This window comes from Quercus robur, chromosome 5 (assembly GCF_932294415.1).
Source record: "Quercus robur chromosome 5, dhQueRobu3.1, whole genome shotgun sequence".
Classification (NCBI taxonomy): Eukaryota; Viridiplantae; Streptophyta; class Magnoliopsida; order Fagales; family Fagaceae; genus Quercus; species Quercus robur.
This window is the reverse complement of record NC_065538.1, coordinates 75,318,011-75,390,099: the sequence shown is the minus strand read 5'-3', so window position 1 is coordinate 75,390,099 and position 72,089 is coordinate 75,318,011. Positions and strand designations below refer to the sequence as shown.

At 36.5% G+C, this 72,089-nt stretch overlaps 5 protein-coding genes and 1 non-coding gene across 6 annotated transcripts; 4 read left to right on the top strand and 2 right to left on the bottom strand.

Annotated features, from left to right (window-relative positions):
- Positions 1–3,377: 3,377 nt before the first annotated feature.
- On the bottom strand, positions 3,378–4,293 carry LOC126727099 (transcription factor CPC-like). The gene is made up of 3 exons (XM_050432593.1): positions 4,111–4,293; positions 3,905–3,995; positions 3,378–3,709 (listed from the first exon to the last, which is right to left on the bottom strand). Exons 1-3 carry the CDS (start codon positions 4,157–4,159, stop codon positions 3,616–3,618), a joined length of 234 nt encoding a protein of 77 aa, XP_050288550.1. The 5' UTR covers positions 4,160–4,293; the 3' UTR covers positions 3,378–3,615.
- A 15,744-nt stretch (positions 4,294–20,037) lies between these two features.
- Positions 20,038–21,104, bottom strand: LOC126728716 (uncharacterized). Its single transcript, XM_050434502.1, has 2 exons — positions 20,706–21,104; positions 20,038–20,620 (listed from the first exon to the last, which is right to left on the bottom strand). The coding sequence occupies exons 1-2, from the start codon at positions 21,102–21,104 to the stop codon at positions 20,051–20,053; spliced, it is 969 nt and encodes a 322-aa protein (XP_050290459.1). The 3' UTR covers positions 20,038–20,050.
- A 12,278-nt stretch (positions 21,105–33,382) lies between these two features.
- LOC126728715 (uncharacterized) lies at positions 33,383–42,323 on the top strand. The gene is made up of 10 exons (XM_050434500.1): positions 33,383–33,782; positions 33,833–33,958; positions 34,175–34,708; positions 34,818–35,068; positions 35,173–35,179; positions 35,876–35,943; positions 38,699–38,755; positions 39,711–39,770; positions 39,871–40,093; positions 40,654–42,323. The coding sequence occupies exons 1-9, from the start codon at positions 33,383–33,385 to the stop codon at positions 40,084–40,086; spliced, it is 1,719 nt and encodes a 572-aa protein (XP_050290457.1). The 3' UTR covers positions 40,087–40,093; positions 40,654–42,323.
- On the top strand, positions 37,350–37,448 carry LOC126732037 (small nucleolar RNA snoR80). The gene has a single exon (XR_007659223.1). It is a non-coding gene; the product is annotated as a small nucleolar RNA snoR80 (small nucleolar RNA).
- A 9,747-nt stretch (positions 42,324–52,070) lies between the features above and the next one.
- LOC126727096 (pentatricopeptide repeat-containing protein At1g11710, mitochondrial) lies at positions 52,071–55,772 on the top strand. The gene is made up of 2 exons (XM_050432591.1): positions 52,071–52,295; positions 53,295–55,772. The coding sequence occupies exon 2, from the start codon at positions 53,333–53,335 to the stop codon at positions 55,292–55,294; it is 1,962 nt and encodes a 653-aa protein (XP_050288548.1). The 5' UTR covers positions 52,071–52,295; positions 53,295–53,332; the 3' UTR covers positions 55,295–55,772.
- A 3,995-nt stretch (positions 55,773–59,767) lies between these two features.
- Positions 59,768–61,375, top strand: LOC126727098 (ATP synthase gamma chain, chloroplastic). The gene has a single exon (XM_050432592.1). The coding sequence runs from the start codon at positions 59,886–59,888 to the stop codon at positions 61,008–61,010; it is 1,125 nt and encodes a 374-aa protein (XP_050288549.1). The 5' UTR covers positions 59,768–59,885; the 3' UTR covers positions 61,011–61,375.
- The last annotated feature ends 10,714 nt before the right edge of the window (positions 61,376–72,089 follow it).

Genomic DNA, 72,089 nt, shown 5'->3' with positions numbered 1-72,089 from the left:
TAGAGAGCTCTAAAGAGTAACAGACATTCTTCCCTTCACTCACCCGTGATTCTTCATCCCTTTCAAAGGGTTTTCCACGTATTTCCAGTGCCTTCTTTACTTTCTTTGTTTCGCTTTTGCATTTCTCTCGACATTAAAATGTTAAAGTTTCTATTTTTATTATTCTTAAGCTTTTTCACTTAAATGTATAGTTAGATTCATCACTCATTCTCTTTCATTAAAAGTCTGTTTGGGATCCGTTTATTTTGCTGAAATTGAAAACTTTTTGCTGAAAATACTGTAGATAAAGGTAATAGTTAAAAGAAATAATACAGTGGGACTTATGAATAGTACCAAAAAGTGCAATGGAACCCATGAATAGTAGCAAAAATAAGCTAGCCTTTTAATTTAGAGCCAAACATACACTAAGCTTGATAGCCTAACTTGCATGTACATACTATTATTTGTAGATTTGCCCCATGGGTTACCTTCTACCATATTTAGAAGCAGAGAAAATGCTACCGTTCATCAAAGCAAGGTTAACTTAAAGGAAGACGTTATGAAATTTGAGTAGGTGGGAAATCAAGAATAAATTTTAGTTTAATAGTAAATTCTGCAACTCTATTGACTAGGATAGTTGACTAAATATGGGGAATCTCTTATGCAATCTTAAGAGTGGAACAAATTCCAATTTCATGTGAAAAAGTGATGGATTTTTTTTGGTGTTTAGTGTTGTGTTGTTTTAGGCCCTTCAAAGAACTGATTTTTTGAATTGTTATAATTTTGAAAGTGTATATTACAATTTAGAGTTATGTTTCTGCTATAAAAATCTTTTTTTTCCCCTTTGGTGTCTAGATTTGCTGCCATCTCTAGCTTGGTGTGTAACTTTGAATATTTGCAATTTCTTATTTCTGTTCTTCAGTGTTTTCTATTGTATTGAATTGATTGTATATGATTCTTGAGTGATAAATCAACTTATTTATAGAAAGAATGAATCAAAACTGAAGGTATCTAATTAATCTCAATGTTTGGTTGCTAAGAAGGATAGTTGGGTTGCTATGATTTCATAAGTAACATGGGACATTAATATCGGCTCTCTCTCACACACACATTAACTAATGTCCTATATGTTTAATAACTCAAACTAACATCAATAGCACCACTACAATTGACCATTCATGCACATGTTACATACTAATTTATTTTAGGGTAAACTACATTATTGGTCCTTATCCTTTACACCAAATGTCAATTTGGTCCATAACTTTTCAATTGTGTCAATTTGATCATTAACATTTTAGAGCTATGTCAATTTGGTTCCTGCGGTTATCATTTGATGGAAAAATCTAACGTGTCAAACAGAATAATAAACAATTGATTTTCCCTGCACATCAATGCCCAAGTGTACAACCACGTCAAATAAAAATTAAAAATAAAATAAAAAATATAAACCCAAATTTCTATTCCCACGTGTGTTAAAAAAATACGCAATCTCTATGGTGCTTAACCTAAATTACAAGTCTATCTTAGTATTTTAGAGCTTAGAAAACAAAAAATGGCACCAAGCAAAACTACTCCTACTTTGTATGGAGGACCAAAATGTTATGCTACTTGGGAATCTCATTTACGTTGTGGACTAGATCCGAGTTAAGATGCGTTTTTAGGAAGCAGTGTCACAATCTCAACAGGAAATTAAGGCTCTCGAAACCTTTGTTCAAAGATTTGGAAGAGATCAATATCAAAATTTCCGAAGAGACAATTAAAGCTCTTGTTTTTTTCAAGGAAGCTTTGGACAAGCCAAAGATTTGCTTATATTTGGAAGCCAAGGCATCAAGCTTTACATGATCACCACCAGTTCCTTCCTTTTCCTAAAATAATGTTTTTGTTTTTTCAATTCTCTGAGACATAATTGTGAAACTTTGCCTCTAGATTTAATGGTTTTATGTGGTTACATATATCAAAGAGAGAAGAAATAAACTATAGATTTGAGGAAGTTATGATTCACTTTTAAAAGAACATCAACTAATATTTGCTCCGTCAAATTTGACATCTCAGATGAAGTTAAGCCTATTGAAGGAGCAGGAATTTGGGATTTTAGAATTTTTCCCGAACTTTAAAACTCACATGGGAACAAAACTTGGTTTTTTTTTTAATAGAAAAAATAAAATTTTTATTATTCAGTTTGACACATTAGATTTTTTCCATCCAATAGATAATAATAGAGACTAAATTGACACGACATTAAAAGGTTAGGAACCAAATTGACACAATTAAAAGGTTAGAGACCTCTTACCAAAAAAAAAAGATTAGGGACCAAATTGAAATTTCGTATAAATGATAGAGACCAATTATGTAATTTACCATTTATTTTATAATAAATGAAAATCCTCTCCTCCTAGTCCCTTCCCCCTCCAAATTCTCCCAAATTTGGGAGAATTAAAAATATGGGGAGAGGGTAATATATATCTCATTTGGGAGAATTAAAAATATGGGGAGAGGGTAATATATATCTCTCTGAACCCCCTTAAACCCTTCACCCTCCTCCTTTGAGATTAAAAAAAAAAAAAAAAAAAAAAAAACCTAACTCCATCCCACTACTCTGTCAATTTAACAAGCAAACAGAAAGGACTTCGGAGTGTAGAATTTCTCAATAAAGAACTAAGGGTGGGTACAAGAGTGGGTTGGGCCTTAATCAGGACTAGAGTTATGGGCCTAATGTGTCAGTTTTACAGCAAAATCGATGGGCTCAGCTCTGTTCATTTCTTTATCATTCCTGGATATTGGACAAATCCAACCCTGACCCACACTACATGATAAAATCCCACGTTGAACTACAATCATTATTATTATTATTATTCTTTTTCAGAAAAAAAGATAGACACAATTATTATTGAAGGTAAACAAAAACTGATTTCTAGTATGATAGCGATTTGCACGAGCTTAGGGGTCTACTTGTACAAGTAGCTATACTTCATTATTAGGTGTTAATGTCTCATGTAATAAAAAATAATTTGCCTACTTTGACTGTATCCACCGATTTTTTTTTTTTCAACAAACAACGACGTTAATAGTTAATTATCAAAATCGACAAAGTTTTTTCGAATCTTAACCACAATACATTACATAATTATTTGGATGGTGATTCTCCTAGCCTATAATTACAAACAAATCATGATAAGAATATTGTGTAGTTGAACTTGTTGGAACTTTTTGGTGTCATGTTTCTAATAAAGACGTCTAATCTTGTCATGTTTCCAATAAAGATATCTAATCTAATAGATTATTTGAGTTGTAACATAATTGGTTAAAACAAAAATTTTCCAAAGATTAATTTGAAAGAAAATAAGAACAATTCATTATATAAATACTATTTGCCAAAAAAAAAAAAAAAAAAAAAATAGAAGAAGAGAAAGTTGATTCTTATTACATGTCAAGCACTTCGCAATTTGCAGAAACATTCACCATGCATCGTTGCTTTACTGATTACACTAGCTAATATAATTACATAAATCAATAATATCATAGAAAGCAACTAACATATAATAACAATTTTTATACTTATATCCCACACCTAGACATCATTTACAATAAACAATCAAAGCTAATCAACCATAGCAGCATTTGAATTATTTTCAGTCATCTTTCACTTGAAGCTGAATGCTTTGTAGTCCAGTACTTCTCAATTTCTTCTGCTGTTCTTCCAGGAATCCTCCCAGCAATTAGAGACCACCTGTTAGAACAATAGGTAAATAATTAAATTCATAATTTCCTGACTGTTTAAGCTTATAGGTCAAGTAGTAAATGATCACCACCTAGCACATATTGCCACATCCAAAAAGAACAAAACATACACACACATAATTGAGACTAAAACAGCCTAATTGTGTATATATAGAGTGGCAAGAATGACAATAACAATAGAAACCTTTCTCCAACCAATCTAAACATCTTAGCAATGAGTGAGACTTCATCTTCAGAGAATTCCAGCTTGGAATCCTGTTCCTGTTTATTTTCCTCTGAAAAAAAGAAAGAAGAACAAGAACAAGAACAAACCCATGTCACTAAATTGAAAAACAAGCAATAGTCTTGATTGAAATAAGACTAGAAGTGAGCAAATTTCAAATGGGGTACCTTTGGTTTCTTCATTATTATCATTAGTGGTCTGAGCTAAGTCTCCCATTAGTCTCCACAAAGATGAGTCAAGCGGCAGAAATTCATTATGGGATGGAACATAAAATTATGGTATATATAATGATGATTGGTAGTTGAGAAATGAGAGCATAAAGACTGGTAGTTATCAACTTTGATGGGTTGTTGAGGACATCAAATGGTTGGTTGAGTTGGCTTTATGTGACTAAATGAAAAAACACAAACCAATCTCGTGGATAAGCAATATGATAATTAATAAAGCCTGTTTCATTTGGCCCTTTAGGCTTTATCTACCTTCTGTTGAAGATATGTATCCCTTTCTCTTTTGATTTTGTGAATTGCCAACTCATTCAGCCCTATCCTCAAACTGTACACAATACAGCTACCCCACGGGAACAATGTATTATACTTGTCCACAATCTGTTCTGCCTGGATTAATTGACCTGAAATACAAATTTGGAATTTCCTTTCATTCATATAATTATACCTTGAAAAAGTAGGATTTAAAATAAATAAAAAAAACTATACATAAGTAAATAAGCTAATAAGGAGGATTTTTTTTTTTTTTTAACTAATCCAAACGTTTTATAATTTTTAATCCCATTTGGGTTTTATTTTGATATATGATAATAGAATTTGTGTTTTGCGGGTTAAACTTTTTAATAATAAGATGTCAATAAGAGACTATAGTAGTGATTGTTAATATTACAATTATTTAATTGGCAAATGGGAATTGGACCCAAACGATTTGTTTTTCAATCCCATATAAGTTTTTTTAAAATGATATATGATAATAGAACATATGTTTCACATGTTAAGACTTTTCAATTATACCATTGCGCATGATAATAGAACATATGTTTTGCATGTTAAGACTAATCCAAACGTTTTTTTTATTTTTTTTTATTTATCCCATGTCTTATTTTGATATATGATAATAGAACTTTGTTTTGCATGTTAAACTTTTCAATAATAAGATGTCAATAAGAAACTATAGTAGTATTTATTAATCCAATAATTTAATTGGAAAATAGGAATTTTAAGTTTTTTTTTCTTTTTTTTATTTTATATAATTGATATATGATAATAGAACATATGTTTCGCATGTTAAGACTTTTCAATTATATCACCGTTCACAGAGTTCAAATTTTTAAAAAAGAGTTTCACACACATATATACTTAAATTATTCTAGAGTAGAATTATTTATTAAAAAAAAAAACTTTTCAATTATAAGATGACAATAAGAGCCTATAGTAGTATTTATTAATTCAATTATCTAATTGGCAAAGAGAATTGGATGCTATTTTATAACTTTTATAATTCACGAATTTAGGGGTGAGCAGGTATGTTCATCTATGTGTGTGAACATATAACTTGTTATAAGTTATAACCAAGTTCATTGCAATTCCATCTTTTAGTAATTAGTGATTAGTTTACAATACAGTCATGGTTGATTGCCATGTAATTACTTCTGTGTGAATCATTTGTACAATTTTGAATACAAGTAGGATAGAAAAAAAAAATACTTTGATAATATTTGAATATGCAGAAAGTCTAAGCACATTTTGGAAAGGAGTTTTATATTTTGTGAACTTTTTATTTTCTATAAATTACTGTATTAATTTAGAAAATAGCACCATTAATTTTTCAGTAGTAATCTAGAGATAAATTATCTATCTGGCTAGTTGGCTATAAACTTGAAACTCTTCAAATCTTACAAAAAAACAAAAACAAAACAAAAACATAATAATAAACGTGCAACTCTTAAGAAATATCTTCTTTTTTTTTTTTGGTTAAAGAAATAAATATCTTTTTTATTGGTCCAAACTCCAAACAGCAAAGTCATTTTTTAATTTATTTTTTGAGGAAAACTGCAGCGTGTTTTAGTCTGAAAGTAGATGTAAAGGATTTACTTTTTTTTTTTTTTTTTTTGGTTAAAGAAATAAATATCTTTTTTATTGGTCCAAACTCCAAACAGCAAAGTCATTTTTTAATTTATTTTTTGAGGAAAACTGCAGCGTGTTTTAGTCTGAAAGTAGATGTAAAGGATTTACTTCTTTTTTTTTTTTTTTTCCTCCTCTTTATCCTTATTAATGGTTCTGACAAAAATTGTCGGATCCAGAAGCGTTAGGTAGTAGGCATTCATATCCATTATCCATGTTCAAAACATGTAGAGAGTATTTCTCAAAAAAAAAAAAAAAAAACATGTAGAGTAGGTATTTAGGCATCACCATATGACGTATTGTAGATGCATGTTATATTTTAAACCTCTTATCTAAGATAGGATTGATGTATTAAATTGACTAAAAATCATAAATCACACATTCTAGCTTTATATAAAATTTAATTTTTGTTTTATACAAACATAAATCTATACCAGCAAGTTTCAATGTCATGCTCCCCTTTTATTTGCTAGTACTGTTTGAACACTCTTAGAATATTGTTAAGAGTATAAGCCCAATGGACTTATGCTCATAATTATAGGTACCTTGTACATCACATCTTATCTATCTATATAAGGCAAACTCTTGTACTTTATTATATACATAATACAGTTTAATATATAGTCTTTCAGACTTTCACATGATATCAAAGTAAGAGGTCATGGGTCTTTTGTCGTCACCTCTCATCTTATTTAAATTTCCACGTGTTGGGCCCTCACTCAATGGCAGCTAAAGTGGTTCACACGTGAAGGGAGAGTGTTAAATTAAATGAATAAATTCACCATCTCCTAAAAATTTAAACTTTTGAGAGAATCGGTAATTTAATAAATATAAACCAGTTTTATGATTAGAAGTAACTTGAGATCAATTATTCAAATTCGAGAAAGGGAATATGGGTTTGTAGCACCTAATTCTTCTTATATAATTCTAAATATCTAACAAGGAGATATGAGGCTAAAATCTTCATTTTTTATAGATAAAATTAAATAATCTCATTAGACGGTTGTAAGTGGCATCTTTACGTAAATTTTATGTAAGAATAAAAATCTGCCATTAGCTAGGATAAATAAAAATCTCCCACAAGTTAGAGCAAACAAGAGAATTGTCACTTTATCTAGATATTAGGACTTGTTCAATTAGAATTTGTGGCATGCAAGGGGCATTCCACACCTGAAACCCGAACTACAGCAAAAGGGGGAAAGCTCCATCGCCATTCGAGTGGACAAACCTACCCCGGGTTGAAGTACAGGATTCAACTCAGTTCATCTAACTTTGATTGAGAGACCTCGGCTGCATGATCCGATGTGCTGAACTATGAACGGAAAAGTGATCCTATTTCTCACTTGACTTCCACCCGCCCAGCTAGGATGACATCAGGGACGAAGCTATTGTTGGACCTGGGGGGGCAGTGGCCCCCCCTAGATTTTTATTTTTAAAAAAAAAAAAATTTCACTATATATATAGTCTATTATTTTTAGCAATTTGTTTCAATAAAATTGCTCTTTGCCCCCTCAACAATATTATTGATATTTTTAAAAGCTATAATATTATCCCAACAACAAAAATTAAGCCTAAACAACAGCCCAAAACAAATAAACACAAGCAAAAAAAAAAAAAAAAAACACTCAAAGCAGATTCTAACTAGAAGGGGATTTCTAAGCCAACTTAAGGCAAGACACACATATAATAAAAGGGAAAAAATAGGGGATTTCTAAGCCACTACCAAAAAAAAAGAAAAGAAAACCTAACTTATGGCAGAAGAGTGAAGACCTCAAAACTGAGGACTTGGGTAGTGGCACTGCAGCAGAACAACAATGTAGCAGAAGCAAAGGCAGAACAATGCACCATGCCTGACACCACCAGCCACCACTAGTCCACCGCAGCAATCAGCACCGCCCAAAGGCCCTAAACCTGGTAACATTTTATCCCTCTCTCATATCTGAATCTCTAATGCTTGGTTAGTTGGTTGATTAACTTAGATTTAATCATATGTGTAGATAGTGTTGTGAAGAAAATTGAAAGAGACGCAGAGCTAAGAGACTCCACCACATCTGAAAAAAGAAGAAGAGACTAGAAAAAAAGAGTTAGAGAGAGAGAGAGGTAGACTCTAACTTTGATCTTTTTCTTTCAATCTTTAATAAGGCTAATGTTATATATAAATATATATATATATATATATATATATATTATAATAAATGGTGGTCAGGTGGTGTCTTGTCTCTAGTCTAGTGATTAACAATTGTGAACTATGTAAAACAACACAATGCCCATGTGATGTTCGGACAATTCTGTGCACTTTAGTGTAGATTTATAGTTTTGTTCAGTAGTGTTGTTGTCTATGTTATATATATATATAATAATAATAATAATAATAATAATAATAAGTGGTGGTCAGGTGGTGTCTTGTCTCTAGTCTAGTGATTAACAACTGTGAACTATGTAAAACAACACAATGCCCATGTGATGTTCGGACAGTTCTGTGCACTTTAGTGTAGATTTGTAGTTTTGTTTAGTAGTGTTGTTGTCTATGTTATATATATATATATATATATATATTATAATAAATGGTAGTCAGGTGGTGTCTTGTCTCTAGTCTAGTGATTAACAACTGTGAACTATGTAAAACAACACAATGCCCATGTGATGTTCGGACAGTTCTATGCACTTTAGTGTAGATTTGTAGTTTTGTTCGGTAGTGTTGTTGTCTATGAGTGTCTTTTAAAAATTTTGAAAGTTCTTTTTTTTTTTTTTTCCTTCAGGTAAATAATTAAAGAGATTATTTACAACTTTAAAATTTGTTGGTTATTTGTTGACTACTTGTGTGCATGGTATTTGTTTACTCTGTGAAATGATTATAGATTATTGACCATATAATAACATGATAATTTCAAATTATATTTTATTTGTAAATTATGAAAAAGTCCACTACCATATTTGATTTTTTCAAAAAAAAAAAAAAAAACTTCAAATGGTTTAGAAGCTAATAATAGTGGTGCAACATTACCAACTACTAATGTTGAGGAAAATTTAATGTCTTATTTTCATAAATAATTGCATTGTAATATCTTAAAAACAATAATTTTGTGTATTTTTCTTTGTTGATGGTTTATAAAATGAATATTTATTTAGAGTTTCAATTTTTTTTTTTTTTTGTTTATACTTTTGCCCCCCTAACTTCAAGTCCTTACTTCGTCCTTGGATGATATCTAATAAAAAAATAAAAAAAAAACCTTTACGATTCGAAGTATTCTCTTGTCATATCATCATTCTTGTTCATTAAATACATTTGATGTGAGTCGTTTAACAACAATACAAGAAAACAAGAGTCAAGTTCAATTTGCAAAGAGTAATAATACCAAAGAGCTGATTTAGCATCGATGAGGTAACCGGGTTTGCCTGAATCAACCGTTGGAAATGGTTTAATTATTGTGGTTTCCAATTTTACTGTTTGAATTGACAATTCCTTGGTTTCCTCCAATTTTGGCATTTATTCAGTTTTATATGATAATCGAACCAACATAGAGACAAGTTCAAATGTGAACTAATTCATCTAATTTGATTTTTAAAACCATGGTTGTTACTTATGAAACAATATAAACTCTAGATTTATTCCATCATCATAACAATTTTATTATTAATAATAATCATCTACCATATTCAGTGGAGGATGATGAAACCTTTGCCGCTGTTAGAGCTTTAGTTTAGTTTTTGCTAAAGATACTGGTGCCTCTTCTACTATTCTTGAAGGGGATTTGGAAGTGATCTTTAAAGCTTTTCTTTGTCACGATACTTCTCTTGCTTCTCTTGGTCAACTCATAGACAAGGCAAAATTTTTGTTAACTTCGTTTATTGATGTTATGTTTTCTCATACCAAGAGATAGAGAAATTCGGTTGCTCATAACCTTGTTAGACATGCTAAACATGTCAATGGTGATACGGGAGACGCAAGAAGATTATTATTTAGTATTATTTATGTTTGCAAGTCAATTGTATTTTTATGTTTTGGGTCCTATTAGTTTATTAGAGCACTCACAGCAGTGGTGCTATATTGCTATAATGCTATAATTTAGCTCCACTGATACTAAAATTACGCTCCAGCAGTGGAGTTATATCTAAATTTTTTAGCTCCACATGAACAGTACACATCTATAAATAGATGTGTACTGTTCATCTAAGCTAAACAAAAATAATATTATTTAATTCTTTACCGGGATTAAAATAATACCGTTTGCCTTTTGTTTTCTTTCATCTCTTTCTCACTTTGTGCCTCTCTCTCACTCTTCTGAATTCTCTTCCTCTCCCCAGAACTCCCTCAAGCTCTCATCCTCTCTGTCACTGTGCAATCTCGCCGTTCCGACCAGCCGTTCTCAAGCTTTCATCCTCTTTCTCACTCCGGCCCGACCAGCAATCCTCAAGCTCTCATCTTCTTTCTCACTCCGGCAGCCGTCCCGACCAGCTCTCAAACTCACCGTCACTCCCCTCTCTCACCATCACTCTCTCAAGATCCCTCATTCCTCGCCGCCGGCCCAACCCAGCCGTTCCAAGCCGCCGATCTCAGACCCACACCGCCAATCGCAGACCCACGCCGCCGATCGCCTATTACAGAGATTTGGGTTTTCCATTTTTTTTTTCTTCTGCTGTGGACTGCTGGTGTTGTACTTGGAGATTTGGGTTTTCCATTTTTTTTTTCTTCTGCTGTCGACTGCTGGTGTTGTACTCGGAGTTTTTTTTTTTTTTTTTTTTTTTTTTTTTTTTTTTTTTCTGGTGGTGGTGGTGGTGGTGGTGGTGGTGGTTGTGGTTGTGGCGGTGGCTGAGGAAAAAGATTTGAGATTTGGATTTATTTATTTATCTTTTTCCTGCTGTGGATTGGTGGTGGTGGTGGCGGGTGTGGTTGGCTGTGGTTGCTTTTTCCTGCTGTGGATTGGTGGTGGTGGTGGCGGGTGTGGTTGGGACTGTGAATGTTTTTTTTAGTAGAATATATTATTTTATTGTAGTGGTTATAATATTTTATTGTAATGTTTATATTATTTTATTGTGTTGAAAGCTAAAATAGATCCACTGCTGCAGCGTATGTATGCATATGTATAAGTAAAATAGATAAAGTAAGTTTTAGTGGAGCTAAATAGCTAAATATTTAGCTCCACTGCTGTGGATGCTCTTAGGCTATTAGTATTTTAATTTGGAAGCAAGGTTATTTTTGTAATAAGGCAATTAGGGTTTCCTAGCCAATTAGAACTAGGGTTTAGTAATCCTTTATAAGCAACCTATTGTACTCCTTAAGAAGATAGTTGATATTTTGATGAATGAAAAAATGGCTGTTTGGTCTCTTTTGGTCTGGTGTTGACTCCAGGTCTACCCTAGGTGCTGACTCCTAATGGTTTCCTCGCTTGCTGCTGACTCAAAGCAAGGCCTAGGTGCTGACTCCTAGGTCATATTCATTTATTTTATTGTTTCTATTGAAATAGTGTGGTTGTCCTATGTCAATTTTGGTATCAGAACAAACACCGATCTGTTTGAAGCATCACCGTAGTCACTAACTAGAAAAGTATTAAAAAAAAAAATCATTCATTGCCGTGCTTCTCATCCCATCAAATCACAATTCAAATCCACAAGAAGTCAGCATCGCCATCAGCCTCGCCATCAGCCTCCATCACCAGCAGCGTTCCCATCAAACCAGCGACTTCCAATTTTGTTGTCCAGTGCCACCATGACGACGATCTAGCCTTTAGACCGCCATTTGCTCACCTACTCCAATCGAAGCCAGACCATCTTCGTCGACCCACAAGCCCGATCCTGATCCTTGTCAGTGTTGCACCGCCAGAAGCCCTTCATCTAATGCACCACTGCCAAACCAAACTTCGATGCAGATCTGACCAAAGCTCAATGTTGTTCTTGCCGAGACCTATTACAAACCTCACCTGAGTTTGCACAACCTATATTGCATTTTGAAGTTTTGCTTTTTGTGTTTATTAGACACCTCAAGACAAGGCAGACACGTGAGTTCACCTTAGGACAAGGCAAACACGTGGGCCACGCCACTTTGGGTTTGAAGTTTCTTCTCTTTTGGTTTAATTTTCTAGTTTGAAATATTGTCAATATATTCTCTACGTGTATACAAAAAAAAAAAAAAAAAATCAAGTCTAGCTTTCTAGGCCTTCAGTCCAGTCCACGGTTTTTCTTTTGGTGTTCAAACTTCAAACAGTGAAGCTTTATTTGGTTAATGCCATGACAATCCCTTCTTTAGTGGGTCGTACTTAACAAGTCAAGTTGGCAACAATCTTTTTGCCCAGTGAGCTATGGTGATATTAGAAGCACCTTATTTTGATGGTTGTAATACTTATCCACGAGATTTTGTCAACTGGATGAATGGGATGGAGCAATTCTTTGAGCAAGCAAATTTTGCAGATAACAAAAAGGTTAGGTATGCCAAGTTGACGTTAAGAGGTAAAGCACAAAAATTTTGGGAGAATCTTGAATATTTTCACTATATGAGGTATGAACCTGCCATTTGTGTGTGGGGAGATATGAAAGAAAAGCTTTGTGATGAGTATTTGTCACCATACTATCAAGCTAAGTATCTACCCCAATCTCAGTATGGTACTTTTCAAGTTGAAGCAAATACGATGAATCCTCATCCTCATCCCATTTCATGTCCTCAGCCCACTTTTGAACAATCTATCAATGAATTTGAAGATGATAAAATATAAAGCCTAACGGGCCTACCTTAATGGGCCTGACGGATAGGAGCTGTTGGGCCTGTGTAAAGATGATCCCATGCGCTTTGCAGGCCCATCGCTGAAAGACACAGTGAGGGCCCATGATCCGAGATCTCTATCGCTCGTTGCCTAGAAAAGCCCTAAGATCCGAAAATGGAAATCCAAATACAAGGGTGATTTTAGGAGACACGCACGCTGAAAATAGATTTCCTCTATAAGGAAATCCTTGCTCACCACGCTCGGAAGAGTTTGAAGTAGAGTCCCACATGGAAAAGACTTCGAGACCAAGAAGGAAAAGCCAACTACTACTATAAAAGACCTAACACCCTCGCAAATCAAGGTACGCATAATTTACCCTCTCTAGCACTCTAGAGTTGTGAGAAGAATTCTAACTTGACCTTCGGAGAGTGTTTGGCCGGCACCACACCGGTGCTCTCTAAAGGTTTTCTTTCGATTGTTCTTGTTGTGCAGGTTCGCTTTGAGTCGCGAGTGCGGTGTGACCTATTGGTGATATTTTCGGCATCATCAGTTGGCGCCGTCTGTGGGAAACGTAGCACATTATCGCTTCCTAGACAAAAGAGTTACATGGTACTCACTCGCTCAATGGCAACCACTAACGACGTTCAAGAAGAAGAAACCCCTACGTCTGCTCTTGAGAGACAGGTCAGGACGCTCGCCACAGCCGTGGAGCGCCTCACCAAACAAAACCACGACCTAGAAGAGCAGCTGAACCAAAAGAATGCGGCGATCAATAACCAAGGAGCGGATCAAGAAGGGACCAGCGCTGAAAGGAGAAATCATGACGGACCACAGGAGAGCAACGCCCCGAGCAGACCAGTACGACGGGACACTAGCATCCCTTCCCTGACAGATATGGCTCCACCACCCATCATCGCGGAGATGCAGGCGATGAAGGAACAGATGGAAGTAATGATGAACGCCCTCAAGGGGCGAGTGTCCAGTGATCTTGAGGACCTTGTCAACCAGACTGACTCGCCATTTACGACAATCGTCAACTCCTTCCCCCTGCCGAGTAAGTTCCGCATGCCAAATATGGATAGTTATGACGGAGTCAAGGACCTTCTAGATCACCTGGAGACCTTCAAGACCTTGATGCACCTTCAGGGAATGGCAGACGCGATTATGTGCAGGGCCTTTCCTACAACCCTAAAGGGCGCAGCAAGGATTTGGTTCAGCCGGCTAACACCCAACTCCATCAGCACCTTCAAGGAGCTAAGCGCTCAATTTACTACGCACTTCATCAGAGGACATCGGTATAAGAAATCCACGGCTTGTTTAATGAATATCAAGCAGCGAGAGGAGGAGACGTTACGGGCCTACATATCACGCTTCAATAAAGAAGCGCTCTCGATCGACGAAGCCGACGACAAGATACTGGTAACAGCATTCACGAATGGGCTGAAGGGGGGTAAGTTTTTGTTCTCCCTATACAAAAACGACCCAAAGACCATGTCAAAGGTGCTTTACAGGGCTACCAAATATATGAACGCTGAAGACGCGCTATTAGCCCGAGAAGATAGACCCAAGAAAAGAGACAGACAAGAAGACCCCCGACAGGACCAGGGGCGGAAGAAAGGAAGGATGGGAGACCGAAGGGAGGAGAGACGTCCAAAACCCATGGGCGGAAGGTTCACAAGTTTCACCCCGTTAACCGCTCCGATAGACCAAGTCCTAATGCAGATTAAGGACGAAGGGTCCCTGACGTTTCCGGGAAAGCTGAAGAGTGATCCCAACAAAAGGTCCAGAGACAAATATTGTCGCTTCCACCGTGACCATGGTCACGACACGGCCGATTGCTACGACTTGAAGCAGCAAATTGAAGCCCTTATCCAACAAGGAAAGCTGCAGAAGTTCGTCAGTAAGGAGAGAACGGATCAACCCCCACAAGAACAACACCCCCGCCGAGAAAACGAGCGACCGAGACCCCCATTAGGGGACATAAGGATGATAATCGGAGGAACAGCTGCGGCCGGATCGTCAAAAAAGGCTCGCAAAACATACCTTCGGACGGTACAGAATGTCCAGTTGACGGGCACAGTGCCAAAGATAGCAAGAAGGGAAGGCCCCATTATCGGGTTCTCGGAAGAGGATGCACGGCGCCTACACCATCCACACGATGATGCCCTCGTCGTCAGCATGCGGGCAGGAGACTACAACATGCACCGAGTGTTGGTCGACAACGGCAGCTCGGCCGATATCTTGTACTATCCGGCGTTCCAGCAAATGAGGATTGACAGGGAGCAGTTAATACCGACAAACGCTCCGCTCGTTGGTTTCGGAGGAAGTAGGGTATTCCCTTTGGGCGCGGTCACGTTATCGGTGACAGTAGGAGATTACCCCCAACAAATCACCAGGGACGTGACATTCTTGGTGGTCGATTGCTCATCCGCCTACAATGCTATTCTTGGACGACCTACGCTCAACTCGTGGAAGGCGGTAACATCAACTTACCACCTAATGATCAAGTTCCCAACGGAGTATGGGGTAGGAGAGCTACGTGGAAGTCAAGTTGTCACACGAGAATGCTACGTAGCTATGATGGAGATGGAAGACCAAATCCAGGCCTTGAACATAGAAGAGCACCGAACGATGGCAGAACCCACAGAGAAGCTAGAGGAGATAACTCTCGACAGTTCCAATCCGGACAAAACAACCAAGATCGGAACGCTTGCCAAACCCGCAATCCGTCAAGAGCTCGTAGCTTTCTTGAGGAGCAATAAGGATGTGTTTGCCTGGAGCCATGACGATATGCCAGGAATCGATCCCTCAGTCATGGTACATAAGTTGAATGTATTGCCCTCGTTTCCACCCGTTCGACAAAAGAAGAAAGTGTTCGCCCCGAAACGAGACCAAGCAATAGCGAAAGAGGTCCGCAAACTCCAAGAGGCAAGCTTCATCAGGGAAGTCTACTATCCCGATTGGCTGGCGAATGTGGTAATGGTGAAGAAAGCGAGCGGCAAGTGGCGGATGTGCGTGGACTTCACCGATCTTAACAAAGCGTGCCCAAAAGATAGCTATCCCCTTCCAAGGGTCGACGTCCTAGTAGACTCGACGGCTCAACACCAATTACTAAGCTTCATGGACGCTTTCTCGAGTTATGACCAGATCCGCATGCACGAGGCCGATTAGGAGAAGACTTCGTTCGTAACCAGTCAATGACTCTTCTGTTACAAAGTAATGCCATTCGGCCTGAAGAATGCGGGGGCAACATACCAAAGACTAATGAACAAGATGTTCGCGCAGCAAATCAGAAGGAATGTCCAAGTCTATGTCGATGACATGCTGGTGAAGAGCCGGAAGGAGGAAGACCACCTGGGAGATCTTAAGGAAACATTCGGTATGCTTCGATCCTACAACATGAAGCTCAATCTGGGAAAGTGCGCATTCGGCGTAACGGCAGGCAAATTCCTAGGATTCATGGTATCCCAGAGGGGGATTGAGGCTAACCCGGACAAAATCCGAGCCATAATAGAGATGGCCCCCCCGCGAAATGTGAAGGAGATATAAAGCCTTAACGGCAAGACAGCGGCATTAAATAGATTCGTGTCGAGAGCCACGGACAAGTGTTTGCCCTTCTTTCGCACGTTAAAGAAGTCTTTCGAGTGGATGGACGAGTGTCAGCGAGCATTCGAGGAATTAAAAGCATACCTATCTTCACCACCCCTACTGAGTCCCTCGCAACCTGGTGAAGAACTTTTCCTCTACTTGGCTGTCTCCTCTGTCGCAGTCAGCGCGGCCTTAATTAGAGAAGAGGATAATACACAGAAGCCTGTATACTACGCCAGCCGGGTGCTCCGCGGTGCCGAAGAAAGATACCAACCTATGGAGAAACTCGCTTTTGCATTGGTCACGGCGGCTCGCAAGCTCAAGCCCTACTTTCAAGCCCATACCGTGAACGTAATGACCGACAAGCCCTTGCGAAGGGCATTGAGTAATCTTGAAGCCGCAGGTCGACTGACGCTGTGGGCAATAGAATTGAGTGAGTTTGATATCAAGTATCGTCCACATGTGGCCATTAAAGGACAGGCCGTAGCCGACTTCATAGCAGAGTTTACGCGTGACGAAGACAAGGGGGCAGAAGAATCCCCCCAGTGGAGCATATACACCGATGAATCATCCAATCGGCGAGCCGGAGGAGCCGGCATCGTATTGCTGTCACCTGAAGGAGACAAGATTGAATGTATGGTCCGTCTCGACTTCCCCACTACCAACAATGAAGCGGAATACGAAGCAGTGGCGGTAGGACTCGACCTAGCCAAAGCCGCCGGAGTCGAAAGCGTAGTCGTTTACTGTGACTCTCAAGTCGTGACCAATCAAGTAAATGGAGATTATGAATGCAAGGGGGAAAGGATGAAGAGATATCTTAATCAAGTAAGGGCGAGAGTCGACGGACTAAAAGCCATGGTCGTCCAAATCCCCAGGGGAGAAAATGAGCTCGCCGATCGGCTAGCCAAAGCCGCTTCAGCAGAACATATGATGACACCGGGTAATGTAATTTCTTTTGTTCAACTTTCTCCACTAATAGACCCTGACAACATGCAGGAGATACGCTCCGAAAGAAATTGGACTACACAGATAACTTCATACTTAAAGGACGGGTTACTGCCAGAAGAGAAGGAGGCAGCAAGAAAGCTAAAGGTCCAAGCGGCAAGGTTCGTCTTAATAAAAGACATTCTTTACAAGAGAGGTTTCTCTCGTCCGTATCTAAGATGCCTGGGGGCCGAAGAGGCAGACTACGTAATGAGGGAAGTACACGAAGGGATATGCAGGAACCATTCTGGATCGCCGTCGTTGGTGCACAAACTGGTACGAGCTGGGTATTACTGGCCAACCATGCAGAAGGATGCCGAGTCTTACGTTAAAAGCTGCGACAAATGCTAGAGGTTCAGCAATGTTATCGGATAGCCAGCTGAAGAGCTAACCCCTATAACGGCTCCATGGCCGTTCGCTCAGTGGGGACTAGATATCATGGGACATTTCCCAACGGCGGTAAGGCAGTTGAAGTTCTTGGTAGTGGGTATTGACTACTTCACAAAATGGGTAGAAGCAGAAGCCTTGGCCACCATTACAGAAAATAACATTAGAAGTTTTGTCTGGCGATGCATCGTATGCAGGTTTGGTATTCCTAGAGTCCTTGTCTCAGATAACGGGAGGCAGTTCGACAACGGCCACTTCCGGGATTTCTGCACACAGCTAGGAATAAAAAACCACTACTCATCATCCGCCCATCCTCAGGCTAATGGCCAGGTTGAAGTCACGAACCGATCCCTGTTAAAGATTATCAAGACTCGGCTCGAGGGGGCAAAGAGCATATGGCCCGAAGAATTGCCGAGCATACTGTGGGCATACAGGACAACGGCGAGGACCCCAACAGGAGAGACGCCATTCCGACTGACGTACGGGAGCGAGGTGGTCATCCCAGCAGAAGTTGGGCTCACGAGTTACAGGGTTCACAACCATGACGAGAGCAGGAATGACGAATCTATGAGGCTACAGCTGGACCTGTTAGATGAGGTTAGGTCGGCGGCGGAGTAAAGGATCGCTAGATACCAAGATCGCATGGCCAGACAGTACAACTCCCGGGTCCGACACAGAGACTTCCAAGTAGGAGACCTCGTACTCAGGAAGGTCATGGGTGCAACTAGAGACCCTACACAGGGAAAACTCGGCCCCAACTGGGAAGGACCTTATAGAGTTACGTCATGGAAAAGGAAAGGAACATACCACCTGAAGACAACAGATGGAGAGAAGCTACGGCATCCATGGAATGCCGAGCATTTGAGAAAATACTACCAGTAATAGTAACACGGCGAACGGCAACCAGTTTTTTTTAAGCTTTTTTTTTTTAATTATTAGTTTTTCTTTAACTGTTTTTTGCTACAATCTTGTCGTGCCTTTTTAAGCCCAAGGGGGCAGGCACTTTTCCTTTACGCATTTCTATTAAGAATAATCAGATACAATTTTGATCTTCTACTTGGATGTCATTACAATTGTCCACAAGATGGACGGATACAAAATGAAGTCCACAAGATGGACGGATACAAAATGAAGTCCACAAGATGGACGGATCATCCTACAAGGATGATCACTTGAAGTCCACAAGATGGACGGATACAAAATGAAGTCCACAAGATGGACGGATCATCCTACAGGGATGATTACTTGAAGTTCACAAGATGGACGGATACAAAATGAAGTCCACAAGATGGACGGATCATCCTACAAGGATGATCACTTGAAGTCCACAAGATGGACGGATACAAAATGAAGTCCACAGATGGACGGATCATCCTACAAGGATGATCACTTAAAGTCCACAAGATGGACGGATAAAAAATAAAGTCCACAAGATGGACAGATCATCCTACAGGGATGATTACTTGAAGTCCACAAGATGGACGGATACAAAATGAAGTCCACAAGATGGACGGATCATCCTACAGGGATGATCACTTGAAGTCCACAAGATGGACGGATACAAAATGAAGTCCACAAGATGGACGGATCATCCTACAAGGATGATCACTTGAAGTCCACAAGATGGACGGATACAAAATGAAGTCCACAAGATGGACGAATCATCCTACAGGGATGATTACTTGAAGTCCACAAGATGGACGGATACAAAATAAAGTCCACAAGATGGACGGATCATCCTACAAGGATGATCACTTGAAGTCCACAAGATGGACGAATACAAAATGAAGTCCACAAGGTGGACGGATCATCCCAGAAGGATGACCACTTAAGTCCACGAGATGGACGGATCATCCACAAAGTGGACGGAAATAAAATAAAGTCCACAAGATGGACGGATCATTTTACACAATAAAATAGAATCCATAAGGTAGATGGGTCATCCCAGAAGGGTGACAACTGGAAATCCAAAATGGACGGATGTAATATAATATCCACAAGGTGGACGGAACATTCTACAAAGGTGACAAGCCCAGACCAAAATGGACGGAACATTCTACAGGTTTCCAAAGAATAAATTCTTAGGATCAAAAATATACCTACACATGCCGGATCCAGTAAGTAATTAATAGCTGAACGGATATAAATAGGTCAAGCAATGACAGAATTCGAAAGCAAAATTAAAAAATTCAAACATTCAACATATAAACTGAAGTGCACGGATGCATTTAACAAAAAATAGGCCATTAAAAGGCAATGTTTGTATATCATCAACAACAGATGAGAATTGTTCCAAAAAGTACATAAAAAAAAAAAAAATCCATCTACTGAGCTTTGTCCGCATTGTCGACGGACTGAGGAACCGTTTCCGTGTCAGGCTTAGCTTGATCAACTTTTGCTGGTGCCGACTCCTCGTCACCAAGGGCATCGTCATCAGCAAAGAGGTCGTATGTATCCTCTGAGGCAGCAGGCACGACGGATGTTTGAACTGGGTCTTCAACTTTGAACTTCGAAATGTCCAAGTCTGGATAAGCTTGTTTGACCTGACGGAGGGCATCCATGAAGCCCTGATGGAAAGAATCGCCTAGCTCAGTAATTAGGGCGTCGGAGTCACGGTATTCACGAACCGCAACATCCTTAGCCTGACGGACTTCATTTTTTAGCTCTATTATCTCCTTGTCCTTGCTCTCTAGAGCCTTCTTTGCCTCCTCCGTCACCTGTTCAAGGCTCTTCCTTGCCTTCTCTGAAAGTTCAAGCTTCTTCTCCATCTTGGGTTTCCAGTTTCGCAACTGAAGAAGTTCTTCCTTCGTCTGCTCCACTTTGGCCCGTACGCGATCCAAAGCCGTCTCATGGCTGAGGCACTGTCCCATCAGCCCCTTCATCATGACCATTGCCTAAAAAATAATAACGATAGTTATAAAATGAACAATGGGCAAAGAGGATTTAATTTGCATTTGAATAGTAGACGGGCTGTTTTACCTGTGTAATTGCAAATAGGCCCGTCTCACCCATGGCCTCCGTCGAGTGATTGCCTAAGTCTTCATAATCCTCCGCCAAAATGATGGAGGAAATCTGTTCTAAGGCATGCTTAGAATCCTCTCGAAGAAGGACGGGCGGCTTCTCTTGATCCTTCGACGGGCCCTTCATCAGGCCCTTGCCAACCCCGTGCTTGATTGGAGTGGCCGTCTTCGGAGGCTCCGCCATAAGTCCCATGATGGGTTCTAAGGATACTTTGGCCTTCTTGGCCTGACGATCCACTTTGGGCTGAGTTTTCCGCTTGGCAGACGGATTGCTTGGGCCCGTCGTAGGGGGAGCGTCATCACCGGTCTTCTTTGCGGCCTTTGCCCAGATCAGAGCTCTTCTCTTGGTGTCATCCATCTCTGAAACATGGACGGGAGAGTTAATTAGAAAAACAAGTTACGTAATTTTTCAAGTATAGGGTGACGAGCTTACGCCTCCTTATCTATGCTTCGTACTTGACGGCTGCCGCTGTCGGTTCCGATCCGTCGCAATACCAATGAATGGTATTAAGTGTTACCAACTTCGCCCAAGTCCTTTCCTCCGGTTTGGTCTTTGAGAAAATTTTCTCAAGGAAAGCAAACTCCTTAATGTCAATTTGGGGGCGTCGTCTAACTACAAAAGAAGATAGAGGACGGTTAGATTATATTCAACAAACTTAATAAAGTTAAAGTTTGAAGGACAATCCATACTAGACGGGTGTAATATGCCCTAAGTAGCGTCGACGGGCATGAAATCCGTGTCCCCCGAACGACCCATCCAACCGTCGCCTTCTAGGAAGAAGTACCAGTTTTTCCAATCCCTATTTGAGTCCGGCGTGTCATAGATGACTTTCAACAACGGACTCCTGGGGACGAAGCTATATATTCCCCTAGACCTATCAATTTCGTCCGGACGGTAACAGTGAAGGAACTCCCTAACCATCAGCCTCTTTTCTCCGTCGGACATAGCGCCGTACAAGATCTCCATAGCTATAAAAACCCTCCAAGCATTAGGGGAAATCTGATTCACGGATAACCCCAGTTGTCGGAGGAGCTCACGGTGAAGCGAACTCAATGGGAATCTGAGTCCGGCCTTTAACATTTGCTCATATACCCCGACTCCCTCTACCCCGTCATAGTAACACTTCTCCGATTTGTAGGGTAGACGGATCGTAACATTTTCTGGAATTTGATAATTATCCCTAAATGTCTTAAAATGCTTTTCTTTGATGACAGACGTGAAGTAATTCACCGTCCACTCCGGTAGCATGACGAACTCCCTGAGCCCATCAGCACCAATGACGGATCTAACAATATGTTCCTCACCGTCATCAGGTCCCTCGTCTTGATCAACCACCTCCAGATCCTCATATGTTGAGGACGAGGAGGAGGAGGACGGACTCCTATCATCTGGACTATCTTGTTCTCGATGACTAGACGGATATACTTCCTCGTAATCCAACCCGTCACGAACAACCGACTGATTACTCGACGCACTAGACATTTCCTACATGAAACGACAAGAGCCTAAGACTCTGACGGTCTATGTGTCTATAACGGGTGTGGATTGTAAGGAAAATTAAAACAATATTGGCTTTAAGAAGAGCACTTACCAATTTTACCAACGAAGTGATGAGGAATGGCACTGGCGATTAAAGCAATTGAACGAATCAGCAGAATCTGACGGATACGCTCTGACAGGAGTGACGGGTACGCTCTGACAGGTTAATTTTTGCTGAAACTGTAAAAAATGAGAGGAATTACTCCCTTATTTATAAGCGAGATGCGCGGAAGTCGAAGCGTCGCTTCGATCCGAGATAAGACCCAGTCAGTTTATGACACGTGTCATCATCATTAATGACCTTCGTACAGCCTATCTATAGTTGGTATGACCGACGGACTCCTCGTTTGCACCGTCATCCTATCTTGCATAAATCCGTCAACCCGTTGTGACTATAAACTTAAAACCTCCTTTTTGTCTTATGGGTCTCATTCCGTCATAAAAAATATTCGTCACGCCCTTACGTTAGGATCGTCACCCCATTGATCCTTTGTCCTAAAAGCTGACGGACCATTGGGGTGAAGGGGGCAACTGAAGATGATAAAATATAAAGCCCGACGGGCCTACCTTAATGGGCCTGACGGATAGGAACTGTTGGGCCTGTGTAAAGATGATCCCATGCGCTTTGCAGACCCATCGTTGAAAGACACAGTGAGGGCCCATGATTCGAGATCTCTATCGCTCATTGCCTAGAAAAGCCCTAAGATCTGAAAATGGAAATCCAAATACAAGGGTGATTTTAGGAGACACGCACGCTGAAAATAAATTTCCTCTATAAGGAAATCCTTGCTCACCACGCTCGGAAGAGTTTGAAGTAGAGTCCCACATGGAAAAGACTTCGAGACCAAGAAGGAAAAGCCAACTCTCTACTACTATAAAAGACCTAACACCCTCGCAAATCAAGGTACACATAATTTACCATCTCTAGCACTCTAGAGTTGTGAGAAGAATTCTAACTTGACCTTTGGAGAGTGTTTGGCCGGCACCACACCGGTGCTCTCTAAAGGTTTTCTTTCGATTGTTCTTGTTGTGCAGGTTCGCTTTGAGTCGCGAGTGCGGTGTGACCTATTGGTGATATTTTCGGCATCATCAGAATTATCTACTAAGGAATTAAAGGAATTATCTATAAAGATCATGAAAGATGTTCAAGGTTGGATTCCTCAGATGAAGCAAAAGAAGACTCAAACCGATTCAATTGGGAAACCAAGGATACTTGATCACAATGAACTTATTGCTGCCCCAATAGAAGACAACATTGATGATGATATCTTGGTTGTGGAGAATCCTCCAGCAACACCAAAGCCTAATGTTGACACAGACGTACATGCCTCGACAAGTGTTGATTTAACATGCATGCAAGGAAATGAATCTATTGAAGAGCAGCAAGGTGAAGAGATGATGCCTAAAGAGAGTATTATGTTAGAGGGTGCACATGATGTGATATTGGAAGCTAATGAATATGCTTTTGATCAGACTTCCATGGTGCATGAAGATAAATAGTTTGCTAAAGTGGAAAAAGTGGATAACATAGTGCTTCTAATGATTCAAGATAAGATTATGTTGATTCCACACATTGATTTTGTTATTCCAAAAGAGTTTGACATGGTGGAATTCAAGGTTTTTCTTTTCTCTATGCTCCCTAGGGTGATTCCAGACTTGAAGCAAGTGTTACTTGTCAGCATCCTAATCCTTCAACGCTTTAGAACTCGAGGTCAAGTTTTCTCCAACCAGAGGAGAATGATGCGGGAAACGCAAGAAGATTATTATTTAGTATTATTTATGTTTGCAAGTCAATTGTATTTTTATGTTTTAGGTCCTATTAGTTTATTAGGCTATTAGTATTTTAATTTGTAAGCAAGGTTATTTTTGTAATAAGACAATTAGGGTTTCCTAGTCAATTAGAACTAGGGTTTAGTAATCCTTTATAAGCAGCCTATTGTATTCCTTGAGAAGATAATTGATATTTTGATGAATGAAAAAATGGCCGTTAGGTTTCTTTTGGTTTGGTGCTGACTCCAAGTAAGGCCTAGGTGCTGACTCCTAGGTCATATTCATTTATTTTATTGTTTTTATTGAAATAGTGTGGTTGTCCTATGTCAAATAGTTTCTTGGTGTGGATGGAGGATGTTCCTCCACACCTTAGTGCTGTAATTATAGCCGATTTGGCTAAGTTTTCTTAGTAAAATCTGTAACATTCTTCTAAAAAATAAAATCACCAACTATTCCATCAACTATCTCTTTTTAGTTGCCTTTTTTTCAATAACATTTTCGGTATCATTCTTGTTTTTTTTTTTTTTTTTTTTTTTCCTTATTCTTAACTGAATTAACAATTTTAAAATTCCCATAACTCCCCATTCCAAATAAAATACTTTTAAGATAATTCAATATTGGTAAATAATACTATTATAAAAGACACAAAAAAAGACCTCAAATCTATGGCTACGACATTATCTTCTTCATCTTCTCGTTGTAGATTAATAAAAGAGAGGATTAATAATAAAGAGAGAAGGGTGGGAGGATAGGGTTTCAAAGGGTGTAACTGAAATAAAGAGATTGGGTGAGAGGTGGTGGTGTAGAGGGGTGAGAAGGATGAGGGGTTTTGTTATCCTGTAACTATAATTTTAATAACTAACTATGACAAGCATAGTCACTTTCAAATTGTCAATGCTACTGGGTTTCTCTCTACTAGTGAAGGGTGGGTTCCCATCTCCTCCTAGAGTGTAGAATAGTGGTCCCTTCTCTTGAAGGTGTCTCTGTCCCCCAAGGTAACAGGTTTACCTTGAGGCTTTGTGGGTTTTTCTTCAGGGTTTTAGGGAAACAGTTATTAGAATAGGATGGAAGAGCTTACAAAAACCTGGAACAGTCTAACCCTCTCGGAATGTGAAGGTTCAAATTTTTGCATCAAGGAGGATCAGGCGAAGACTGAATTTATTATAGCAGCTAAATTTTTGACTAAGCGAGCTCTTAACATAGACGTTATCGCTAAAACTTTCACACCCATTTGGAGATCGAAAAATGGCTTCAAAATTAAAAAGGAAAGTAGTCACATGGTATTGTTTACGTTTGATGAAAAGAATGAGATGGAGAAAGTCATGGCAGCCGAGCCTGGGAGCTTTGACAAGCGTCTAATGGTATTGCAACGGTATAGGAAGGAAACATACTTGGGGGATATGGAGTTCAATAAAGTGACATTCTGGGTGCAAGTGCATGACCTCCCAATCAGATTTCGGACTAGAAAGATTGCGGAGCAGCTGTGTGAAGTGATTGGGAAGGTAAACGTAGGAACTGATGAAGCAGAAACAGAGTGAGATAACTTCTTGAGAGTTTGGGTTACCATTGATATTTCCCAACCACTATGTAGGGGGCGAGTTATCTTGCTTGACGGTGGGAAAGAAATGTGGGTGGCCTTCAAATATGAAAGACTCCCAAGCCTTTGCTTCTGGTGTGGATATTTAATACACGATGACCGTGATTGTGAAGTTTGGGTTGAAAGTAAAGGAAGCCTCTCACCGAAGTCCCAACAATTTGGACCCTAGCTTAAGGCTGCTCCTTCTGTGCAGACACGATGGTACATGGTGAAAGTACCTGGTTTTTTTGCCGGAAAAAAAAGATGGACTGTCGACGGAAAAAAGGGTAGCAAAGTAGGCGTCGGTAGTAGTGGTGCACTTTGGGAAACTAGCTCCGGAAATTTTAAGGACTAATAAGGAAAGTTTAGATACTCATGTTGAAGGAGACATGGATTCGGTTTTTAAGGAAGTGTACAAAGAGAAGTCAAGGCTGTCATTTGAAGAGGAAATTATGGAGGATGTGACATTACATGAACCAGCAAAAGAAAAAGTGTTGGCTGATGCTTTTGAGGAGGAAATGAGGAAGATGGAAATGGAAATAAAAAAGCATGGCAATAAAGTTGTAAGGCTACCCGGTTTTGGAATTGATACAGGAAAAGGAAATTTGGTGAATCAAACTTGTGAGGTGAAGCTACACCAACCCATGAAGTAGCCTTGTGATGTTAATGTGGAGCTTCACCAACTCGAGCCAGCTAAGGAAAAAGAAGAGCTATCAGCTGAAGCTTTTGAGGAGGAAATTAGGGAGATGGAAATGGAAATAAAAAAGCATGATAATAAAATTGTAAGGCTACCCGGTTTTGGAGTTGATACAGGAAAGGGAAATTTGGTGAGTCAAACTTGTGATGTAAGCTACACCAACCCGTGAAGCAGCCTTGTGATGTTGATGTGGAGTTTCACCAACCCGAGCCAGCAAAAGAAAAGGAAAAGCTGTTAGCTGAAGCTTTTGAGGAGGAAATTAGGGAGCTTGATAGGGAAATAAAAAAGTAAGATGGAAAAATCACAAGGCCACCCGGTTTTGGAGTTGGTATAGGAAAGGAAAATGTGGGGAGTCAGCCTTGCATTTAGCCTAACATGTCGTGCCCATCAGCCCATGCAGCTAACGTGTTAGACCCTGCAGTCCATGCAACTCAATTGTCTCCATCAACACGCAGGCCATTAGTTGAGATTCCAAGCTCTCTTGTCAATCATGTGCATGCTAAAGGTACTTGGAAAAGGCACACTAGAACAGGGGTGGCATCAGATGTGGGTATAGCTAAAACAGTGGGAGAAAAAAGAAGTGCAGAAAATTCAACAAACCAAACTGAGTTACCAAAAAAAAGAAGGGTTTCCCAGGGAGGGGCAACAAAAAATAAGATATTGGCGGAGGCTGGTTCCCAGCCTTGCCAGAAGCAATGAGTTTATTATCATGGAATTGTCGTGGACTTGGGAATCCACGTACAGAGAATGAGCTTGTTAGATTGATACAAGCAAAAGATCCATCTATCGTGTTTATAGTCAAAACATGGGCAGACGAAGTAAGGCTAGATCATACTTTGAGCAAGATTAATTTTTATCAGAAATGGGTGGTTCCAAGATTGAACAGAGGTGGTGGATTAGTATTATTTTGGAAAAATTATATTAGCATTGAGGTTGTTGATTCCCATAGGTATTTTATTGATACGATCATCAATGGGAATACTGAGAATGCATGGCGATTCACTAGTTTTTATGGAGAGCCTGAAACTCACCGGAGGAGTGAAGCATGGAGTAAATTGAGAAGCTTAAATTCTAGAATGAACATTCCTTGGATTTGTGGTGGAGATTTTAATGAAATCGTTCGTCAAGAGGAGAAGTGGGGTGGGGCATCTAGAGATCACAATCAAATGCAACTATTTCGAGATGTGATCGATGAATGTAGTTTCATGGACTTGGGATATGTGGGCCGAAGTTTACGTGGGCAAAACATTATGTTGATGGGCATTCCACAAGAATAAGATTGGATCGATGCATGGCTACAAATTCTTGGTTTCAAAAATTTCCAGGAACTAGGATACATCATCTTAGCTATATGTCATCAGACCATTCTCCTCTTTTGATTAATTTATCGGGATTGCCTGAACCTAGGAAAAAGAGGTGTTTTAGATTTGAAGAAATGTGGTTATCAGATCCTTCTTGTGGTGAAATGGTGGAGGATGTCTGGTGTAGTACAAGGGAACTAAATCCAAGTCTAGCCGTTCTGAAAAAAGTGGCTAAATGTGAGAAAGAATTAAGTTGGTGGAACAAGCACAACTTTGGGCACGTGAGGAGAGAACTAGAGATTAAGAAGAGACAACTAGCTTTGGCCGAGATTGAGGCTATGAAGAGTGGGAAAAATTCTCGAATTAGGAGCTTAAGAATGGAGATTAATGTGTTGCAAGACTGGGAATCAAGGATGTGGTGTCAAAGATCTATGGTGTTGTGGCTAAGTAAAGGTGACAATAATACAGCTTTCTTTTACAGTAAGGCTACAAAGAGGCTTAGGAAGAATTTGATTCAAGGAATAAGAGATGGGAATGGAGCTTGGGTGACCAACCAAGATGACATTGGAAATGTGATGGAGAGTTACTATAAAGAACTTTTCTTATCCTCCAACCCGAATTTAGAAGCTGATTCTCTTGAGAAAATTCCATGCATGGTGACTGATGAGATGAATGGTGATTTGATGAAGGAATTTACAGAATTGGAAGTAAAGGAAGCCTTGAATCAGATGGCACATCTAAAAGCGCCAAGTCCAGATGGCATGCCACCCTTTTTCTACCAACACTTTTGGTCGACAATGCAGCATGATGTTACTTTAACCATTCTCTCATGGTTGAACTTAGGTATCCTACCCAAACCCATCAACCATACTCTCATTACTCTTGTTCCGAAAATAAATAATCCTGAATGTGTGTCTAATTTTTGCCCTATTAGTCTTTGCAATGTTCTATATAAGATTTATTCTAAGGTCTTAGCAAATAGGTTGAAGAAATTTTTACCTTCCTTAATTACGGAACATCAATCTGCCTTTATGAAGGAAAGACTTATTTCAGACAATATTATGGTTGCATTTGAGACCCTTCATCATATGAAGCAACATAATTTAGGAAATCATGGTTTTATGGCTATCAAATTAGACATGAGTAAAGCCTACGATCGGGTGAAATGGGTGTATTTGGAGAAGCTCATGGAGAAAATGGGTTTTTGTGCTAGATGGGTAGCTCTCATGATGAGTTGTGTGAAGACGGTGTCGTATTCTATTATGGTGAATGGAGAGCCCATTGGAATGATCTATCCTAAAAGAGGAATTAGACAAGGAGACCCCTTATCTCCTTTCCTTTTCCTTTTATGCATGAAAGGCCTTTATGCTCTCATCAAACACTCGGCGAGGAATGGGGATATTAAAGGTTTTTCCTTGTGCAAACGAGGCCCTAAACTAACCCATTTGTTTTTTTGCAGACGATAGCCTACTTTTCTACAGGTCAATCACTGAGGATTGCAATAATGTCCTGAAGTTGTTTGGTGTATATGAATCTTGGTTAGGGCAAAAAATCAACAAAGACAAGGCCGCAATCTTCTTTAGCAAGTCCACCACGGATGAAGCAAAATCAAGCATAAAGAATCTCTTCCAAGTTCAAGAAGTGAAGTCTTATGAGAATATTTGGGGTTTCCCTCCCTTGTGGGTAGGGGGAAAAAGGCTAGCTTCAACTATATAAAAGAGAGAGTTTAGAGAAAACTTCAAGGTTGGGAGGGTAAATTGTTGTCACAAGCTAGGAGAGAGGTCCTTATCAAATCCGTGATCCAAGCTATTCCTACCTATGCTATAGGTTGCTTTAAATTACCTTTGGGGCTTTGTGATGACATTGAGACAATGATAAAGAAGTTTTGGTGGGGACAAAGGGGCAATAGAAGGAAGATTCATTGGATCCAGTGGAGCGAATTGACTAAGTCCAAAATGGTAGGTGATATGGGCTTTCGCGACTTGGCTTATTTTAATGATGCTCTTTTGGAGAAACAAGCTTGGCGGCTCTTGCATAATAAGGAAACTCTCTTTTACAAAGTCTTTAAGGTGAAGTTTTTCCCCAACCACTCTCTCCTAGAAGCTAAGGAATCTAGTTCTGGGTCTTATGCTTGGAAGAGTATTTTACAAGGTCGTGATGTCATCCTAGATGGGGCGTGTTGGAGGGTGGGGGATGGAAAATCAATAAAGATTTGGCAACACCATTGGCTGCCCCGAAAACATCCTACTAAGGTACTTTCCCTAATGGTGAAATCAATGGAAGAAGCCACAGTGAAATGTTTAATTGACAAGGGCACTAGAACATGGAATGCAGCAATGGTGGATGGGATTTTTGCACCTCAAGAAGCGGAAGAAATAAAAAATATTCCATTGGCTAGAAAAGAAACGGAGGATACACTATATTGGCCATGGGAGCAAGATGGGAGATATAGTTGCAAAACGGGCTATAGATTCTTGAAGGAAGATGAAGTGGGTTTTCAGGTATCGGAGCATCAAGACCATGAGAAAGAGCTATGGAAGAAGATTTGGGCTCTTGAATGTCCTAATAAAGTAAGAAATCTAATTTGGAGGGCATGCCGTAATTCACTCCCCTCAAAATGCAACCTTATGCGTCGAACAATTATTACCGAGCAAAGGTGTGATCGGTGCAAGGAAGAAAATGAAGACATTGTGCATGCGGTATGGAGTTGCAAGGGGCTGAACGAAGTATGGGAAGTGGATAATACTTGGAGTTTTAGGAACCAAAGGAGCTTCTCAAGCTTTAGTGAGCTACTGATCTGGGTATTTGAGAACAACAAGAAACTGGTACTGTTTACCTTCATCATATGGTCCATATGGCATCAAAGGAACCAGGTACGAACCCAGCAAGCACACCGCCCTTTATACCAGCTTTTCCAGTGGGCTCATGACAATTATTTGGAGTTTAAAGCTCTGAAAACAGCACCAGTTCCCAGTAGGACAAAGAGGAGAGTATAGTGGAAACCTCCTGACCTGGATTCATACAAAATCAACTTCGACGGAGGTACTTTCGCCAGAGAAAAGTGTTCTGGTCTAGGTATCATAGTCCGAGACAAGGAGGGATTGGTTATTGCAGCCATGGCTACTCGGGTTCCTCAACTCCTCCAGGCAATAGAGATTGAAGCTTTGGCTGCCAACAAAGCTCTTGAGTTTGCACAGGAGATGGGCATTTTAGATGTAGTACGGGAGGGTGACTCCTTCTGGTGATGGCGGCGTTAAATTCTAAGGATCCTGGACTGGCTCCTTATGGTTTGATGATACAAGACTCTTTATCTTTATCATCAGTTTTTTCCAAATTGTCCTACTCTCACACTAAGAGAGAGGGCAACACAGTTGCACACAATTTGGCTCAGTTAGCAGTTAATTTACCAAATTGTGTAATATGGATGGAAGATGTTCCATTTGATGTACTATCCTTTTACCAAGCTGATTTAGCTGGTATTTCCTAATTAAAGCATCACTATGCAGTTTCTCAAAAAAAAAAAAAAAAAAAAAAAAAAAAAAAAAAAAAAAAAAACTATGACAAGCATCATTTTATCTATGATCTTTATTCTTATTGCTCATACTAATGTTATTCTTGTTGCAATTGTTGATCTATGCACTTGGTTAGTTTCATCTTTCTTATATTTGGGTAAAAATGAATTTACATAATTTGAGATTTTTAAAGGTCATATAAGTAATTGTGAAAACTTTTGGAATATGTTAAAAGAAATAGGGTCTTATTGCAAAATTGTTTGTGGATCTTATGGAAATTAATGAGAATAATGAGAATTAGTGGAGTACAAAGATAATTTTATGAAAAAGCATAAGGCCTTGTTTGGATTTCCCTAAACTAAGTTAACAAATCCCAGTTTTGTTAACTTATAACCCAAAATCGGTGGGACCCACGGGTAGCATGCTTGTTTAGATGAATTTCCAAACCATTAACTCAGTGATGATATCTCATAATTTTGAGTGATGGGTGAACAATTTAGGAAACATGGTGAGACTATTTTCAAGTTAAGAGTTTTGAGTTATCAGTAGCAGTTTTGTAAATTTCCAGCAAACACAGGTAGTCTGTTGCCGTTATAGTGCTTTTGCAATGCAATCAATGCTAAATGGGACCCAGTGAGTGACATAAATGTGGGTTTTTGAATTTGAGATAGCTGTGAAAATCTTCAACCAAACGAGCATGAAAGTGAGTTATGGGTTTTATTGAGTTAGAGTTGTGAGATATTGGAATATGAGTTTGAGTGAAGAGATTTGAGTTATGAGTGTTGGAATATAAGTGAGTGACAAACCAAACAAGACATAACTCATCCGCTTACACGTGAAGCATGACTCACCTACTTAAGAATGAACCATTACTCACCTCCTTATAAGTACATTTCTTCAGTTCTTCTACCTACTCTTTGGTTTGAGCAGAATTTGATTTAATATCTTTGAATTAGAAAGTTTGCCAATTTTTACACTCACAATTCTAAATTAAGTTACACAAAAAAAAATGTAAGATAATAGTATAATTAAAGATTTATTTACTTAATGAGTTTCAATTAACCAAATTAATAAACTTTTATTTGTTATTGAATAAAAAATTCGAATCCCATTCACACACAAAAAAAAAAAAAAAAAAAAAAAAAAACCAAAAAAATAAAGCAATCATTGGACGTAAACGGTATATATATAGTGGGTCAGTAGCATTAAGATCTTGAGTTTGAATATAAATCTCCCCAAAGCGCACCGTTTTGGTCAGAGATAAGGAAAAAAAAAAAAAATAGTGTGCATGGCTGATTTGCCTATCGAGTTTCAAAACGACGTCGCTTGCTTCTGTTTCCTTCAACCCCTTCGTTCGTGAGCGCCATAAAGCTTCCCAATACCTTCATTCGTTCACCATTCTCTCTGCTACTTACTGGTACGTATTCAATTTTCCCACACTCAATAAATATATATATATTTTTAAAATTTTAAATTTAGGGCTCTGAAGCTTGAATTCATTGCATTCAAATTAGTTTCTTAATTTAATCTCACATTGTGTGTGTGTGTGTGTGTGTTTTTTGAACATCTATATATATATATATATATATATTTATAGGACAACTTGCTGTTCTTAATGTCCCATTGCTAGAATTTATGAATTGGATTCGTTTTTACATTAGTTTAATTGTAAAAACATGTAATTCTAATGAGAAAGTCTAGAGACATTTAAAATTTGACACGTGCTGATTTGATAAATTGTTTGCTGTAGGTAAAAAAGTGATGTTAGTGGTAGACCCAGATGAGAGTCAGTAAAAGCTCGTCAACTCACTTGGTGTGAAAAATGTTGTTATTTTTTTTTTTTTGGGTGTTAGTAGCATTACTCAATTTATTGTACAAGATGTAAAGTAGCATGCTTTTTAGGATTTGCCTTTGTTAAAAAAGTAGGCTGATTAATCATTAAGTTGAATGTGTATGGTAAGGCAGGACTTGATGCTTTGTTAAGCTTGAAATTTTGTCTTTTTTGGGTTAATCTATACTTTTGGCATTGGTTCAGGATGGTACTATATGTATGTTGATTAACGTTTTTTTTGGATGATTGGGCTTTCTGGGGCTTCTAGATGTCTATAAGGATCTTGAGCACTAAGTTTTCATTTTGTTGAAGATGTCTTTATGTTCAAATGCACAATCAACTGAGGTTGGGCATTGTGGTCGTTGAAATGCTTCCGGTGATAATGAATGTAATGAAAGTTCTTTGAGCAATGAGGAGGACAGGGGAGGAGGATGAGGATGAAGATGTGGATTTCAATCTGTTTCTAAAGGAAACCCTTTCATCGGAAACTTCTTTGAGCTTGGGCTCTGAAATTGATGGTTTGGATGGTGAAGTTGACAGTTGGGGAAAGACTTTTGATAATAGTTTGGGATTTAATTCGTTGAAGCCAACAAGTGAGGTGCAAAACTCAGCTGTTGGAGATTCTGTTTCCAGAACTCCTAAGAAGAGAAAATCTTGCTCAAACTCCCAACCAAAAGCTGATACTGTTCAAACAAAGGACAATGTTAGTGAAATTGATTATATTGATGTTTTGGTAGGAGACTTAAGTAATACAGCACAATCCCAGAAGCCTGTAATAGATTTAGAGAATGAGGATGCTGTCTGCACACGTACTAGGGTCTGTTATTCCCTTGCAAGTTTCACACTTGATGAACTCAAGACTTTAGTGGAGATGGTGATGGTCAGTCAAATCAAGAGAATGAAATTGTTGATGATGAAGATGAATATAATGATGCGGATTTTGAGACAGAAATTCAAGAGTTGCTTGAGAGTGATGTTGATGAAAGTACTTGAGATAAAACCCAAAAGAAGTATGGGGGAGCTGGATGGCGGCCAGAGACTAGGCAGAACAGGCGCCAATAAAACTCTGCCCAATATAAAAAGAAGCTTTCAGGACAGGAGAAGAGGCCATTAGGTCCTCTCTTGCCAGTTTTGCAGAATGGACCAACTGCAATCTTCCCTACTAATTGTGGGATAACTTTGATGCCTCATTCTTGTGCAGCAGAAGATGGTTCTATAAATGGGTTTACTCTCCACCAAATAGGCCAGTTACATTGTTTGATACATGAACATGTGCAACTTCTCATTCAAGTATTTTCTGTGTGTGTTCTTGACTCTTCTTGGCAACACATTGCTTCCCAGGTTCAGGGATTGATTTTTGAGATGCTTAAAAAACATAATGAAGTATTAGCCTGGAAAAGTGTCCCATATCCTAGTATTTGTTTTTACCCTCCATATGTTTGCTCATCAGTGCCAGATGAACATCCGAGAGTCGCCCCAGCACAATGCAGTTTAGAATCATTTCCTTCATTTAATACACAAAGAGTTTGCTCTCCTGTAAATAACCAGATGTTAGCTTCTCAAAACATGTATCCTTCTAAAGGAAGATGTGTACATGTTTTCAATGAGCAAGTGGGTTCTTTCCAAAACATCGAGGACTCTTTCTGGGTGCCCTTGATAAGTGGTCTGGTACTGTCCATCTTGGATGTGGCTCCACTCAATATAGTTGGAAGATATATGGATGATGTTTCTACTGGTATGTCATTTAGAAGCTTTCAAGTGTTTTTCATGCTTTTACAATCATATACTTGTTCAAAAGTTTAACCTCTGTATGCTTTTCCATTGATATGAAATTCTTTTCATAGCTGTTCAGCACTATCAACATTGTCCTGTGAAATCTAGTAGTGATGCTCCCTTTGAAAGAAAACCACTGTTTCCCCTTCCTTCTTTCCCGTTGTATACTGAAGCTAATTCTGAAGTTTTAAGGGGACCCATTACCTCAGCTGTTAACATGGTTTCATCCACAGCCAGTCAACAATTGCCTAAAAAAACAATGGCTGCTGCACTTGTAGAAAGCACCATGAAGAAATCAGTTGTTTTCGTTACCAAGGAAATTGTAAAGTTAGCTCAAAGATTTTTTTCCTTTCTTCAACCCTTCATTATTTCCACATAAGCCACCCTCTGCAGCTGTTATAAATCGGGTGATTTTCACTGATGCAGAGGATGAGTGAGTTACATGTTTTCTTCTCTGTTTGACTGTTTTATTGCTGAATTGGTGGCTTTACTTGATCTTGATTACTTACTATTTTCAGTTTTAAAATGCCTTCATTTCAAGGTGCATTGCTTTTCATAGTCATACTTTTGTCACGGTATAAGAAAAAGACTCATGAAATTTAAATGTTGAAATCAAGGCTAATGCATTTGACTTTAGGTATGGATACTAATGGCATAGGTTTTTTCTTTTGACAAAAATAATGGAGTTGATGGGATGTTAGGATCCATGTCTTAGATATAACATCATAAAAAATGAAAAATCTTGGGTTTGATCTCTAACAGGAATCTCTCTTATGATTCACAATTTTTTCACAATCCTTAATGCTTTCTTCACCTATTAAAATAGGAATATTGTTTTATATAATGGGAGATGAAAGTATATCTAAAAAAGGTTTTTCTGCATAGTAAATTTTACTGTAGGTCTGACTAATGGTGGAACGGTAGCTTTAAGATCTCTATTCATGATTAAATTTATTTCAAGTATGCAAGTATGTGATTAAATCACAAAAAGTTTTTTCATTTTTATTCCTAGGTGGGTCCCATTTAATTCTGTTGTTGATGATGGTGATACGCATTAACCTTTATGTTGAAGATTTGTTTCCTGTAATTACTTCCAAGTGCCATGGTCATGGTTAATGCCGGCTATTAGCGCTGGAATACAATACGAATTGGAAGGCTATTCAACAATGGTTTCTTCCATGCAAATCGAGGCATCAGGTAGTTCTAGACTTTGAATTTCAAACACAAAATTGTTCTGGTAATCGTTGTTTAGACAGAATTCTAAGCTTGCTTAGACATTTGTGTTTCTATTCCTCCTGCTCTTTCTGTAAAGGAGGGATGGAGCTACTTATGGCATAGGAATGCAAAACAATTTATATATATATATATATATATATGTATATATATTTGTTTTCTTGGGTCCAAACTACTAAGAGCGTGAAAGTCTTTTATTTCGATCAAAAGATGAAAGGAAACTAGATGCTTTTTATTTTTTCATTGATAAGCTACAATTGCACCTAGTAGTTTTTAAACCAACAACTTCACCCTCCAACCATTCTTGTGGAAGGGGGAAGTATCATTTGAGCCAAATCTCATTGGAAAGAAACTAGATAGGTTGTAATACTCAATTGAAATTATTGTTTGCTTGATGGATATGGTAATGTGTTTTGTGTGTGTATGTGTACACATCTAAGGCTAATATTAAAATTATTAAAGATGAGGTTCTCTTAGCAAGTACATTTCTTCCACTCACTAGATATTTAGAGAGGTTATATGGTGGGTTTTAGAAAATAAAAACTTTCCTCTAAAGTATATTAAGATTATATATGATGTAGTTGTAATGGTGTGGGAACAAATGGAATTGTCCCAAGTGAGTTTCATATCACTATAGTTTTTCATCAAGCATTAGCTTTAAGTCCATCTCTTTGCATTGGTTATAGATGAATTTACTAGATTGATTCAAGATGAAGTTGCTTGGTGTATGCTTTTTGCAAATGATATAGTTTTTGTGGATGAAACTAGACATGGAGTCAACTCCAAATTAGAAATTTGGAGGGATGCTTCAAAATCTAAAGGTTTTAGGTTAAGTAGGTCTAAAATAGATTGCATGAAATGTAAGCAAAGGATAAATAAAGATGGAGTTGTAAAACTTGATGGTCAAGAGATACCAAAGAGTTAGTGCTTTTGATTTCTTGGATCTGTAATTCATAATGATGGAGAGATTGAAGAGGATGTGAACTATAGGATAAGAGCAAAGGTGCGTCTGGAGTATTGTGTGATTGTAAAATACCTATTAAGTTAAAGGAAAGTTTTAGAAGACTGCTGTAAGACTAGCCATGCTATATGGTACTAAATGTTGGGCTATAAAGAAGCAATATGTTTATAAAATGTGCATAGATGAATGTTAAGATTTAAGATGGATAAATGGAAATACAAGGAAAGATAGACACAAAATGAATATATTCGTTTAAAGATTGAGGTGGCTCCTATTAAGAAAAAGATGAGGGAGAATTTCTTGAGATGGTATGGTCATGTGCAAAGGAGAGCAACTAATGCACTAGCGAGGAAGAATATTTCATTTAAGTCAAGGGAACGAAAAGAAGTAGAGAAATACTTAAAATAACACTAGTAAAAGTAGATGGCTCAGGCTCTATATCAAATTGTGGCCATCCTGATCAATTGTTCTTCAATCCCATATGATCCTGGAAACACCTCATACATTTATTACAGAGAATCTTAACTTATTAAAAAAAAAAAAAAAGCCAAAAAAAAAAAATGACATGTTAACAAGGAGGTTACAAGGAGAATGTTTTTTTTGGCTACGACAGAATAATGAATAAAAATACATATAGTTGACTTTGAATACTCTGTTGAGCCCAAAAGTTTGGGAGTAAAGGCTTTGTTGTTATTGCACCCTTGAAGCCCTCTTTGTTCGGAAGCTGCTTTTTATTAAACTAAGAATCCACAATTCTGATCCATCTCATTTTGGTTGGCTTCACACTGGGAGGTGATGCAATACAGCCCAGGCTTCACTGCCGAGAGCTGTCTGAATTTCAAACAACAATAAAATCTAAAATAATAAATTTTGGAATAATTTTGTTTGTGCTCCCTTCATCATAAAAAAAGAAAAAGAAAAAGAAAAAACCACCACTTGGAGCCTTTTTATAGAGCTTCTAGGAATATGAAGCATACAATCCCTCAAAATCCTCAACTAAAAATAAATTAAATAGTCCGTGTTAGAAATACTGAATGATTGTATTGTATTTCTCAGTAAAAGAATACACATGAGTGTCTTTATATAGGAGGCATATAAGTGCAGTACAAGTAAGAGTGTAGTACAAGAATGTGTGCTATACAAGTAATCTAGTTGGGCTTAAAGCTCATAACACTATACACATTAACAACCCCCTCAAACTGAAATCTTATCCCTATTAGAAAAAACATGAAATCTGATCCTCACCGATCCCCACCTGAAAAATCTAAAGAAAGAAAAAAGAAAAAAAAGAAATATGAGTTTTCAAACAACAATAAAATTTAAAGAAATAAATTCTGAAATAATTTTGGTTGTGCTCCTTGAATTAGAGGGTTTGTGCAGGTTATGCTTTTAAAAAGTCCCATTTCCATTCCTAGCTTTTTGGTTAATTAGTTTTACTAGATGTGAGTTTACTTATGGGTGTTTGTGTATTCGATATCCTCTCTTTTTGAGGATTTTTTTTTCTTTTTTTTTTCACATGATAATGGATTAATATGGTCAATTATTTTTTTGGTCATTATGTACACTGTTGAATAAATATTGCAGTTGGTTTTAGAGTTTCATGATCGTGATGATAGGGAGTCGTAGTATTTGTTAGTTCGTTTAAGTTCTGAAGTTTAATGTCACGTTGGCATTAGGTGTGTTGTAATTCATCAACATAATTGTCATGATTAAGCAATTGTTGACTATTTTAATTGACATGTACCACTTTTGTTGTAGATTTTTGTCAGGCAAAAGAATCGTTGCTCATCTAAAGCACCAGAAAATCCCATAAAGGTATTTCAACAACCTCGAGCACAACCAAGATAAATTATAAATTATTTTGATCTCATCTTATCTCATCCTAATTGATAGTCATCTTAAGCATTTATTTTTTATTTTTTATTTTTTATATTGTTAAGTTACACATGCATCCAATGGGTCTTGAAGCCACAACATCACCCTCTACCTAGAACTTATAAATAGAGGAGATATAGCAATTTTTTTTAATTGTATAAAACAATGCTGCTAATTTGTGGCTTCATCTTTATCTATCTCCAAAATTTATCATTCTTGGTTGTGATCTCATGGCCTCTTTTTTTTTTGATAAAGTAATAAGAGTTTTATTGCAAAATAAAAACTCTCTATGGCCATGATAGTGAACACAAAGTAACTTTAAAAAGTACAAGAAGATTAAGTGGAAGATCTAAGAGAGTGGATATGCATTCTTGACTTGTCAACCAAACATTTTATCACATTGATGGTCAAGAAAAATTTATGGTATTAGGATGTTGGAATATTTTAACTTGTGATTTGTTGGTCTTATATCATTGCAGGAAGTGGTATTTAGTTAGATTGTTTTGGTGGATAAACATATATGCCATCTGAACATGGTGAAACATTTTGGGCATTTGGGTTATGTCCTCCTTTTGTTTACTACTTCCATCTTTTTCTGTCTCCAAAATTTATCATTCTTGGTTGTGATCTCATGGACTCTAATTAAAACTGAGTGGATATGCATTCTTACTCTTCAACCAAACATTTCATCCACTGATGGTTGAGAAAAATCTATGGTATTTGGATGTTTGAAAATTGTAATAGTTAATTTTTAGGTCTTATATCATTGCTGGAGGCGGTCTTTAGTTAGATTGTTTTGGTGGATAAACAAATATGCCATCTGAACATGGCAAAAGCAGATGAGCAATTTGTTTGTTGGTAAACTTTTAATGTAGTTGTTTTCTACTTCATGCAGGCAGTTTGGAGAATGAAGACCTCTCCATTGACTGTGGAAGAGATAACATGTATTCAGGAGGTAAATTCAACCTAGAGATGTTTGAATTTATTATTTTTCTTAAGAGGATTTCTGTTTGATTGATTGCTGTGTGATTTACTATCTGATCCAAATCTCCCAGGGACGTAAGGTTTATAAATTAGATTGGATGTCTGTGTGGCGATTTTTTGTCCCACATAGAGAACCATCTTTGCTACCTCGGCAGTGGCTCATTGCCTTTGGAACTCAGAGGTCATATAAGCAGGATGAAGCAAAAAAGGAGAGGCAGTGTTTGTATGAGTCAAAAAGAAAAAAAGTGCAAAACTGGAGGTTTGGCAAGTTGGCAAACTGCATCTGAAAAGGAGGTTTGTTAACTTTGAGCTAGAAAATCTTCATTGAAATTCAACTCTTCACATCTTCCCATTGCTTTTATACAGTATTCTAATTAGTTTTCCATGGATCAGATAACTTTGTCTGAATTGCTAATAATTATTAAAACATGCACAAAATTGTGCTTTTTGCTGTAAACTAGTTGGCCTCTGCTATGAGACACTTAGTGAAATCTTTGTTCATCATCTATTAAGCTTTCTAGTGTAATGATAATGTTGAATAGAAATGGGAAATATGGTCTATAAATTATTGAATTAGAAAAACAGAAATCATGAATTTACTTATTAAATAATGCTTGCACGTAACCTTGTTAATGTGTAAATGTGTTCTTACTCATATATTATTATGTGCATGCATGTTTCTATGCATTATATGGTATTCTTGTACTGAGTGCACCTCCGCATTACTCATTTTCAATGAGGTAGAACCCTAGAAGAGTTGGTCTCAGACTGGGCTTGGCTCATAAACCTTACTATAAAGCTCAGCTTCATCTTGTAAATGATAATTTAACTTTATACAGTTGTATTTGCTACAGGATGATCAAGCTGAAAATGCTGGAGGAAAGAATAAAAGTGGAGATGAGAGCACAGATAATGCTGGGCAAGGTTATGTTCATCAAGCGTTTTTAGCAGATTGGAGGCCAGGTGGCTTCAACCTCAATTCTTCTGCCCGTCCTTGCAGAAATGTGAAAGACAAAAGCCTTCCTAGGGATACATTATAACAAGAGGGTACTCATATAAGGGAGCAGCAAATTTATGATGGGTCCAGAGAGACTCAACTCCAGACTGGAATCATGTACAAGTTTTCAACTCTATCAGTGTACCTGGGTATTTCATCTCAGTTTGCTAGTGCTAGAAATGGTACATCTAATAAAATGGAACCAAATCATCCAGGTTCTGGTATGACATTGAATACCAGAAAATCCCAATTCTTTTTTCAGCCTTATTGTGGTCGTAGAAAAAGTGGTGCTTCTAATTACCACTTAGTGAAATTAGTGCTAGACTTGCCTCCTGTGAATCTTCCACAATCTGTTTGTGTAGTCTCACAGGCAGACTTCAAAGGCTTTCAGTTTGGAGCATCTACCAAGATTTCTGTGGCTGGAGGTGGTATTTGTAATTCTGGAATAGAAAATTTAGTTTCTCGAATTCCTCATGCTGTGAACTTGGGAAGCACCCATTCAGTAAAAGCTGTACAGAAAAAAAATAGTCTACTGAAAGACAATGTTAGACATTCACATCCAGAAGAATCTGAAATTGATAAGAATAAATGTATTCCTGAGGTAAGACGCATTGATTCTGATCTTCAGATGCATCATTTACTGTTCCAGTCCCCTGAAGATAGACGTCTGCCCTATTATTGATTGAACTGCAGCACTAGTACTTCTAGTTCTTTCATTTTCTTCTCAGGAAATCAGCCTCAATTGAACCTAAATCTCTTCCATAATCCTTACCTAGAAAACTATTTTGAAGGTTTTAATAAATCTCTGAAGTCAAGAGGAATCTAGAGTATCTTCTGGCATTGACTTCCATCCACTGCTACAAAGAACCGATCATGTATATACTGACTCAGTGACTACTGAGAAAGTTTTTGACGCTGTCCAGACTGAGTCACTATTAAGTCTTGATCTGGCTACTGGTGTTAATCTTCCAAGCCCTACAGAGAAAACTAATGAACTGGACTTGGAGATACACCTAAGCTATACATCAAGAAAGAAGAAAGGCATGGAAAGTAAAGATGTGACTGCATGTAATCCAACTGTCAGTATTGGCAGCATCACACTCCAGGTCTACAATGAAAACCCTAAACTTCAATGGCCCACATTATTAGCAGGGTGATATTTGTCCCACAGTTAGTACTGACCTTGTTTCAAGTAGCCATGGATTGCCGATACCAAGTAATAACATCAGCAGATATCACATGATGATATAGGTAACCGGTCTCATCCGGAGATTGTGATGGAGCAGGAAGAATTGAGCGACCCTGATGAAGAAATTGAAGACCATCTGAACATGTAGAGTTTGAGTGTGAGGAGATGGCTGATTCTGAAGGAGAGGATGGATCAGGCTGTGAACAAATTTGGTGTTCCAAAGTAAAGTTTGACCTTTTATATCTTGAAAGCTTCAGGGTCATCCCTCACAGAAGAACTAAAACTACTATAAAATTCGCCCTCTCATATTTTCTCAAGATGATTGATTGAACACAAAATTTTACTCGACAGACCTTTTTTTTTTTTTTTTTTTAAATAAAAAACTTGGTTTCCCATTTCAAACTTTTCAGCCATTTTGCTCTATCTTTGGTCCATTTCTTCTTACAAAGTAGGCATGATCAGTTGAAAACAGAATAGTTACTATTAAAGTAATTGCTTTTTATAAAGCTTTAGCATGACCGTTTCTTCTTTGAATAATTGCATATGATTGAATCCTATTTTGATAATTTGCATAACTATAATAATGAACTAGGATTATTCCATTTTCATTTTTAGGCAAGATTCAAATCTAAGACATACCTAACCAGCCCCAGCCATTCTCTTACTACTGAATCCAATACCCCAGGTGCCATTTAATTGGCCAAGATAAATCAAATGCACCTTGTGTTTTGATATTGCAAACATGCCCTCCTTCATTTTCTAGGACTTCTATATTCTATGTTGGCCTTGTTAAATATTAGCAACGCGATATGTTATATCATGTTGTGTATGCTAGAGTGGATGCGGAAGGGGAAGCATAGAGGAGGAACACTGAGAACACGAGGGTTACGTGGTTCAGCCTTACGGTCTACATCCACGGAGGAATCCCTTAAGGGCTACATCTTTATTATCTGAGAGTGTAGTACAATAACCTCCTGTGTTACAATGAACCCTAACATGAGTATATATAGGCGACTAAACCCTAGATTACTAGTACAAGCAGGAATGGGCTTGGGCCTATTACATTGGGCTAATATGTCTAATATATATCTCTAACACCCTCCCTCAAACTCAAGGCGGAAGCTCGATGAAGGCTTGAGGTTGGATAAGCATGAGAAGATCACTTGGAGATGCCTTGAAGAATGCCTTTGAAGAAACCACAATGAAGAATGTGCCAAATGTCCAATTTCGAAGTTTCAAATGAAGAAACGGAGGCCAAAATCCGAATCTACGCGAAAAACTGAGCAAGATAGGCCATTTTGGGAATTTTGACTTTTGGTCAAAAGTCAACGCAAAAAGTCAAAGTCAACTGGTCCAGAGTCAAAGTCAACAGTCAAGTGCTCACGGGTCAGATCCGGGTGGTCCGGGTCGGGTCGGTCCGGGTCAACGACGTGGAGCTGACGAGACGACACTGCTGACGTGGCTGATGACGTGTCGCTGACGTGGACTAGGGCTGACGTGGACGTGCTTGCATGGCTGCTGACGAGGAGTGATGACGTCATCCGGTGACGTCAGATGACATCAGCAGGAATTTTCCGGCGCTGGCAGGAGCGTGTGAACTTCACCGGCGCGTGGAGGAGATGCCGGAAACTTGTGAGGCGCGTGGAGGCGCGTGTAAGCTTGATTGAGGCCCGTAATTTCAAGTTTCGTAGATCGGCGGACGAGGAGGACGACAGGGCGGCGCGTGCGCCCAGAAGACGATCTGGAAGTCAAGAATCTATGGCAGCGCGTGACAATTTTCGAGAGGCTTCTGCGGCGCGTGGAGGCGTGTGAGAGCTTGTTTGATTACCAGATTCTCAGGCCAAGTGGATCGGTGGACGACAAGGCCGGCTTGGCGGCGCGTGTGACTGAGATCCGAGCTGGGAGTCGAGAATCTTCGGCGGCGCGTGTGAGAGTTCCAGGAGCCATTGTCCGCGCGTGGTGGCGCGTGCGGCTGCCGTTGGAGGTCGGGTTCCTGGGTTTTGGTCGCGATATGCCGTGGAGCACGTCTGTGGTGTTGGCTTCGTCAGGCGAGGCTTGGATTTGCGTAGATCTGATAGGGAGAGACACGGATTGCTTGGGTTTGAGGATTTGGACACAACAGGGAGCCATGGCGGCTGCGAGATGCTGTGGAGTCTAGATCCAGCAAACAAGCATGTGTGACTTCTGTTGGCGGTGTGCACGTGAGAATCTTCTTTGTTTGCTAGAGATATTTGTTTGATGCCAAGAACGGAGTTTGGCTCTGATACCATGTTAAATATTAGCAACGCGATGTGTTATATCATGTTGTGTATGCTAGAGTGGATGCGGAAGGGGAAGCATAGAGGAGGAACACTGAGAACACGAGGGTTACGTGGTTCAGCCTTACGACCTACATCCACGGAGGAATCCCTTAAGGGCTACATCTTTATTATCTGAGAGTGTAGTACAATAACCTCTTGTGTTACAATGAACCCTAACATGAGTATATATAGGCGACTAAACCCTAGATTACTAGTACAAGCAGGAATGGGCTTGGGCCTATTACATTGGGCTAATATGTCTAATATATATCTCTAACAGGCCTAAAGCATATTATGGTGTTATGCTTTAGGCCGTGTAGATGTTGGTCTGGTCTCTTTATTTTTTACTGTCCCACCATCTCTTTCTCTCCCTCCCTACCCCAACCCCCATCTTTTCCGTGAACTTCATTTTTATTTTTATTTTTTATGGGAGAGAAGCTAATTATTATTTTGGATTAAGAGTCTATGTTCCTTTTCATATATATAAATATATATATATATATATCTATATATATATATATATATATAAATTTTTTTTTTATTTTTCTATTTTGTCTCTTGTTAATAGGAGGACCAGAATATTGCATTTGAAAATCTAAGTGACATGTGAAGGTGTCTTTGATTCGTCTTTGATTTTAGATCCGCTGCTGGTATGTGTTTTTGGGTTTTTGGGTCTTTACCCTTTGGGACTGCGAGAAAAGAATTGGACCCGGTTAGACTTGATTTGACAGCGAGTCAGATCCAGACTCGATCAGACTTTAGTCGATCTTTCTTTTTCTCTAACAGAAAAACCGACTTACTCAGCAATCACAAATTTCCCACTCTTTCTTTGAGCGCACACTCTCTCTTGGAATTCCCTCTCTCTACACACTCTCTAAAGTAGAAATAGACTAAACACCTACTTACTCAGCAAGAAATCACAAATCACTTTCTTTGGCTAAAAATCATCGTGTCTCACCCTCAAATCCCTAGTGGCACCAAATAAGTCTAAACACTTAAACTTTGATCTGAATTGAAACCCAAAATTGAGTATTGTGAAATCAAAGAACATGGTGGAAGACAAATCGAAGAAAACAAAGCGAGCCGAGAGAGGAACCAAAGATGGAATGGACAAGGAGCCAATAGAAGAAGGTGTCTTTGATTTGCCTTTGATTTCAGATCCGTTGTTGTTATGTGTTTTTGGATTTTTAAGTCTTTACTCTTTTTGGGATTGCGAGAAAAGAATTGGATCTTGTCAGATCCGATTTGATAGCGAGTTAGACCCAGACCTAAACAGACTTTAGTCGATCTCTCTCTTTTTCTAACAGAAAAATTGACTTACTTAGCAATCACAAATTTTCCACTCTTTCTTTGAGTCAACACTCTCTCTCAGAATTCCCTTTCTCTCTCTACACACACTCTCTCTAAAGTAGAAATTGAAAAAACACCTATTTACTCAACGAGAAATCACAAATCACTTTCTTTGGCTGAAAATTATTGTGTGTCTAACTCTTAGATCCCTAGTGCCGCCGAATAAGTCTAGACTCTCAAAATTTAATCTGAATTGAAACCCAAAATTGAGTATTGGGAAATCAAAGGAAATGGTGGAAGGCGATTCGAAGAAAACAGAGCGAGCCAAGAGAGAAACCAAAGATGGAATAGACGAGGAGCCAATAGAAGAATGTGTCTTTGATTCGCCTTTAATTTCAGATCTGCTGATGGTATGTGTTTTTGAATTTTTAAATCTTTACTCTTTTGGTTCTACGAGAAAATAATTGGACTTGGTTAGACCTGATTTGACAGCGGGTCAGACCTAGACCCGAATAGACTTTAGTTGATATCTCTCTTTCTCTAACAGAAAAATTGACTTACTCAGCAATCACAAAATTCCCACTCTTTCTTTGAGCCCACACTCTCTCTTGGTTTTCCTTTTCTCTCTCTACACACACACTCTAAAGTAGAGAAAAAAAAAAAAAAAAAAAAAACACACACACACATATACTTACTTAGCAAGAAATAACAAATCACTTTCTTTGCCAAAAAATTATCGTGTCTCACTCTCAAACCCCAGTGCTGCCGAATAAGTCTAGACTCTCAAACTTTGATCTGAATTGAAACCCAAAATTGAATTTAGATTAAAGTTTGAGAGTCTAGATTTATTTGGCACCAGGGATTTGAGAGTGAGACACGATAATTTTCAGCCAAAAAAAGTGATTTGTGATTTCTTGTTGAGTAAGTAGGTGTTTTTTCTATATCTACTTTAGAGAGACTGTGTGTAAGGAGAGAAAGGGAATTCCAAGAGAGAGTGTGGGCTCAAAGAAAGAGTGGGAAATTTGTGATTGTTGAGTAAGTTGATTTTTCTATTAGAGAGAGATCGACTAAAGTCTATTCGGGTCTGGGTCTGACCCGTTGTCAAATCGGGTCTAATAAGGTCCAATTCTTTTCTCGCTGACCCAAAAGAGTAAAGGCCTAAAAACCCAAAAACACATACCAGCAGTGGATCTGAAATCAAAGACGAATCAAAGAAACCTTCTTCTATTGGCTCCTCGTCCATTCCATCATTGGTTCCTCTCTTGGCTCGCTCTGTTTTCTTCGAATCGCCTTCCACCATTTCCTTTGATTTCACAATACTCAATTTTGGGTTTCAATTCAAATCAAAGTTTAAGAGTCTAGACTTATTTGGCGGCACTAGGGATTTGAGAGTCAGACACATGATGATTTTCAGCCAAAGAAAGTGAGCTGTGATTTCTTGCTGAGTAAGTAGGTGTTTTTTCAATTTCTACTTTAGGGAGTATGTGTAGAGAGATAAAGGGAATTCTGAAAGAGAGTGTGGGCTCAAAAAAAGAATGGCAAATTTGGGATTGCTAAGTAAGTCGGTTTTTCTATTAGAGAGAGATAGATCAACTAAATTCGAGTTTGGGTTTGACCGGCTATCAAATCGGGTCTGACCGGGTCCAATTCTTTTCTTGTAGTCCTAGAAAGGTAAAAACCCTAAAACACATCCCAGCAATAAATCTGAAATCAAAGAGACCTTCTTTTATTGGATCCTCGTCCATTCCAACTTTGGTTCCTCTCTTGGCTCGCTCTATTTTCTTTGATTCGCCTTCCACCATTTTCTTTGATTTCACAATACTCAATTTTGGGTTTCAATTCATATCAAGGTTTGAGAGTCTAAACTTATTTGGTGGCACTAGGGATCTGAGAGTGAGACACGATGATTTTCAACCAAAGAAAGTGATTTGTGATTTCTTGTTGAGTAAGTAGGTGTTTTTTCTACTTCTACTTTAGAGAGAATGTGTGTGTAGAGAGAGAAAGGGAATTACAAGAGAAAGTGTGGGCTCAAAGAAAGAGTGAGAAATTTGTGATTGCTAAGTAAGTCAATTTAGAGAGAGAGATTGACTAAAGTCTGTTCGGGTCTAGGTTTGATCCATTGTCAAATCGGGTCTAACTGGGTCCAATTCTTTTCTCGTAGACCCGAAAGAGTAAAGACCTAAAAACCCAAAAACACATACTAGCAGTGGTGATGGTAGAGATAGACTAGGTTGATTGTTGATCTATCAATACTAGTCAGTGTTGGTTATATTTCCTCGAATTTTCACAACCAAGAGGTGTCAGAGTGGAAGTAGAAAGGTGAGGAAGTTTGATCTTCATGGAGTCCTCATCTTCCCAAAAACTTGAACTAGGGGACTGGTGATTCATACATCTGCATACAAGACTATGATGAAGGTCTCTCTCCATTTGGTGAATATTTTCGTGAATGGAATGAGAAATTGCAGGAGTGATTTGGGGAAGTTGGGGTGGAGGGCTCTGGGTATGCTTTTCACATGGGCAGTTACTATGTTAATCCATTGGTTGATGTAATCATTATCAGTCAATTTGTTTTGATAGTTAGGTTTGTGTACAGATATTTTGCTTGTATATCCTCCATTGATCTCTCATTTTGGGGCCACTTTTGCTAACATAATGTAGTTTCACGAAATGGCAAAAATTGTTCATAACATCATGGAAATTTTTAACAGTTCTTACAGGTTGTAGTTTCTTGTGTGAAGTCTTGGTATATTAGAGATGCACTTTTGCCTTTGACCATTTGTTTTCAAGCTTCACCTTTTCATACTCATACCCTTTTTGTTAAAACACTCGTTTTTGCTTCAGCCTTCAATCACCCATAATGCAGTGTTAGGGTGATATTATTACAAAGTAAGCCAGTATCTAACTCTGCTTGGATGAATTTGCCATTTGTTAGCTGATGATGGTAATTGCAAGTAGCTTTTCAACCTAATCTAGTACGTGAGTTCTAATTTACTCAATTGGTAAAATCTTTTATCACTTATACCAAAAAAAATCTATTGATGTTTTTGTTTGATGGTAAAGAGCAATTATTATGGAACAAACTATGGTAAGGTCAATATTATGGTATCTATAAGGCCAAAAAAAAAAAAAAACTATTGTCTATTGTATGTTGAGCAAGATCATGATCCATGAGAGAGAGATTTTTTGGGGGCAAAAGTGCCATCCCAACAGGCCCACCAACCCAGTAGATATGAGCTCAATCCTCTAAGTCATCACATCCAAAAGACAGCCAACTGAGCCAAGGTGTACACTATACTAGGGTTTTAGGCCCAAACTTTTCCTTTTAAAAAGCAAAACAACGATTTTGTCATCCAAAAACTAGCAAAAAGAAAAGTACTTTTGTCCGTGTATATATATATATATATATGTGTGTGTGTGTGTGTGTGTGTGTGTGTGTGTGTGTGTGTGAATATATATAAGACAAAATTTAGTTACAAAATTGGTTTTAGTATAAAGCTATAAGCTGCTCTAATAAAATTGACATGTGTAACAATAACATGTGCACTGCATATGATTATTTAACTAAACTTAACTCAACAAACCCTAATTAACTAAGAAAGTATTTCATGCGTCGGGCGCATGAGACCTTTGTCTTACTAATAGGTGAATCCCATAAGAGTTTTATTACAAGTAGTTCTAGTGCCATATAAATTAGCACAATTTTTGCTGCAACTATCTTATGTATCAGACTGTGATTGACTGTCTATTATATTCACATAGATCTACAAATTTTTTTTTCACCACCTATATTCTCTCATGTGGATAATTGTGACACAAATTATACCATTTTTTTTGTATTAGAATTTTTCTTTAGCTAGTTGCTCAAAAAAATAAAAAAATTGCTACAAGACTTTTGCCAGTTAACTTAAGTACTTAATTATACCACCTATTAAAAAAAAAAAAAAAAAAAAACCTAATACGTGCACTCTCTTTCGTCGACTTCTTTGTAACCCAATAACCCAGCTCCAAACGGTCACCCCAAGCCCTCTTCTCCCTCCACCGCCGGCCCACCCAGTCTCCGACTCTCAAAGCCACCTTTTGTACCTCGCTCCGCCGCTCCACCGGTCAAAACTACCACCCTTTTACAGACGAACATAGACATCTGTATTTTTTTTTAAAGGTTGGTCTTCCAGTAATACTAAACTTCTTTTTGTTTTATTCATTGATAACTTTTATCCCTTCATTTTTTTTTTTTTTTTTTTTAGTTTTTGTAAAATTTGGAGTGTTGTAGATTAATGTGGTTGAATTCTTATATTTGAAATACTTACTTTTTTTTTTTTTTTTTTTTCTATTAATTTTTTTTCCCAGAAAGATTTGTATTTGATTATTAATGTCAGTTTTGGATTTGCTGGTTTTGTTTGATTATTAATGCACTGTTTGTGTAGTGTAGAAGAGGGTTTTGCTGTCCTGTACTATGGTATTGGTGTTCAGAGGCGGCCCTAAACATTTTGGGGCCTAAGGCGAGAACCAAAAATGTATGTATATGTGTATGTGTGTTTATGTATGTGTATGTGTATGAGTGTGTGTATGTATGTGTATGTGTATGTTTATGTTTATGTTTATGTATATGTGCATGTGTGTTTATGTTTATGTTCATTTATGTTTATGTATGTGTGGATGTTTATGTATGTGTATGTGTATGTGTATGTGTATGAGTATGTATGTGTATGTGTATGTTTATGTGTGTGCATGTGTGTTTATATTTATGTTCATTTATGTTTATGTATGTGTGTATGTTTATATATGTTTATATTTATAAACATAAATATAAACAACATACACATAAACATACATGGACACAAACACAAACAAACATACACAAAAACAAATAAACAAATATAAACATACATACACATAAATACGCATAAACAAATATAAACAAAAACAAACAAATATAAACATACATACACATAAACACACACACACACATAAACATAAACATACATAGACATAAACACAAATACAGACTGAGAAAAATTAAACTCTCATATAGACTCGAAAAAATTGCAAACTAATATCAATCCTTAAATAATTTCGTTAGTTACTTTGGTGTGCTAAATTGAGCCTTTATGTGTGTGTATATTTAAGTTTATGTGTGTGTATGTTTACGTTTATGTGAGTTTGTACGTGTTTATGTGTATGTGTGTTTATGTTTATGTATATGTATATTTATGTGTATGTGTATGTATGTTTATGTGTATTTGTATGTGTATGTGTATGTTTATGTATGTGTTGATTTTGGCTGGGTTTTGGCCATAGTGGTGGTCGTGATTTGATTTTGGCTGGGTTTCGGCAGTGGTGCGTGGTTGGAGGTGATGAGCTTGAAAAACTCCGATCATGAAGGTTTAGAAGGAGAGCTTGGTGGCCAGCCATGGAGCACAGTGTGACGTGGGTTGAGGCAGAGAGAGGATGAGAAGGAAACAGGAATGACCTTAGACATTTTGGGGCTTAAAGCGAGAACTAAAAATGGGGCTCTTTTTATACTTATATATTAATTAAATTAATGTTTATTTAATATTTTTATATTATATTTTTCATCATTATTTTCATTTTTTTCTAAATTATTTTGAAATTCATTATCAAGATTTGTTGTATTGCAAAATTGAACATCGTTTTCTTCTAAATTATTTTGGTGAATTTCTTGCTCATTTGTGATATTTTCATCTAAATTTTGTGTTAAATTTTGTTTATTACTAATAACAAATTTATCCATTGATCATTTTTTAGACTCAATTAATTTTTCTTTTTTTAAGTTTTTCATATCCAGATGCATATTTTATAGTAAACATTTCTAATCAAACAATATATTTATAAAGACTAAAATAAAAAATAACTTTCAAGTGTAGAGCAAATGATAAATAGAACTTGATTTATATAAAAAGTATTATTGTAGTTTCAGTGAACAATAACAAGTTTTTAGTAATCTCAACCTGCATAAATTAAAAAAAAAAAAAATTAAGCACAAGCATAACAAAAATTTAAGCACAGCCATAACACTAACACAAGACTTATTAATAAGACCCACCCAAAAAAAAAAAAAAAAAAAAAAAAACACAAAACAAATCCTATCTATAACAAATTTGTCCCTAGCTCTACATGGGCATATTCTCTCGGATGTTAAATGTTTGTCAAATGCTCTTCAATTTGTTAGATATTCTCATGTATACCGTCAAGGGAATAATGTAGCACACACATTGGCAAGAAGAGATCTGAGTGAGCCAAATCTAACTGTCTGGATGGAAGATATACCACCAGACATTCACCATATTGTGCAGGCTGATTTAGCCAATTTTGAAGAATAATGGTAGCAAGCTTCATTCTCTAAAAAAAAAAAAAAAAAAAAAAAAAAAAAACCTTGAAGGCCCAAGCTTAACGCCCAGTCCAGGGAGGGTCCAGGCAGCCACTGATAAGTGATAAACAAAGTTACAAAACCAGCCAGGGACAGGGAGGGCCCAAATAAACAAAGTTATCTTAAGTTCTTAACAAATAAAAGCCCAAATATTTATAATTTTATACCTGATTCCTTCCTGAACCTCAGAACCTGATACGGTGAGGTGAGCAGTTGAGACTTGAGAGAGGCGGAGAGCAGAGAATCAGAGAGAGGCTGAGGCAGATGAGACCAGACTGAACAGTGGAGACTGGAGACTAGAGAGAGGCGGAGAGCAGAGACTAGAGAGAAAGGTAAAATTTTTAGGGTTTTGATTTGTGATTGTTTTGTGGGTAATCTCTTAGACCGGATTTGTAGTTTATCTGGTCAATGATTTTGTTTAGAACCAATGTTTAATAGGATTTACCAAAAATTTTTGTTTTTTTGGTTAAAAGGATGTGCCAGATTATTTTTGTAATTCATTTTCTACTACCCGGTTGGTTCTTTTCTAAAATTTTGGGACTTGGGGGCCTTAGGCAATTGCCTAACTCGCCTAAGGGAAGGGCCGGCCGTGTTGGTGTTGTTTTTGTGATGCTAAATTTAGCCGGGTTGTAGGAATTGTATTCCTTTTTCTTTAGTATTGAATTTATCTTTGATTCATCTATAAAACAAAATTTGTTCTTGTTCATATTGACTTGATTTTCAAAAATATAAGTAACTGAGGGCAAGTAAAAATATAGGATTCTAGATTTAGACATTCTAAAACACAACTCTAGTGTTTGTAAGTAATTCATTGAGAGAATTCTTTAATGGGCCCTGAATGTTGGAATACTTTTTTTAAAAAATATTTTCCTTTTTTCTGATTTGATTCTGAATATTGAACTATAGATGATGGATACTAGCGAAATCATTGTATTGGAAGATGAATATAGCATAGCTGATCAAAAGATATAAACTTTCTTAGCTGCACTTATGTGGGTTACCTTTACTATGACTATATATTGCAGAAATTAAGCCATTTAATGACTTGGTGTTTAACCGTTCTATGTTTTTAAGCCAACCCATTTTTTGGGTGTGGGTCATAATCCCAAATCAAAAAAGATATAAACTTTGTTAGCTATACCTTTTTTGGTTTTCCTTTACTTTGACTATATATTGCAGAAACTAAGCCATTTGATGACCTGGGGTTTCACCATCCTATGTTTTTGAGCAAACCCATCTTTTGGGGATTACCCATAATTCCAAATAGAAAAAGATATGGGATTATCAGCTACACTAATTTGGTTTTTCCTTTACTTTTGTTATTGTTGCAGATTTTAGGCCATTTGATGCACTGGGTTTTAGACATTCTATGTTTTTAAGCTTTTGTTTAAGGAAAAGAAGTACTTTTATATGCCGAGGTTTTCACGTTGGTAAGCAGTTCTCAAATCCGAGTACTGAGGACATTGTTTTTAGAGCAATTTGTGTTAATTTAAAGCAGAGGAGATGGAAACTTTTGGAGCAAATGTCTCTGAGTATCACCGACTCATTAGTATGTCGTGTGGTTGGCGAGTTTTGGAACTCGCCACAGTTAGCTTTGGAGTTCTGCAATTGGATTGGAAAGAAGAATTTTTCGTACTCGTTGGAATCTTGTTGTGCTGTAATTCATTTGTTGGTAAAATTGAGGAGGTTCGATGAGGCCTTAGCTCATATGGGGAACTTAATGTGTGTAAGAGGATTGGCTCCATTCGATGTTTTGGAAGGGTTGATTAATAGTTATGAAGGAGATGATTCAAGTCCGGCGGTGTTTGATGCATTGGTAAGGACCTGTACTCAGTTTGGGGCCACCGATGGTGCTTATGAAGTGATCAAAGAGTTGAGAATGGACGGTTTTTGGGTTACAATTCACGCTTGGAATAACTTTCTGGGTCACCTTTTGAAGTTGAATGAGATTGATAGATTTCGGAAGGTGTATAAAGAAATGATTTCATATGGGTATAGTGAAAATGTAAATACTTTCAATTTGATTGTTTATGCTCTTTGTAAGGAATGTAGATTACTAGAAGCAATCTCAGTATTTTACCGGATGTTGAAGGATGAAATTTGGCCCAATGTTGTTACTTTTAACATGATCATAGATGGAGCTTGCAAGATGGGCAATTTGGAACTTGCCTTGAAGCTTGTAAGGAAGATGGGGGTGATGTCAGGGGGTTGTGTAAGGCCCAATTCAGTTACTTATAATTGTATCATTAATGGGTTTTGTAAGATCGGGAACATAGCATTGGCAGAAGAAGTGCGTATTGAAATGACTAAGGTGGGTATTGAGTCCAATGAAAGGACCTATGGGACTTTGATAGATGGGCATGCAAGAGGAGGGAGTTTGGAGGAGGCTTTTAAGTTGTGTAATGAAATGGTGGAAAGGGGCTTAATTCCTAATACTGTTGTTTACAATACAGTTATCCATTGGCTTTACAAGGTAGAAGATATGGAGGGAGCTTCTTTGCTATTGTCTGACATGATTGATAAGCATATATGCCCTGATCAATTCACCTACTCGATCCTCACGAAGGGGCTTTGCAGAAATGGATATGTGACTGAAGCTCTTAGACTGAATAACCAGGTAATAGGAAAGAACCTCCTTGAAGATGCTTTTTCTCACAATATTCTCATAAATTATATGTGCCGAAGCAAAAATATGGCAGGAGCCAAGCAACTGTTAGGCAGTATGTTTGTTCATGGTTTAATTCCTGACCTTGTTACATACGGTAGTTTGATTGATGGGTACTGCAAGGAAGGCAATGTAGAGCATGCAGTACAGATTTACGACCGAATGATAAAGGCGGAAGAAAATCCCAACTTGGTTATATATAATTCTGTTATAAATGGTTTATGCAAAGAGGCAGCGATGGATGTTGCAAAACTCTTGACAAATGTTTTACAGAGCATGGGTTTATTTGATGTGATAACTTATAATACTCTGATTAATGGCTATTGCCTCAGTGGGAAGATTGAAGCGGCTTTTGCTTTGTTTTCAGAAATGAGAAAGTTGGGGATTTTAGAGAACAGAGTCACTTATAATACATTAATCAACTTCTTGTGCAAGTTTGGGTGTTTTCAACAGGCAAAAGACCTTATGAAGATGATGGCTCATCATGGCGTTGTTCCTGATTCCATATCATACACAACACTTATTACCCATTTCAGCAAGAATTGCACTCCAGAGGAGGTGATTGAATTACATGATGAGATGGTGCTTAAGGGAGCGATCCCTGATAGACCAACATATAGGGCCATTGTTAGCCCACTTCTTCAAGAAGACAATGCGGAAACTTGAGTTCGGAATGGCAAAGTGAGCTTCGAATCACACATTTTAGCATGGCAAGCTGCCTATACAATCACCTCCTTAATGTAAGGCTTCATTCTTCCAATATAAATTTGTGCTTTCAAGACACCTAGACAGTTCAGTGAAGAATGTGCTGATTTACCGTTGCAGCAGGTGGATGAGTAGTCAATGTACACAATCTCTTTGCTCTGTGCTTGCGGTTGAATTTTGTGGGACTCATATTGCCAAAGGATGGCATCTAGCTCTATTGGGTCACTTAGGTATGCACTTATCAGGGATTTCTTCTTGGAGATCACAGAGAGTACTCAAACTCTTCTACCCTTGTTTTGAGAAGAAGAGGGGAAAAAGGAGTTTGCTGGTTTATCCAAAAAATGATGTAAAAATTTCTTCTTAAACATCATACTAAGGGGGGTTTCAGATGATCTGAGCTCTTAATATTGGAATGAATTCTATTCTTTCTGATTTTCCATGCCAGTGGTTTACTGATATTTCTACCATCAGAGTTTTTTTTTTTTCCTCCTTGGGATTGAATACTTTATATGTGATCTCCCTGGAAATAGTTTTGAAGTTCCAGCTGCTCTTAAATTCTTGAAATTACATGTAGGCAGATTTTCTATTGCACATATTGGCAATTGCATGTCCTCATACAGATTCACCTTTTTTTTTTTTTTAAATCAAGCAAAAAATGCAAAAATATCTCCTGAGCTTTGGTTTAAAAACAAATTGATCCCTCCAACTTCAATTTAAAAAAAAAAAAAAAATCATTTTGGAATATATTTTACTAACAATTTTTAAACTAAATTGTATTAACAATTCATTTGAATTTTTTTAAAAAATTTTAACATTTCATTTTAAATATCTTTATCATTCCCCCTTTCCCTTTTTCCCTGCTGCCTAAACTTTGGATCAAAATCATGAGTAAGTGCCAAGACTAACCAAAAACCGTGTTAATGATAAAGGTTACAGTCTTTGTTTATAATTATTACAATCTACATCAATATGTCAAAGGACTATGACAATAATATATAGCCAGTATGATTTTGTTGTGCTCTAATTTTAGTTTGTCTTTTCGTTCTGTTATTAATTTAATTGTGCAATTCTAAAAATTCAATTTTGTAGTGGCCAAAAAAATTCTAATGTGACACACATTTATTTTTGTTATTTTTCTATTTTAAAAAGTAACCACTTTTCCAAAACAAAAAGAATTAAAAAAAAAAATTACATGGAATATCCTTTCTTCAAATACTAGTGAATAGTGACTAATATATATTGAAGAGTAGTGACTAATTTGTTACACGAAACTAGTTGCTATCTTGTCTAATGTACTAGATAGTTAGCAAATGTTAAATATCTTCACTTTGTTCAATGTAACATCGAGTTAAAAAATAAATAAAAATCAATAATTCTAGCTCAAAATAAATGAATTTTTATTAGATGAAATAAAGATACACTACTTGTTTCTACCATGATATTTATTTCCATAAAAATAATTAACAGATATTCACAACATAATAAAAGACATGAAAAGTAAACTTATCACCTGTTTAACATCAAATGTTATAAGGAAACATACATGATCCACTTCTACATATGCATATTTTCTACTAAGCTTGAGCGAAATTGGTATAAGCATCTCCGAAGCAAGTACTCCATCTTATATGAAGATACTTTCATGTCAAATATCAATATGTCAAATATGATGACATAAAATAATCTGAGTGAGTGCCTAGACTAAGCCAAAAACTGTGTTAATGATGAAGGGTATGGTCTTTGTACACAATTATTACTATCTACATCAATATGTCAAATGTGATGACATACATTAATCTGTTTGTACACATAAAAATTGATATTTTGTCCATATGGTCAAGGACTATGATAATAATATATTGCCGGTAAGAATGATTGTGTGGTGCCCTAATTTTAGTTTGTCTTTTTTGTTATTAATTTAATTGTGAAATTCTCAAAATTCAAGTTTGTTGTCATGTTGTGGCCAAATAATGCCAATGTGACACACATCATGACCAGCAAAATGCGATGGACCATAACTTGCTCTTTTTATTTATTTTTGTTATTTTTCTATTTTTAAAAGTAACCACTTTTCCCAAAACAAAAAGAATAAAAAATTAAAAAAATTACATGGAATATCCTTTCTTCAAATACTAGTGACTAATTTACAAGAAATATGAGGCATTCCTCTGGTGACATGGATGCCTACTCACTTACACTATCTAGTAGGCTGAATAAACTAAACCAAAATAAATAATTTTTAGTGTTTGGCTTATCTTATTTTTATTTTACTAGTGTGGATGGCACGTGCAAGGTATGTGATACTTTTTGAGTGAGAAAATTAAAATAAAATTTTTATTTGAAGAAGTATGAAACTATATACATAAAAATTATATATGTCATACAAAGTTAATCTCATTCATATAAAAATTTTGATACCTATTTGCTGAAAGCAATATCCACTCATTAAAAATTTCTAAGAATGATAACGAACATCATCATTTTCCAATAAGGGCGAAACTTAGATACAGTATCTTAGATATCCATTTTAAAATTAAAACACCTGTCCACCTACTTAACAGTGAAAATGTCGTTTTCTTCAACTGAGTTTTGCTAAAACCTTGTCATATATTTAAATTTTCGCAATAAATGATGTCATATGCTATAATTGAAACTCTTCACCAAATACCTTCAACCAGATACAATGAAAATTTTGTCATTCATACTTTCTTTTTTATCATTCTACATGAGTCTAAGTGTAATTTTTAGCTTAATTAGGTTTTAATGAAGATCCATTTTAGGCATAAAAAGAAAAACAAAAACAAAACAAAAGACATGTGTCATCAACTTTTCCATTAAATAAATTATAAGTTTCGAAGATCTAAACCTAGATAATTAATGTTCTCTAGGTAGCAAATACAATATCTTATATTATCATTCCAACTTTCTAAACATTACTATCATCTTAAACTCAAAATACGTGAAGAAAATTTTTGAAAAGTTAAAATTTAGTGGAGTATTTTAGATAATACACAATGGAATATTTTAAGAATCATAAGCTTTCATTGGGGTTTAATTGAGAACATTGAACAAATCAAAATTATTGTAGCTATATATACTCAATTGGCTCTTTTTATATATATAGTTTAGGTGGCACGTGCAAGGCATGTGCTACCTCTTGAGTGAGAAAATTAAGATAGAATTTTTATATGAAGAAGTATGAAACTATATACATAAAAAATGTATGTCATACAAAATTAATCTCATTCGTATAAGAATTTTGATATCTATTTGTTAAAGGCAATATCCAATCACTAAAAATTTCTAATAATGATAACAAAAGTCATCATCTTCCAACAATAAGCAACTAAGTTTTACTTATGTAAATAAAAATATTAAAAAATATAAAGAGTTCAACAACCATGTTACACTCCCCCCAAAAAAAAAGAAAAAAAAGAAAAGAAAAGAAAAGAAGAGGCCAAAAATGCAGGTTGAACAAACCAAAAACTAGTATAGGTTTTTACTGTTGCTTTAAAGCATCAGCTCCTTTTATATACAGATTTAGTTTGTGTCATTTATAAAGCCTCACTTTTTTGAAGTGTAATCCCACTTTTATCCAAGTTATTTTTTAAGAAAAAAACCAATAAAGAAAAAAGTTATACCAAATCAAAATAAGTAAATAAACAAAGTTATTGTAAAACAAAAATATACAAGAATGTTAAGAGTCTCGTAACTTAATGATATTTGCTTGATTTACAGTTCCAAATCCTTGTAGCAAACCATAAATTCTTATTTTTGATAAATTTAATAGTTACAACGGGAGACTCAAATAAAAAGATGTCAGCTGAGTTAAATCTAACAAACTAGCACTCGGATTATCAAAAAACAACAACATATCAAATCCTTGTAACAAACCATTAATTCTTATTTTTGATAAATTCAATAGTTACAACGGGAGACTCAAATAAAAAGGTGTTAGTTGAGCTAAATCTAACAAACTAGCACTTGGCTCAGAGAATGACTGCTTTCTCTAGTTATTACTATTCAAGAGCTATGTTTTACTTTCTACATTTAACAACATATGAGAATGACGGCTTTATCTAGTTATTACTATTTGAGAGCTATGTTTTACTTTCTACATTTACTGGTTACTGCTGAATCCCAAATGAACAAAGAAACACAGTACTGAACTCAATTTGGCTCAGAGAAAGTATCCCAGTCGCATAGCCGCATATACCTTCTTTTTTATTTATTAGGAACCTCTCATCTCATGTAACAGAGAGTCAGAGACCAATACCCCCCAATCAGATGATGCCACATAAGACAGGATCCCACCATGAATTAAAAGATAAAATAAGAATCAAAATCCTGCCCAAGCAATTTCCAACGGTCAAAATCCTTATCCCAAAACCTCATCCACTCTCTCCCTTTCCCTCCACTCATTTCCTCTAACACCAGAAACAACAACATGAAGATAAGACTTCACAAAAAGAAAAAACCAAACCCACATAGCAGACCCTCTTTCTCTCCCCATCGTTAGTCCCTCCATAGCTCAAAAACCTCCATTAAAACCATGTCTTGCTCAAATTTAACAATGTGGGTGTCCTCAAAACCTTCCCTTTCTGATGCATCTGCACTTTCCTTCCGTTCTTTCCTCAACCCTTTTCAGGTTCCTTCTCATAACTCAACCTCTTGCAATCCTTCTCGATCTGTAACTCCAATCCATTGTGGTCTCCGTGAGCTCAGAGAGCGTATTGATTCTGTAAAGAACACACAGAAGATCACTGAGGCTATGAAGCTTGTTGCTGCTGCTAAAGTCAGGAGAGCACAAGAAGCTGTTGTTAATGGCAGGCCTTTCTCAGAAACTCTTGTAGAAGTACTTTACAACATCAATGAGCAGCTACAAACTGATGATGTAGATGTCCCTCTTACAAAGGTTAGGCCTGTCAAGAAGGTTGCTTTGGTTGTTGTCACTGGTGATAGGGGTCTTTGTGGTAATTTCAACAATCTACTCATCAAAAAAGCTGAGGCAAGGATTGCTGAATTGAAGGATCTTGGTCTTGATTATACTGTTATTAGTGTTGGTAAAAAGGGTAATTCTTACTTCCGCAGGAGGCCTTATATTCCGGTTGATAAGTTTCTTGAGGGTGGTTCACTTCCTACTGCTAAAGAAGCTCAGGCTATTGCTGATGATGTTTTCTCATTCTTTGTTAGTGAGGAGGTTGATAAAGTTGAGCTTTTGTACACCAAGTTTGTGTCTTTGGTTAAGTCTAGTCCAGTTATTCATACCTTGCTTCCACTCTCACCAAAGGGAGAGATTTGTGATATAAATGGAACATGTGTGGATGCTGCTGAGGATGAGTTTTTCAGGCTAACAACTAGGGAGGGGAAATTGACAGTGGAGAGAGATGTTGTGAGGACTGAGACAGTAGATTTCTCACCAATTTTGCAGTTTGAGCAGGACCCAGTTCAGATTCTTGATGCTTTGTTGCCTCTCTATTTGAACAGTCAGATTTTGAGGGCATTGCAGGAATCACTAGCGAGTGAGCTTGCTGCTAGGATGAGTGCCATGAGCAGTGCATCTGATAATGCATCTGAGCTAAAGAAGTCCCTGTCTATGGTCTACAATAGGCAGCGCCAGGCCAAAATTACAGGCGAGATATTGGAGATTGTTGCTGGTGCCAATGCTCAAATCTAGTGAAACCCTGGTTCTTGTGTCCCCCACAGTTTGCTTCTTAGTAGGTACTTTTATGGGGGTTTCTTAATTTATTCAAATATGCTTGTTTAAGAACAGTTATTCAGAATTTACACTTTTTCATTGTAATTCTCATGCGTATGAACTTTGTGCACAATGAGAACTGCAATGTATTTTGGAACATAGGAGCAATATTCTACTTTTTTTTTTTTTTTTTTTTTATGTCATTTTTTTTTCTACCATTATAAACTTGTATTATTTGAAATTCTCATTGCATGGTACGCTGAGTTATAATCTATGCAATAACTGTACATTGCTGTGTTATTGCAGCTCTTATTAATTTCCATGGTCACTTGATAATTGATATATCCCACATGTTGGTTCTTGTTAGTATAATTCATTTACTCTATGGCTTTCATAATATGAAATGGCTATTATTATGCATAGTGCCCAAACAGGGTTGATGTTGAAGACTGAGTTTCAGTATTACTAATGACAAACATATTCTGAAATTGGAATTTCACTATTAGTTTAACTTGATTCCTTTAACTTGTGACACAGCAGAATCAATTTATTCACAGTTAACTTAGGATGATCTTTCTAAATATGCCACCATTAGTGTAGCAATCAGAGAATGCACTTTAGTAATCTTATGGCATATCAGGCCACAATTCTATCCAATTAAGAATTGAAGGTGAGGGAAGCAATTTACCAATAAGGTTCTCTAAAATTCATAATACATAAGGAGGTTTAGCATGTACTTCCTATAAAAACATCTCAGAAGTGATCCTAGTGTTCAATTCAAACATTTCCTCTTCCATAAAGCAGGACTTTCATAAATGTTTCTAACCTAATTTGGTTATTTATCATGTGTTTGTTTGGCCTCAAATCCTTTTGATTGTATAGCTATGAAGTAATAAGAGGTGATACCTAAATCTCTATCATCATCTCCCACTTCTGTGAATTGGTCCTTAGATTGTTCACTGGTGTTCGCTTGTGTGGCTCTGCAATGTTTAGCTTAGAATGGAATACTCTCCATCCAACTGTATAAAATAAATAGTTTATAATTCTCTTTGTTATTAAATTTAAAGACCATAGAAAGAAAAAAGTAAATTATCTATATAATTCCAAAAGTCTGGGCTATCTATATCTAATTCCATGTGTACTAAATCCTCAAAAGAGTTCATTTGTTGTATTCTGTTTTCAGCAAGTTAAGAGGAAACCTATCTATCAAAACTGAAAGTCTCCCTAAAAGTCCTTATAAATATAGCAACTCTTATGATTTCAGTTTTCTGACAATAAAAGAAGCATAAATGGAACTAATTATGTAACCAGAAAGAAAGAAATATTTTAAAATTCCCAACCAAGTCAATACATGCTTGTGTGTGTGAGAGAGAGAGAGAGAGAGAGAGAGAGAGAGGGAGAGAGAGAACTTATTTGGAATTTTTTTAAGAGTAAAAAGCCTATGTTGCTAAGGCTGAACCAGAACACTTAAATACAACCAATAAAACCACTGATGCAGTATATGTTTCTGTCTATTACTGTTGCAAACATTTGATGTCTATTAACAGTGTATAATGCAAATTAATCTAAGCTTGATATAAACAGTTGAGATCTCTTAATTTATGTGAACTTTACAATATAATAATCTCAGCATTTTCAAGGTGATAACATTAACAAAATGGTAATTTGAGATCTAGCCTGCGATAGTGTTTATTTTTTTTATATATGCACGAACATTTAATCAACATACCTTCTATGCTGTTCATATTAATTATATTACTATTATGTTTGTCATTATTGATTAATATTAATCTACATTAGGAAAAAAAATCTAGGTCATATGAAAAACGGTAGCATAAAAGTCATCTTCTCAAACTTCATTCAAATATGGAACTCTCAATTCAAACTATGATTACCAAAAAAAACTCAAAATATCAATTCTATTCCCCATGTTAAAAGTTCAACTCAAAATCATATTTTCAAAACTTCAATATGTATATCCTGATCTTATGCTTAAATCATAAGTTGCATAGACAACATAATGTAAATTTTAGAGTTAATAAACACAGAAAAGCTAAACTTTAGAAATTTGCAGAAACTAAACCAAGACAATGACAGACTTAGAACCTCAACTCAAATAAACCTAAACCTTAATTTCTTTTGTTTAAGTTGTATGAATAATTAGCCAAACAGGATCAAGCAAACGATACTTTTGTACAAGTAGTAAGGATACTAAATCATCTTATGGAACATGCTATCTTTTGGTGGTTAACTAGCTTCAAGCACAACCTTCAAACCTCAAAACTGGCCTGTGGCCAATTTTTAAAGATATTGCCAGTGCATAAACATTCATATCATCAATGAAAAGTATATTAAAAATAATAAAACTTAAAATACAACCATTTAAACCACTAATGAGGTATATGTTTTTGCCTATTACTGATGCAAACATTTGATGTCTATTAATTAACAGTGGATTATGAAAATTAATGAAAACTTGATACAAAATTAGTTAACATATTAATTTATGCAAACTTTACAAAATGATAGTGTCAGCATACACAAGGAAATAAACAAAATGCTAATTTGAGACGTAGCTAGCATTAGTGTTTACTTTTTATAAAGGTTTACACATAAACGAGTAATTACCTTTTGTGCTATTCACATTAATTATATTGCTATTATGTTTATCATCGTTGATTAATCCACATAAGGCAAACAAAAACAGAATCTAGGTCACATGACACAGCCATGCAAAGTCATTCTCTCGAACTTCATCCAAATATGAAACTCTCAATTCAAACTAAGATTACAAAGAAAAACTTGAAATATCATTCTATTCCAGATGTTAAAAGTTCAACTCAAAGTCATATTTTCAGATCTTCAAAATGCATATTCTGATCTTATGTTTAAATTACCATAGGTTGCACAGACAATATAATGTAAATCAAAGAGTTACTAAACATATAAAAATAGAATTTTAGAAATTTGTAAACTAACCCAAGAAAATGACGGACTTAGAACTTTAACTCAAATATAAAACCTTAATTGCTTATGTTAAATGATATCAATACTTAGCCAAACAAGATCAAGCACAAAATACTTCTGTATAAGTTGTAAGGATACTAAATCTTTGTTTCTCTATGTGATATGCAATCTCTTGGTTATTAAGCATGCTATCATTAATTTGGAGGTAAACAAGTTCAAGAACAACCCTATAACTTCAAAACATGCTTTTGTAATCAACATTCAAAGATCTTACCAGTGCATAACCATTTGCATTATCTGAAAAGTACACTAAAATAGTAATGAATGTGTATTTTACCATAAAACTTATATAACAATTCAAGAATTTGCAACATGAAGTAATGATTCACTAATTTGCAGCTGAAATTAAGCATAGTGAATAAGACATGCCTTGCTTAGATTTTTGACTAGATCAGTGGAGGAGATTGATTAACCAGTGACTATAACAACAGATAAAATTGTAGTCAATCTGCAAGAACAAAATAATGCAGTTCGCAAAATGGTATAGACTATAGAGTAACGAAAAAGCACTAATAAAGTGCATGATTATTGTTTTTATCAGAAATAATATTTTTAACAAAAAACTGCACTTGTTTTCATAAAGCACTATATGAAGAATACAAACTTCATTCATATGCACTTGTTTTTCTTACTACCTGTATGTAGCTTATTTTGGTTCAAACTTCAAATGAAAATTTATTGAAAGAGAAGATAACCGATAGAAAGTTAACATTTGTAAAATTTTAAAATCATGAAAGAAAATTCCTTCAATCTATGCTTGCTTGGATATAGAAATTAACATTTGCAAACCACTAGAGCACGAGCCAGTAAAGAGATTCAAACCAATAATGGACACACAAAGAGAACACTTATAATATATAAGAACATAAAAAATGCTAGTAAGAAATCTAGATGTATGTAAGTAACATTTCATACTCAACTGGAACTAAAACGTTCTAATTTCAATATGGGCCTTTCAAGGTATCGAAATGAGGAAATAAAAAGAATATTTTTAAAAGGGAAAAAAAAAGAATATATTTTTAATTGTTAAAAAAAAAATCTTACTTACCTTTCCCTCTTCCCCTCTATTGGTTTCTCCCAAATATATCTTCTTCAACCGCTTTCCTCACAAGATAGATGGAGTGCAGCAATTTTTTAACCAGTCTGACCCCTACAATATATAACACCCAAATTAATCATAAGAATCTTAATTATAATTTAGATCTAATTACCTTATACTATATAGAGGAACATATTATGTAAATCAATTAATCCCTTTCACTAACTGCAAATTCTAAAGCAATTTGTTTTAATTTTTATCCAAAAATGGATCAAATCATCAAAGTATACATTATTCATGAAAGGTAATTCGGTATTAGCAGTTCATGTCTGCTATAGTTATTGATCGTTATTAACCGTGATAAACTATTTACTACATTATCTGTGTAAATTAATGATTCATTTGTTGTGCTAACGCAGTTATATAACCTAGTAGTTTTAGAAAAGATTAATATAAGAAAGAAAGAAAAAAAACTTTGAAATTCTCTCTTACTTCTTATGATCAAACCAAACATAAATCCAAACTGAATGCAAGGCATAGATCCAAATCCACAATAGTGAATTCCAATTCCATAATCAGTTCAGATTATCTATTAAAAAATAGTCCTCATGACTTTAATAATAATAAATAAATAAAACCCACAAATTATTGTGTCAAGAAACATCATCAAATACATCAACAAGAGCCATCAGGCATATAAATCCTCCTTGCAAAAACTAGGGTAACAGCAACCAAAAAAAAAAAACAAAGAATTTACAAAAATTAGGGCAAGACCAGTAAAGATATTATCATCCACTACATCAACAAAAGCCTTCAGGCTTGTACAACAGTACAAGAACAACCTCTGTGACTATACTGGGTCGGTCTCATGAAAAACTGGTCTAACTGCAATGAGTTTTTTGCGCTGTAGACACCGAGGGTGGTAATTGATCCTTGAAGCAAAACAAGGGACAGCATCACTAGGGTATGGCGTGTTGTTGTTTTGATTTGGCGATGAAGGCGAAGACAGAGTTGCACCATGAAGTGCAAGTTGAAAAGAAGAGATCATGTGGGCTTCGAGATCAAGTTTTTGGTGCCACTTTGCTGTGATTTTGGAATCCCTGAGTTGGGCAAGTGCTCCTGGCTTTAGATATCTATAAAACCCTTTTTTTCTCTTTGTTGTCATATAACTGTTGCCAGTGGTGTTCTTATGGCTTCCCTTCATGGTTACTGGTTAGAGAGAGAGAGAGAGAGAGAGAGATGGGTTTTGTTTGGGGAATGATATTTGTGGTTGATGAGAAATGAGTGAAGGGTTAAGGTGGTTTATAAAGTGGAAGGTTGTGGCGGGAAAGAACGGTTCGGAGGGTGGATTGGGTTTCAAATTCAAATAAGGTAAGCCGTGGGGGATGGCATCTAGGGTTTTAATATTGCTGTCTATGTCCAATGTATAATTAATTCACACGAGGCATTTATGTTTGTTTTATCAAAGGGGAAACTTATTTTATGAAAAGTTATGAAAATTAGTACACATGGTTATTTCAATAAAAATTTACATTATAGATTAAAAAAATGTGTACAATAATTCTATATAATAAAAAAAAGAATAGTATTGTACATTTTTTTTTCAAATGTGTACAATATTATACACATTTGTTTAATCTCATCAATCATTTGTTTAGCATAATATAAATAAATAATTGTGGTTGTTTTATTAATAGATACTATTGCTGGCCGATATGCTTTCTTTCTTTATATTAAAAAGGAAGACAAAAATAATATGTTGTTTCTTTTTATTTGTCTTAGAGTTTTTTTCCTAACCCCGTGATTCTCTCTCTTTCGTTTCGACCTCTATTCTCACTAGATCACTCTGACTAATAATTCATATCAAAACCATCTCTTTGTGAAATCTTAACAAAAGAATTTAACTCTTCTTCTCCTCCAAGATCTCTAATTTTAAAAAGTTGATACAAGAGTTTTTTTTATCTTGCCATATGTTCAAGTCTCTTCCCTTCAATGCCTACTAACAAGTAAGGAATTTCATGATTTTTTTTTTCTTTTCTTAATTTGTAATTTCATTCTTGTTTTTATTTTTATTTTAAAAAAAAAATCTTCACATATGTTTTTTTTTTCATCTTCGTTAACAAACATCTCTTGTGTTTTATCCTTTTGATGCTATGTCTTAAAGAATATATATATATATATAGTGGTCCTTTTCATGTTTTTCTTTCGGTACTATTTTAAGTCAGTTGGAATCTAGTTTTTATTTCTCCCCTATATTGTTTTTTTTTTTTGGGGGATCCTAAACTATTTTTCCCGAAAGTCCATTGTGTTCACGAATCACGAGTGCCATTGGTAATTAACTGACTAAATTCTTATATTTTGGAGCCATTTAGACTTTCAAGTTCTCCTAGAAGATTGGTATTTTTGATTCCATCTGTGAGTGTGATGATGCTGAGTTTGTCAAAGTCATGTAAAATGGCCACTGCCAAATTAACCACCTTGTTTGGTCATTTGATTTAAGAGATCCAATTACTTTTGACAAATTGTTGCTCTTGAGAGTTTGCTTTTGTGCATAGAAATGGGAATAGAGTGTCTATTTTGATGGCCTCACGAATCTTCTTGTAATATTAATGTTCATTTAGAGAACCTTTCCTCTTGTTATGTTTGATTAGCAGATAATGTAGATTCCTTTGAAGATTATAAATAAAAATTTTAACCTATTCTTAAAAAAGTTTATTTTATTTCTTTATTTACTGTAAAAAAATACAGAGTGATATCAAGTTGATCCGACCCATCAAAGATTGAGTAAGGTCATAAAAATTGTAATCAATTTTAGTTTGACATGTTTCTGTCCGTAGTCGGTCAAGCCTGAACTTGCCTAACGCAATCTCTTTTGCCAAGTCTAGAGATATATAATAGAGATTTATTTTTGGTAGAGAGATTTTTTAATTGATGTGATGAGTTTTGGTTGGAACAACAAAGTAATCAATGTAAAGTAAAATAAATAGTACAAATGTCAATGAAATAGAACCTTAAAATAATTTATAAAAAATTAACTTAAGATATGTGATAGAAAGAGGACAAGTCTTGGTGTAATGGTAAGTGTCTTTCACTAAAAGCGACATGTTGCGGGTATGAGTATGGGAATCAGTTTTGAAGGGGAATATCATGAAGTTTTCAGATTTGTGAGATGCAAAAATAGATAAAAATATGCACCAAAGAAGACAATTACACCAGAAAATATTTACGTGGTTCGACAATTTTTACGTCCACGTAGTTACAGAGATTTCATTATTCTAAGGGAAAAATACAAGATGTAACAGTAAAGTTTTTCTCTCAAAAACTACATCAAACCGTACTCTCCAAAACAACAGTTTTTCTATTCTATGCACAGGACTCATAATGGCCCATGCCTCCGCTCCATGGACTAAGCCTTAAAAAAATCTCATATTCAAAACTGTAACAATATTAATTCGGTTTGGGTCATAATCCGGATCAAACACAATTAGGCTCCATAAAACCCAACAAATGAGATTCCTCTTCAATTCAAGAATATGTTGAACCTTCTGTAGTAACAAGACATACCCATTGGGTTTAGACCTTTTGGGTTAAAATATGTCTTTATATTATATTAATTACTTAAGGAAGCTCTCCAAGGTGTTTATTTCCCTAACAAGTGGTATTAGAGCCCATGGTGGTGTGAGGCAAATGTGGCAAGGTAATCGAGATTCCTTTCATAGCTGGAGTGGGAACTGGGTGTGTGTATTTGAAGCCTTTTTGCAAATGGAGCAAGGTAGTTCCCTTTCGCAGTTGGAGTGGGGAAGGTATATTACACCAAAGAAAGCCTATAAAGCCCACACAAACGATCTTGGAAAAAGGCCCAACAAAGGAGTATTATTGCCAATGGTGTTAGACAACGATGAGGTGTGAGGTTCCCATGGAGGATAAAAAAACGTGCGGAATTGACACGTGGAGACCCATGGATGATGTACTAGTGAAGGAAAAGACCCATTAGGCAAGAGGGAGTGAGTAGGACTTATTCATGACCTTCAGAGAGGTCTTGAAGCCCACAAAGAGGTAAAGACTCACATATGTGGGGGAGATTGTTGGGTATACATTTGTAAGTGAAGTCCCACATTGAATAATGATGATTGGTTAATATAACATAATTGAGTACATATCTATTGAGTTTAGGCTTTTTGAATTAAAGTGTGTTTTAATATGTTATATTAACTATTCAAGGAGTCTCCTCAAGGTATTTATCTCCCCAACAAGTTTCTTCAAAACAAATTAAGGGTGAGGTTGTCTACCATAACCTCTCTTAGATCCCACCAAAAAGTGGGAGTTTCTTATGTTGGGCATGACTTAAAAAAAAAAAAAAATGATATATTTGACACTTGATAGAAGCCTATCATGTATCAAAACTTTTTTTTTTGGAAAGATAAATAAAATAATTTAAAATAAATAGTGATATTTAATTTCTTCAAAAATACTCAAACATTTAATAATAAAATGTTAATTGAAATAGTAATTTAATACAATAATATTTGGTAATAGAGTTTCATGTGTGGTAACATTAGCTTAACAATGTTATCGGGTTTATAGTGTGGTGAGAGCTTTTTTATTTTACACTTGACAGATGGAAAGGCTATTATTTATTATAACCACGTATTTTAACAGCCAACTTTTATTATATAGTATATTATATATAATATATAAAGTTAAAACACAATGAATTTCGTGGTTAGTTCTACCGCATCCCACAAAAGTTTATAATACATAAAATTGAGAATTATTACTATATATATAAATGTGGTGAATCTTAGCATGATATTCCCTCATCGAAGTGGATAATCCTTTTACACGAAGACACGAAGTGAGGGCTAGCTTTAGCTGGTGGATCTTGAGAGGATCACAACTTTGAACAATGAGATTTGTGGCAAAATGGGAGAATATAAATTTTAATCTAGTCCCATATATAAGCCGAAAAATACCTCTTCATCCTAAATTTTCCATGGGCTTGACAAAAGAAAGGGAAGTGCAATGGGCTCAAGCCCATTAGGCTGGTAGTCTTTAATGTTGGGCCTCCTATTTTACTTGGTTTGGTTCGTTTTTAGGTTTGTCAAAAAATGGCCCCAAACACATCTTAATTAGTTTTTTTTTTTTTTTTTTTTTTGAGAAACAAACACACACATAAAAGAGAGGAAAAAAAGTTTTAATACAAAAGCACACCACAGTTCCACTCAAAAGTCACGATAACTTTTAAAGGAACACATCTTAATTGGTTAATTGCATGAGTTTACTTTGTTTTTCAAATTTATGCTTTATACTTCTACAGTTGTAGTATAATTCTTTTCATTTAGAATTTTGTAATTTTAGTGAGACTTGAAAGCAAAAGCTTATGGAGGCACATTTACAACTAGAAGATAATCAGCTTCAAAAAGGGTCTTTAGATTGGATGGTTTGTGTAAAGAGATATATCACGATTGAATGATTATGAATATACTGTAAAAAGAACAATGTAATTTCTTATAAATTAATCACTTTTATTTTTATGACATATTTATCGTCATTTGAACAGAATTCAATAATGATAATGTTAATTTCTATAAATTATTCACATATTTTTATTTATCATCATTCTAACATAATTCAGGTACTCAACAAGATACTATTATTTCAACTTAATTATTTTATATTTCAATTTAACAAGTTCCACTCCTAGATGCCTCATGAGATAAATTGTTTAGTTTGTCAGGAGTGAAAAATATTTGGATTATTTAGTAATTGGTTCTAGCGGATAGGGTTAGTTGCCCATTATTAGCCGTAAAGAGTACTGTACAAAATGCTTTATGACGTGCAACTAATCTAAGTAAAGTTCTTCTACATCATAAAAAAAAAAGGGTTTCATTCTTAGATCCTACAAAAGTGGAAGCTTTATACACTTATAATGTGGGTTGAAAGAAATAAAAAATATAGCACTAAATTAATTTGGAGTAAAACTTTTTCCACTTTAAAATATCAAAAAAATTAGTATTTATCAATCACAAACTCTCAAAATGCCAATTCTTTTATTTATTTTAAGAGAAGAATACTTCAACACCACCCTTTCTTATGAACAAGATATCCGTTTTCAACAATCCTCTAGCTGGCTTGATCCTCTAGCACCCCAACTTTTATATGAAAATCAATCATTAGCTTGATTGCAATCAAGCTAATGATTGCTTCATAACACTTCATGCTTTTCTCAAAAAAAGAAAGAATTGAAACTCAAATATAACCCCTTTTTATCTTTAGCTAAGCACGTGTAAACAACTACTAAATTATAGTACTAAGAGAACCTTAAACTATCTTTTGAGTTTGTCCTCACGTGGCATGTCCCCATTTGATGTGTCAATTCCTGCTAGATACCTCTCCTCGCCACTTGGGTATCCTATCACAGACTATTAACCTTTCAATAAGGCCTTAGCTCTTAGAGCATTTCCATCCGAAAATTGTATCATATCCTATTTTACCATATCAAAAAACTACTTTATCAATTATACCATACCATTTTACAATACTCTCAACATCCTAACTTTTATTTTACAATACAACACATTAAAATAATATAAATTACACAATAAAATAATATAAAAAATCTCTCTCTCTCTTCCCTCTTCATCCCTATTCTCTATCTAATTTGTCTTTCCATTTTTCTCTCTTTCTCATCCACCCACTACCAACAAAAAACCCAAAACAACCCTTGCTGCAACTTTGAAAAAAGCCTTGATGTCTTGTGCTCTCAAAATGTCAATTAATACTCACAAACAATCCTTAAAACAATGAGGATTTAATGCCATAGATCTATGCAATTAGGCATATGTAGAAAGAAAGAAAGAAAGAGCAGAGAAAAATTCAGCCATAAACACTAGTCAGCAACCCAGCCACCACCCATATCAAACCCATACCCACCAGCTAGCAACCCAGCCACCACCCACACACCGACCCACGAACCACGCCAGAAAAAATAA

Coding starts and splice junctions, on each gene's coding strand:
- LOC126727099 (XM_050432593.1), bottom strand. CDS start 4,159: ATGGGAGACTTAGCTCAGACCACTAATGATAATAATGAAGAAACCAAA. Junction 3,996..4,110: donor TAATAATGAAGAAACCAAAG/GTACCCCATTTG, acceptor TCTTTTTTTCAG/AGGAAAATAAACAGGAACAG. Junction 3,710..3,904: donor TTTAGATTGGTTGGAGAAAG/GTTTCTATTGTT, acceptor TTGTTCTAACAG/GTGGTCTCTAATTGCTGGGA.
- LOC126728716 (XM_050434502.1), bottom strand. CDS start 21,104: ATGGATGACACCAAGAGAAGAGCTCTGATCTGGGCAAAGGCCGCAAAG. Junction 20,621..20,705: donor GCCTATTTGCAATTACACAG/GTAAAACAGCCC, acceptor ATTATTTTTTAG/GCAATGGTCATGATGAAGGG.
- LOC126728715 (XM_050434500.1), top strand. CDS start 33,383: ATGAGGAGGACAGGGGAGGAGGATGAGGATGAAGATGTGGATTTCAAT. Junction 33,783..33,832: donor TGAGGATGCTGTCTGCACAC/GTACTAGGGTCT, acceptor GATGAACTCAAG/ACTTTAGTGGAGATGGTGAT. Junction 35,944..38,698: donor CATGCAAATCGAGGCATCAG/GTAGTTCTAGAC, acceptor CTTTTGTTGTAG/ATTTTTGTCAGGCAAAAGAA.
- LOC126727096 (XM_050432591.1), top strand. CDS start 53,333: ATGTTTTTAAGCTTTTGTTTAAGGAAAAGAAGTACTTTTATATGCCGA.
- LOC126727098 (XM_050432592.1), top strand. CDS start 59,886: ATGTCTTGCTCAAATTTAACAATGTGGGTGTCCTCAAAACCTTCCCTT.